This window comes from Silene latifolia, chromosome Y (assembly GCF_048544455.1).
Source record: "Silene latifolia isolate original U9 population chromosome Y, ASM4854445v1, whole genome shotgun sequence".
Taxonomy (NCBI): Eukaryota; Viridiplantae; Streptophyta; class Magnoliopsida; order Caryophyllales; family Caryophyllaceae; genus Silene; species Silene latifolia.
Window position 1 is genome coordinate 288,338,215 of NC_133538.1, and position 72,089 is coordinate 288,410,303.

Here is a 72,089-nt window from a genome sequence, read left to right on the forward strand (position 1 = left end):
TTGTCTTTCTAGTGGCCCGATTGCGACGGCCAAAGTGACTAGCCCAGCGACCTTGCGACGAGTGTCGTCGTAGGCGCGTACTCCTTGGTTCGTTGGGATTAAATCAGATTCCTTAATACCCAGCCTATGGGCAGTTTTTAGAGGAATGACATTCACGGCGGAACCGTCATCCACGAGGACCATTGGTATATTCTTTTGGAGGCATTGTACGGTGATGTACAGGGCCAGGTTATGATTAGCTCCGAACAAGGGGATATCCTCGTCGGAGAAGACGACCGGGTTACTCAGATCAGGGGCGTGTCTCGTCATGTGTGCCACTATTTCTTCTGGGGAAGAGGTGGAGGGCATGGTTAATTTTCCCAAGGCCTGCAGCAAGGCATGTCGATGCTCAAAAGACGTTGCGATCAGCTGCCAAATCGAGATTTCGGCTTTTGCTTTCTGGAGCTGTTTTAGGATTGAGTTCTCGGGAGCCTTTGGTTGAGTGTCCAATTCCGGGACGACTTGGTCATTCGTTGTTGGAATGACCGTTGGGTTGCTCGGATTCTGATAGGGACGTCCGGACCGGGTGAGATGTCTGATTTCGTTCGTCCGCTTTTCCTTCCCCGGGATGACATAGAAATCCTCAACATCATCCCGCCATATGCCGTTAATTTCAGGGTCTCGAGGATACCTTGGAGGGGTATTCCTCGGTGGGTAGTTCTTGTGGGGGATATTTTTGTGAGGGCGATTTTTATGGGGGTAGTTATTTTGAGGGTGATTATTTTGAAGGTGGTTATTTTGAAGGTGATTTTCGTGAGGTCTATGCCAGAATGGTCGCGGGAGCAATCCATCCTGGGGCGGGTAGTTTTGAATGCTTGGGGAATTCTCCCTCGGACGCGGTGATGGCAGATTGAAGATGAGTCGACGGTAGGCGTCGTCGAGTTGGGTGATTCTCTCAGAGAGGCTGGCTATGGCCTCTTCAACTTGCTGAAACATAGTGAGCATGGTGGCAGCACTGAACACAAATACTCCGTCTCAAGGATCCTTTTCCAGAACATTCACCTCGTCGTCAATCGGCAAGATGAGATGAGAGCAGTCTAGGGTCGGCTCATCGTCAGAGATGGCGTGAATTCCTAGGGGATTCGTTTTGTTGTTCGGCTTAGTTGGTGGGGGTATAAGCAAATCTCCCTTCTCAATCATGTCTTGAATGAGGTGCTTGAGTTTGAAGAAATTTTCGGTATCATGCCCTTTCCCTTGATGATACTGGCAGTAGGCGCCGGGGTTCCAAAATCAGGACTTCTTGGCGTCGGCCGGGTCCGGGGTGGGCCCGATCGGTTGTAACTTCCCTTGGTCCATGAGCCTTTTCAGGGCACTTGCATAAGTCGACCCTATGTTGGTGAACACTCTCTGGGGGCGTTCGGTTTTTCTTGGCGAGATGGTTCGACGAGGTTAACCTCATCAATCTTGTTTGTCTGACCGTAAGGGCGAGATCCGGTTGAGGTGGATCCTTGATAACCCCTGCCAGTGGTCTTTGCTAAGACACCCTTTCGGAGGCCGTCCTCAGTACGTGTCCCCAGAATCTGCAAATCTTGAAAAGTTTTGATATTCTGATACCTCAGTAGATTGGCATAAACCGGGCGGAGGTTGTTGACAAATTTTTCCACCAGAGTTGACTCACATGGCTTACTGACCAACTGAGTACTCACCCTCCTCCAACGGGGTAGGAACTCAGTGAATCCTTCCTTGGCGTTTTGGGTTAGCACCTCAAGAGTACGGGTGTTGGCCTGGATCTCGACATTGTCGGCATACTGCTTGGCAAACTCAACTGCGATCTCATCCCAAGTGGTAAGGTTTTTCGGGTCTAAGGAGTAGTACCATTGGCGAGGAATCAGCTCCAAAGAGGATGGGAAGATCCTGGTAAAAGCTCTGTTTGACCCCTTAATGGCCATGTAGTCTTTGAAAGCACGGATGTGGTTGAGTGGGTCCTCCACTCCCTTGAACTTAGGCACATCGTCGAGAATGAAGTTGTCGTAATCGGTCCCCAATGTGCTCGAACCTTCGGTTGTTTTCAAGATGGATGTTGTTACCCCAGGCTAGAAGCTGTTCTTCCAAGAGTTTCAGCCTCTTCTCAGTTTCAGTCAGAGGTGGGGTATTATGTTCCCCAATTTCCTTGTTCTCCAGGGCGTCGATACGGGTCTCGACGCGATCCAGGGTGACCTTAAGAGCGGTAAGCAGGCTGGCCAGCTGATCAGTTGTGACATCTCTGTTGTTATCATTGTTGTTGTGGTTGACAGACGAAGTTGAAGACTGGGCCATGACTCTGAGGTAGAAAAATGGCTCACATTACAACTCAATCCGACACGGTTCCAAGACTGAACGCAGACAACACAGAGGACGAGACAAAGATCGACTCAACAAGACGGGGTGACCGTGTGTGGTCCCTCGGTGCTGACTCGATTTATGACGTGACGGTGTTTGACCGAAACTTTGACACGAGTCCAATCATGACGGCGTGACGTCATTGGACGGGTCTCGTGGTGAGACGACTCATAAGTAAAGACCCATAAGTACGTTTGCTTTGGCTCGATAGACACGAGGCGGAATTGGAATGGTGGACTGAAGTTTTCGAAAATAGGAATTTCCAAAAAGATTCATTTGTCGCTTTAATGGGCGGCTTCCGAAGATAGAAATCTCCGCAAGTCGATCAGTTGAAAAGGGTTGTCTTAAGTTTATTTGCAAAAGACGGTTTGAGTTTGAGTCGCCTCGGAAAACATTGTGTTTCTTCCCAAGACGGTTTTGAAATTCAAAATTGTATGTTTTGAAAATCGAGTTTGAAATGTTTGAAAAGGTCTCGGGGATGGTGCATGGTCCTCGGGATCCGAAAGTGTCTCGAGAAAAGGGTGTGTGCCTTTCTCGGGTTTTGAAAGAAAGCCATTGTCGGCGCGAAAAGGGTTAAAATCCGTGTCTAGACGCGACTATTATAACGGCGTGAAAAGGTGATTTGAAATGGTTATACAAAACCGGGTTTGAAAATAGTCATTACGACGGCCTAGAAAGGCGTGTTGAAATGATTATACAAAATCGGGTTTGAAAATCGTCATTACGACGGCCTAGAAAGGCGTGCATCGGTCGGCGAAAGACCGAGGTTTGAAATGGCCATTATAACGGCGCAAAGAGGGTGTTTTTGAAAGTTTGAAAATGACACGAAAGGACTTATGGTCAGATAGCACATAAGCACTCACAGTTCATTATATTATGCATTATGCTGACACAGGTTTTGGCTTAAAAGGGTGGGTTACACACCAAGCAATCAAACCCCGATTTGCGAGAGGGATACCAATCCAAACAAAATGTGTAAGGAGGGTGCCCTAGCCTCGTGCTCGAAAGTGATGAAAGCTATTTGACGAAACAGAAATGTGTAACGTCAATGGTATGCTTGACTCAATCGGGATTCGAAACGCGGGGATGAGAAAAATCACGCCGACGAGACGAGCCAATTGGTCGAAAAGGGTTAGGTTGTGGGCCCGGACAAGGAAACCCGACCGTGACCGTAATATCAATTAATGCATTCCAACTAAGATCTCGTTCGAGTCTCACCATCTAGGGATCACAAAGACGTAAGTGTCCTAGTTTTCCCCAGCGGAGTCGCCAATCTGTGGACATGGCCCACCTACTTATGCCCAGCCAATCTTTGGACAATGGCAGCGGTCTTTTTTGAAAGCCACGCTCGGCGGCGTAAAGGTGCTTTCGACCGGATTGTTTTAGATCGGTCGGTTTCGTCTCGGTAAGGGTCTCGAAACGATTAGAGATGTTCGGAGTTGCCACCAAGCATTTGTGGGATGCCTGGAAGCCGTTCGAATTCCACTTTATACCTCGGCCAAATCGAAGCACAAAGCAGCGTTTGACATAGGTACTAAAGATAAGGAAATCGTCCCTCTTTAGCACTCTATCTCTAGAATGACTCTCGTACGCCCTGGATAAGGTCGTCCACTATCCAAATTTTCTGAGTAAGAGGTGAAGGTACGTATTGGGAAGCCCTTTAATAAGACACCCAATCCCGCCCGCGTTTAGTGGCCTCTACTGATCGATCTTGGTTGGTTGAATGCAAAAGTTGATAAAACGGTTTAAATGCATGAATGCGCATCCAGTGATTTAAACCTAACATGTGAGAGCTTTCTAAGTCAGTTGATTTAATCCAAGTATCAAGTATAAGATGTCGAGTTGGATTAAAGGTTGATTTGCATGCAAGACGGAAATTAAACATCCATTTACCGTATTAGGTTTAGGGTGCATAACATGATCCATTTGTCTTATTAAGGCATTTTGCAAATATGGTTTTGAATAATCGAATAGTCATCTGATCCGTCCTATATCCGGGCTAACCGGAGTCGGGATCGTCCTAGACTAATGCTGGAAGGGAACATGCCCTATACCAGACGGCTATAAGAGGCGCGAGCCAGCCCGGCGGTGTAAGGGCCTCCCTCTGGTTTTGAAAATGAGAAATGGGGAGCCTGTTTAGGCGCGGGTTAGCCCACGGTTTATGTGCCGTGTTCTGACCTTTTAGAAAACGTTATAAAACGTGTTGAAAATGGGTATTTGAACCCGATTTGATTTGAAAGGGTCGTTTAGACCACATTTGTTGATTTGAAGAACTAGACTCGAATAATCATCATTATTTGATAATATTCGGTGTCGGGTTCGATTTGACAAACTTGACATGAATAGTTTTGAAAAATGATTATGGACTAATTGTTTTAAGTCCATTTGAATGTAATTAGTCGATACTCGTCATCGTACCCGGGTTAAAATCCGGCATGGTATGTAGAACCAATGATGACTTTGTGTTGGTGACTAATATGTTTGTTTGAAAAATGTGAAGAAATGAAATAAAAGGCTTTAAAATACCTTCTAAATGTCATTAACCAAATATTATCACCGAAACACGGATTTAACCGTCATGGTATGAAGAACCAAGGGTGAAAAATGCTTTATGGTTAAAACATGTGAAATGAAACAAAAAGGTTTCGAAAATACTTGAAATGGTAAAAACCGATTAAAAATACGAAAAAAGGATTAAGGGAAATGACGAGAACAAACACGGTTGATTTCAGGTCTGAATACCCCATTTAGGCGCGAGCCAGTTGGCGACCTAAGGGGCTTCTGCCTCAGACCAAAAATCAGTTTTGGCTCGTTTATTCCATGTTTTGGTTCATGTTATGCATGTTTTAGCATGTTAGAGTCATGAAACAAATGAAAACATAATAAAAGAGGATTTTTACACCCTCGTACTTACTTGTTTGGTTATGGCGAGTGACCGACGTAAGTGTAACAACTCGTTTGATCGGAAAAAACTCGATTTAAAACCGTTTTGTTAAGTAAAAGAGTGTTTTAAAAGATTAGTGAAGGTGTAGTGGTTGAAGTGGTCGGTCAAGTGGTTTAATGCACGATGACGGTACCAAACAATGTGTAAGGCTCGTGTTTACAATCGGTAGGTCGTAAATACGCGTCGGATTGTGACTTTAGAAGTCGAGTCGAAAATTTTACGGGAGAAAAGAGGGGGCGGACACTCGCGTAACTCTCAAATGGGTGGCATTTGAGGGGTATTTATAGGAGAATGAGTGGTTGTGTGAGTTTTGAGCGACGTGCCCACCTGGGCTGCTCAAAGAGGCGCGAGCCACGTTGCGGGTCTTCGAGGTGTGTTGTCGCTTTCACAACAAACGCAATCATGATTTGTTCTATCCTAGGATTTGTAGTCATATGTTTGGTACTTGACCATTCATAAATTTTAGCAGAGAAGGTTTGAAATGTTTGTTTTTTGTGGTTGACTCGGTTTGACTTGTTGTTGGAGTCGGGATTTGATTTTTTGAGTCGATTTTTGGTCTGGTGTCGGTTTTAACTCTAGTTAGTGTCATTGCGACCCCGTCGTCGTGCATTAAACACTCAAGGTATTTTTGAAATGTTTTGAAATGTTTTATTTTCGAAATCATTTTAAGTTTTCCGACGTAAAGTTGTACACAAACTGTCGATCAAACGCCGCGATTCCAAAACATGTTGTAGTCCGATAATCATCGGGTGTTTGTTGGAGTCTCACCAGATACCGGATATCTATACCACTAGTTATCACACTTGCTCATGTATTACCATTACTACTCAAGTATATCATACGTCTCATCAAATAAGATTCATGTCATATTACGTTACAACAAATTTACCCAACTCGGTTTACCTGCTACCGAGCCATTCATATTCACAATTACATCACTATATCATATCTAACTCATTTTACCACATTGCCAGCGAACTTATGCTCACGTCAAGTTAAAACATATAATTGACGATAATTATCCTCATGTCATCCAAATACATTCCACATAAACATATTAAAGCATATCATGTTCTAATTTCAACATATAAACAAATTATGCTACACAAATAATTCACCACGCAAGTGGAAGTTTTCTGCCTTCAAACATTGCATATACGCACCACTATTTACCGATTCTTGTACTATAGCTCAACACTCTAATAACTATCGTCATTGTAACTACGGTAGGGCTTATAAACTCGTATATGATTATCGTTATTAACAACTTGAAGCAAACACCAACATGATCACTTTCATATTACGGCATACACTTTCACATTTTCACGCATTTTCACCACATTTACTCACTAATTCTACCAAAACTTACCATGCACGACCCAGATGCAACTATCACGCCCCTAGTAACTCCAACAAAGACTCAACCACAGGTAGTTCCAACACAATCAACATACACATTACATACATACACACGGACTCCACATTCCCATACCCAGTGACCGGCTTAAGTACAATGAGGCCGAGATTTTGAAATGAGGGCGCCTACTCACCCAAAACCTAGCATCAGCCAGGGCTCTCATCATACATACACCAGGTTCATTTTATTAGACTCACTACGTTCATTGTTTTCATTGGTTACAGGTTCCAAAATCGTAGCTCTGATACAACTTTGTAACACCCCCATATCCAGAGGAGCCTTAACTAGGCCTTCCTTAGCATATAAGGGCGTTACCATCTCGGTTTCCCGAGGAAAGTAATAAGAAAATGTCGATAAAAGAACGATTATGTTGTATTACAAGTGATTTAAAACCAAGAGACGATATAAAAGATACAACTCAATGGCTACTCGCTATTACTATCAAATCTCGTGAAGACTCATCCCTGCCCGGACTCCAGCTATCAACGACATCAACACCTACTAAGACAGACTGCTCACCATAAGGGATCACGTCAGACACACAAAACAACAAGACAACCACACAAGGTCAGTACTGAGATAAGACATGACAATACCAACAACATCTATCAGTACAACACCACACAATCAGTCACACACACAATCACACCCACTCCAATTAATCTCCATCACCGACTGTCCACTGGACCAGCCCTGCCAGTGGGGGACCGCAGCCGTACCCACCAAATCCCCGCTCATCATACCGAGCGATAACCCTGTCCCATTAATGTGCACATCCCCTCCCGTGGCGGGTTCCACGGAGGGCAAAACTAGGGCGTGAAGCCACTCCCGTAAGTGACTCCACTCAGCCGGGAACACATCTCGAGAACCAGAGGCAAACAATCACAGAAAACTGCAATACAAAACAACCAACAAACTGTATATACCGACCGACCACCGTATATATGCTGCCACACAAACACAACCACAATACAACCACAACAACCGACACACTATACCATCTACAGAAACAGAGTAGGCGAACCTACCTTTAAACAACCGCAACCTTTCCATGCCAATCATACGAAATATCCAGCAATCAAGCAACACCTATATCGCTAACACAATCATCTATCACTACCAAGCAAACCCTAACTGCAAAGACAAGGATATGGATGATGATGACGACATACCTACAAGGAGAACACGGCAAAAGACCGCTACCCGACTCAAGTTACGCTCTTTTAAGGCACAAGAACCTTCAAAGGCTTACATGGAGGTTATATGGTGAAGGGAAGGGAAAGAAGCGACTAAAGGATTGAAGAAATGAGGCGGAAATGGTTTGCGGAATTAACAAAACGCGATTATAAACCCTCGCTGAAAACCCATTACTCGATCGAGTGTCCCATACTCGATCGAGTATCCGAGCTACTCGATCGAGTAGCCTCCACTCTATCGAGTACCACGCACAACCCAGGGTAACTTGGCACGCACTTCTAAGGACTATTAACGTTCCCAAGGTCAGTCAACGCTGGTCAAAGGGTCTCTAAAAGGGCGGGTATTACACATGCAGTGAAGGTCTATACACATGAAGTGTTCTTTGATTTCCAAGAGGAGGTTAAATTTTTGGTAAATGCATGTACTGTTTGTGAGTACACCCCACCAGATCCAGTAACTAACTTTGAAGTTTCAATTGTTGAGGACGCGAACAAGCAAAAGAGATATGCAGTTGAGTACAATCGGAGAACAATGGATGTCCGTTGTGCATGTAAATTGTTTGAAAGGAACGGTATCTTATGCAACCACATCATTTGGATTTGCTCGGGAAAGTTTAAGGAAATTCCTGAGAAATACTTTTTGCGTAGGTGGAGTAAGAATGCACTCAGAAACCCGGTTTATGATTTGAATGGAAATCTACTGGAAAACAATGATCTTATTGGTAATAGTAAGTTTGGAATGTCTCGGGTGTGGTCTGAGATTTACGCAACTGTTGGTATGCTCAAAAGAAAAGAAGAAGAGTCAGATATGAGAGAGTTTGCCAAGCTAATAAAAGAATTCCGAGAGAAGTTGGAGCCAAACCCAAAGCCTTTGACCAAAGAACAAGAATTGGAGGCCCTTCTCAACTGCAAGGTTCTAAAAGAAATCAAGATCTTACCACCTAAAGTCTCTAGAAACAAAGGTAGTGGTAAAAGGATGGTGAGCAGCAAAAATAAGGCAATTATGAAGGCAAAAAAACCAAAAAGGTTGTGTGCTAAGTGTAAACGCATGTCACACCACGATAAAAGAAATTGTCCAAATGAGTTTGCAGAGCATCCTCCTGAGAATCAAGTATGTATAATTCTACTCTTGTCTTTCCATTTTAGTGTTGCTTGAAAACGCAACTACTATTGTCTACTAATTCTTTTTTTTTTCTAAAAAAAAAGTATCTAATAAAGGTTTGATTCATCACATAGGGAGACACATTGGAAGAAGAGGAAGAGGTCGAGAATGAAGAATGATGTAATGAGAATAGAGATGACGATTAAAGAAGACAAGTTTTAAGCTCGTTTTATTTTTGTCAATGTTGTGAATCCTGTGAATCCTGAACCTTATTTTATGAAACTGGAACGTAGAATTGTGAAACTTGGTTCTGAATCTAGCATCAAGCGTTTTTATGATTTCAGACCTTGTTCGATGAATCTTGTGAATCTCAGACCTTGTTCAGTGAATCTTAGGGCTTTTTCTGTGTAACTTGGTCGTGGTTTAAAATCATCTATTTTGCTCTTAATTTTGTGAATCTCAGACCTTATCTTGTGAATCTCAGACCTTCTTCAGTGAATCTTAGGGCTTTTTCTGTGAAACTTGGTCTCAGACCTTATATTATGAATCTCAGACCTTGTTCAGTGAATCTTAGGGCTTGTTCTGTGAAACTTGGTCGTGGTTTAAAATAATCTATTTTGCTCTTAATTTTGTGAATCTCAGACCTTATCTTGTGAATCTCAGACCTTTTGCTCAACTCATTGACAATGTCAATGTCAAACTTGGCCGTGGTTTAAAATCATCTACTTTACAACTAGCAAAATATCTTTACAAGAGTTGATGAAGGCAACAATCTTTACAACTATCAAATATCTTTACAAGAGTTGAAATATCTTGCCTCGAACCATTTTTGGTCAACTCAATGCCAATGTCAAATTAGCTACATAAGTCACATAAGTGACCCTGAAAAATTATTACGACTTTACAACTATCAAAATATGTTTACAAGAGTTGATGAAGGCAACAATATTTACAGGAGCCTCGACCCACTTTTGCATATTATGACTTCACGGACAATGGTCTTCTTTAATTAAACACCTATACAACCAAAAACAAGTACAATATGATCTTCGCATAATTTTTAAGACAATGAAGTGTACCTTTTTAGTATTTTTATCCCATCTAAGTAGTTCCAATATGTAGATACCCGTATCCATCGATATTGGAATTTATAGAGAACCCGACAAACACCCGATGATGATAGGACACATGTATTCTTTAGTTGTCATTGTCATTATTTGGAGCTCGTTTTACGATGTAGAATGGGCGTCGTCGATGAAGTATTTTATTAATTTAAATGATATTTAAATTAATGTTTTTTTTAAGTGAGTTCATTTTATTAATTTAAATGATATTTAAATTAAAGTTTTTTTAAGGTAAATTCAATTTATTTTATTTTATTTTGAATTTATTTTCCCAAGTTTATTTTATTGAAAATAAAATAAATATTTGATTTGAAAAATCATTTGGTGAGTATATTTGGTTTGAAAAATCATTTATTTTAATGTGTTAATTGATTTGAAAAATCGATTTGAAAATCGAAAAGAACTCGTTTTGAACATGCGTTTTTGAGCTCGATTATAGCTCGATTTTTGAGCCCGTTTCCTTTACGAGTTGGCACGAATCTCGAGTACACTAACCAACCTAAGCCTCTACCCATCCAACCCAGTTCGAACCCCCTTAACCACGGCCCAAATCCCATCCCAAATCACCCCCAACAGCCCGCATACAAACAGCCTACCCCCTGTTTTGCGTGATGAATCCCTTGCCCAAAACCCGCTCCAAATACCACCAAAACCCGTGCCCATTAACCCTAACCCATACCCTAATATCCTACCCGTACTACCTTACCTTAATCACCAAGAAAAACCCCCAAACGAACCCTAGAAAACCCCCCAAAAGCTGCTGGACAGCAGCTATGTTCAGCCGAGCCCGTCTGCCTCTCCTCCCTTTTACCCTACTTTAACTCCTTATAAATACCCACTCTTCACCATACATTCATTCCTCTAAGTTCTACATACATCCTACCTTCACTCACAAGCTTTAAACCTCAGAAACGAACCCTAATTGCCTCTCAAAAACCTTCCACAAAACCGACATCCAAACTGGAACAGTTTGTGTGTCCTCTTCGAAAAACAATTCGTTCCTCCTTCAAACCTCCATCAAAACTCGAGTTTCTTGTTCCTAATTAACCACATAACATCCATCTACATATTAGACAAAGATTTACGAGCCAAATTGCCCTTGAGAGTACACGAATTCCCTCGAAAAACAGAGTGTTATACACTCTGTTTTCGCGGTTTGTTCCTGTCTGTCCAGTTCTGTTTGTGCTCGTTTTTCGTGCCCAATAACTCAAAATGAGCAGGGGTTGCTTTATGATCTCTGTTCTCCTCTCTTTCTAGTTTTCAAAACATCTTTTAAATCGAATTTTCATCGTGAAACGAGGGAGAAATCGCTGTTTGAAAGTTGCTGTCCAGATTCGATAAAAACGCGTGTTTGCTTTGTTTCTTCGTCGACGACGGCCTCTCGAGATAAAATCTACTATCGATTACAACCCAAGACGGTGTCAACGATACATGTAGGTTGAGGGTGCATCAAATCCTCCTCTTTCTCCTTTTTTTATTTCGTTTTTATGTTTGTTTTTCTTATAGTTTGTTTTGTTTGTTTATCGCTTTTTATTTATCGTTTAAATTAACTATGAAACTAGTTTAGTCCGAGTATGAGTTAAAGTACCACCATGAACACCCGCGTTGACTTGAGATGGGGAAAGAAACCGCTACATCAGTCGGTCGTACACCCCCGTCTCATTTACATATCCTCGTGTTCAAGGTAGGGCATAAATAAAACGAATTTCTAACTTCGCTCCTCGTTTTTGACCCTTTGTTTGTCTCGGCCAATTCGACCCACCTTAGGACCCGTTGCATGTTAGTATGACTTCTGATTGTTAACATATAACTTATTTAGATGACATTAAATCAATTTAATAACCTAATTAGACACGATAGGTGGCTTCGACATAAGCTTTAAAATCAACTAACAATTCTGTAATTCAATCGAATGCATCTCTCTTTCACATAATTTCTCGCTAGTATGAGAGTGCGTGATTAGCACCTTCTTATTGACACTCGATGAGTTAAATTAATTAGCGAATTTGACCTAACTTGACCCCTTTTAGGCCGTGTAGAATGCCCCTTTGCGCGACATCATCTCAACCGATCAACGTCGTTTTCAACTTGTTTTCTAATTTGTTTCGAGTTCGTTTCGCAATCATTTGATCTAACTAATGAACCTGACCTAGGACCTAGGGTAGCCGTGTTTGGTTTGGCCGTGTCTTTTGGTCCTTATAGTTTCGTCCGTTTTATGAATCGCTTGTTCTTTATCGCTTTATAACTTGTAATTTATCATTTGTTCATCGAGTTGTAATTTTCAAGTTAGTTTCCCTTTATCGAGTCAAAACCTCTTTCAAAAACCTTAGTTTTGTTTGGTTAGATGGTTGTGTCCCAATGCATGTAAGAGCGTAGTAAATCGCATGTTGTTTAAAGCAACATGGTCCGGTTTATGCTAATGCATGCTTTGGTGCGTAGCCCTATGTATAATTCGATGAGATTAAGTGAAAGCACACATCACGAGGAGTGACCCAAGCCCGTGAGTCATGTAAGCTGTGGGCCACCCCTCTTGTGCGCGGTTTCCTAGGCCGATTGGTCGTGTAATGTGTCGTGTACGGTTCTGTATGTAGCAATTGTATTTAGATCGAGTTGTATCTTTAATTTATTGTTGTGTCGGCATGAAATGCCTGGTTTGTAATAGGTAGATCCCAATGGCTCCCCCATTCCCCCTAAGCCTTGTTTGCTTTCGTTTATATGTTGCTTAGATCAATCAACCCACATGCTAAATTACAACTTTGACAAAGTTAGTTTAGTTGCATCTAAATCGACATAGAATTTGTTGTCACATGTTAGGGTTTAAAACGATGTTTGCATATCATATATCGTAGTAGCTATGACCTTGTTTGAAATCCGATACTTGACTTAGTAGAGGCCGTTACTGACGGGCGGGGTTAGGTGTCCTTATGGGCTTCCTAACACGTACCCTCATCCCTTACTCAAGATCTATGGTTTGTAGATCCGTCTAAATACCATTGGATTACGAGAGTCATTCAAATCGAGTGATATAAGGTACAAGTCTTTATCTTTAATCACTCGTAGTCGATTGGCTTTATGCTTTTCGATGAAAGGTGTAAAGTTGACTTGAACGGTTCCAAGTTCCCAAAAAACTTGGTGGCGACTCTAATATGTCTTAATTCGATTCGAAAGAACCTCGAGTCGATTATGCCTAGTGTGGATCCCGCGGACGCAGATCCCGAGGGCCTTGTCCTGATTTGGCGACTCACGGGGGAAAAGAGGACTAGTTACACTTTGTTTCTAGGGTCTTTTCCTCCGAGGTGAAACTTGAAAAGAAAGTGTCGGAAAGTAAAACATTACTCATAGTGCTACGATTCATGCATAAACCCTTAAGGACTTGCCCGGGCCGTCCCAGTGTTTCTTCGTGATGTGTGGGGGGCGACGTCCCACTATGCTAGGAAGCTGCACATTGCTCGCTTCCACTTCACCTCGCGTGGTTCTTGATGGTGGGGACGATCTTCTAGGTACTCTACCTTAAGACACCTTGCTCTATAAGACCGCAAAAGGATGGAGGGCATATACCTTCTTGTAGAAGACTTGCCGAGACTTAGAGATGTCTAGGAGCATACATCCTTATAACATGAGAATGACAATGTGCAAATTGTTTTCCCGAGTCTTTTCGAAATTTTCCATGTCCTTTTCGAAACCGAACTTTTGAACAACTTACTTTCAAAATAGCATGGTTTTAAAAACGCGGAATGCTGCCCAAATAGGACTAGAATTTTCGGCCCAAAATGAGCTTTTATAGCCGGCATGCTGCCCATTTCAAATCTCATTTTCGAATCAATCTTTCGTTTTTCAAAATCAATCCAAGATGCCTCTCGAACCTCAACTAAGCATGAAATGCGTCGAGTCGTGTCCGGGTCATGGCCGTGTTAGGCCGGGTGTGTTTCATTCCAAGAGTTTAGAACACGGCCCTGTTGGGTCACCCAAGCTCACCTCTTGGGCTTTGAGTCATGTTGGTCGACCATTTGGTCTAGGATAGTCCACAGAAACCTCCAAGCTAGGCCCTTTAGGACATCACCCGAACCTAAGGACTATGTTGGTCCAATCACGGGTTTAGTCACACCGAGTCCAGTTTAGAATCGAGCTATGACAGCTTGAGTCATGTCGTCTTGTCGAGTCTAAAATGAATCAAGGTCTAAATCCAACCGTGAGTCGAACCTTTTGGTTAGTCAGTCTCGAGTCGAGTCTTTTCTTGAGTCGAGTTGGTGTCGTGTCCTTAAGTGTGCAGGGGCTCTTACTTTAAATATTGACTCGGTTCGGGGTTTTCTTGTAGAAAGGCCGCCCAAAACCCGACGTCAAGCAATGGAAGATGCTGTCAACAAGCTCACTGAGGCCGTGAACCTCATGATGACCCGAATGGATGCAATCGAATCTAAGCTGGGTGAAGATTCCCCTCCACCTCTGACTGATCTGGAGAAACGGTTCAAGTTCATTGAAGACCGTTTGAAACTCTCTCAGGGGAAGAACATTCACTATGAGAATGCTAGGGCCTATGCCCCGGTGCATGATAAGTTGCCCACGAACATGGTACTCACTGATATCCCAAAGTTTAAGGGCACAGAAGATCCAGTCCACCATGTTAAGGCCTATAAGGGGTACTTAGCACTGAAGGGAGTACCTGCTGACATGCTCTTTGAAATTTTCGCCCAATCTCTGGATGAACACCCGAAGGCGTGGTTCTATAATCTTGACCTCAAGAACTTCCCCACTTTCGAAGATATTACGGTGGAGTTCTGTAAGCACTATGCTGACAATGTTGAGATTCAAACCAACATAAGGACTTTGGAAGTGATGACACAGAAGGAGAAAGAGGGCTTTACTGACACTACTACAAAAATAGACGTAATGCAACATTTTGTTTGCAACACTTAGTGTTTATGTTGCAATTTTGAGTTAATTATGCAACACTTTATTAGAAAATGTTGCTTTTACCTGTATAGGGCATCACTTTAAAAAAAGTGTTGCATTATATTACTATAAGTGCAACATTTTAACACAAATGTTGCATTTTGTCGCAACACTTGAGCAACGCTATTGTCGCATACTCCTCTTAAAGTTTTTCATTTACGCCTTACTAGTTGTAAAACTGAAAATTAAGCGCCATTTTAATTTTTGGGTATACCAACCATCAAATGCTAAGTTAATAGGGAATAAAAAAAAATCTCTCATTCTTCTCTATCAAGAATTTAGAACACTACTGTTTCTTCTAAACTATGGTTTTCAGATATAATCCTTAATTTATTCTCTCATTCTCTAACCCTAACCTAGATATTCATTCAATTCCAATTAAGTATTTTAACTTTGGGATTCTGTCGAAGTCATAGTCGAAGTCATCCTTTTGATTCAACCAAAACGTCGCTCAGTATTATTGATTGGGATTCTGTCGACAGGTATGATACTCTAATTTCAATTATTTCTATTTTTTTTAACTATCAAAGTTTCATGGTTCAATTCATTATTCAATTGTTCTTTCATCTATTGCTTGATGCCTACATCTAATCATCTTCGTCAATCCTGTTAATTATTTTTTTTCCAGTTAATTTTATTTTTTTTATTGAATTTTAAGAGCGATATGATCATATAAATGATGCTATTGTTATTGATATGATTGTGACAATGTTGTTTGTTGAGTATATAGAACAGAAGGAAATGAATTCGACACGAAATCATTCTCATTTCATAGTAATAAAATCATAAGAAAATTGATTTAGGGGGAGGTTATAGGGGTATATGAGGGTTAAAATTGTATCACTGTAGGGGTAAAATTGTATTAAAATTTAGAAGGATTTTATGTATACTGGAGAAAACGAGGCAGAGAATCTGAAATGCATTTTGTGCGCTTGCTCGATGACCAAACCTTTGACATTATATCAACTTATGCAGTTATGCCCTTGATACTTTTGAATGTGGTTGCTCTATCCTTAGTTGTTCATTCTCTGATGATAATAATCTTTACTACTGTGTTGGCACATCATATGTTTTACCCGAAGAAAGTGTGACAACCAAGGTACTAAAGTGGATTTTTGTGGATCTTTGCTTTTGTTCCCTCTGTTTCTTTCTCATTTCATAGTAATAAAATCATAAGAGTTGTTTAGGGGAGGTTATAGGGTATATGAGGGTTGAAATTGTATTAGAATAGGGGTGAAATTGTATTGAAAGTTGATTATAAAATTTCAAGGATTATGCATACTAGAGAAAACTAGCACTAGTGCAGAAATGGCTTTTCTTTTAGATGAAAATTTCAAGGATTATGCATTCTTTTGAAAGTTAACCCTAACTAAGAAAATCATCCAATTTGAATGTGAGCATTGATCAGTGTAAGAGTAAAAGAAAGATCGTCATTATGGAGGATGTGTAGTCTTTAGATGTATTCTTATGTTTTGCGTGTTTTAATTGATCAGGCTAAGCACTACAAAGAAAGCAACGAGAAGTACTATCTGATTGCTCTCAGGTATCTACTTTGGCAGTTTTTTTTTCTTTTTTCGTTTTTCTTTTTTTTTTTTTTGCCAGGAGTATAAATAGTAACTTACACAGTACAAACTCGACTCATTGCTTATTCAACTTAGAACATTTAGAAGACACCACTTTAATTTAGGCGAAAAACATGTAATTTTTGAAAAAATAGCCATTTCTGAGACATAGCTGAGTATTCGGGATTCCGTGGAAATTTCTTGTCAGCTTATTTTTTTTGTGTTTGTGTCATTAAATCCTTGGATTTTTCATTTCATAGATTAAGTAAGTATAGCAAAATATGTGAGTCATCCAAGCATCTTTGTAGCAGCTTAACAATGTGAACATTAATTAATGAATGTTGAATCCAAAGCTTATCTGCTCTTCACCTAACAACTCAGAGTCAATCTCTTGTTTAAGTTTCAAGACATCCTCAGCTACCGAGACAACCTTTAAAAAACACAGTTAATCATCAATGAAAGAAAATAATCAATGATTTATAAATATTAAAGCCACGAGGGTAGTGTATTATTGATGTTGATGAATTCATGAGCATGGAAAGTATGAAAGTTTTGCTTCATTGTAAGTATATTCTGACTGTAAATATATTCTGACTTGTAAAATACAGTCAAGTACTCAAAAGTGCTATGTGTCATGCTCATTTGGAAACTTGTGATTTCAAGTAGTACCATTAAATTGTCGTCATATAGAGTAATCTATGATTAATATTTAGATGTGTATATTTCAAGATCTTATTTGTTGAATATTCCACTCATTTTTTATCTCAATACCACTCTTCATGTTATGACACTTGACTGCCACAAATCAGTTGTTCAAGCAAGTTAAGAGTAAAAGAAAGATCGTCATTATGGAGGATGTGTAGTCTTTAGATGTATTCTTATGCTTTGCGTGTTTCAATTGATCAGGCTAAGCACTACAAAGAAAGCAACGAGAAGTACTATCTGATTGCTCTCAGGTATCTACTTTGGCATTTTTTTTTCTTTTTTTTTTTTTTTTTGCCAGGAGTATAAATAGTAACTTACACAGTACAAACTCGACTCATTGCTTATTTTTTTTGTGTTTGTGTTATTAAATCCTTGGGAGTCCCCATTTTGGTTAAGCCTCATTGTGTGGACTTATATATGAACCACTTTTCTTGTTTGGAATTATATATGAACCAGTTTTCTTGTTTGCAATCATAGACAATTATTATTTAAATTTAAAATACTAAATGTATTATTTTTACATGCTTAAACAAATTAATGCCTAAAATTCTCATCATTCCTATCATTCTCCAAGCGATTCTTTGTTTTTACATGTATATGATTTGTGCTTATTTAATCCAGAATTCAGAGGATGAGGAATGATAGAAGTTGGATGTATATAGCTAGACGTTTGCCTGAGTTTGAAAATGGAGTCATTGAGTTCCTTAATGTGTCATTTTCTAAGGGTGTTCATGGGAGTCAAATAAGATGTCCATGTGAGAGGTGTATTAACCGATATTGGTTACGAAGACATGAGGTGTATGATCATTTAAAAGCATTCGGAGGCTGATCTTACTTTTGGCAGCCTAGGCATACCTTATAGTGACGTTCACAGTACTTGTTGGCTGAGATGGCTATGATTGTAGGCATACCTATTCGAGTGAGTATCGTACGCATATCACGTTACACTTATCTTTCTTTACCTTAATTGTATAGGTGAAGGTGGTGACGATCCGGAGGCTGATTCCTACATAATCGACGACGATATTTAGGGCTACTCATATAAGGTGATCTAGATGCCTCCTTGTTTGCTTTTTTTTTTATCATATGAATATCAGCTTGTGCTTGGTAATCTTTTATGACTTGCCTGCTTCAGAAACTTTACATGTCCATCGCTATTTCTATACTTATAACCGTGCTTGTAGTAATCTAATCTCTACTTGATGTACGTAATATGTTGTAAATTGACGTTCATAAGTGATTCCATGGTCAACTTTAATGGCTTGCTATTGTTGGTTCATATGCTGTTTATAACCCACATGATTAGCTGTTTGGCCATTTCTATGTTTATCAATTCACATAGCTTCTTTGTCTTAGGATTTAGGATAATAAACGTGAAAAGTGAAGTACGGGTTTAATTGCTATTGTTTTCTAATGATTTTTGGTAAAATTTGTTGTGGTTCGATTGTCGCTAAAAATTGTGCATCCAAGTCGTAAGTTATGGTTGAATTTGGTTATGTTAAGTAGGTAACGGATGGTTGTATATTATTAAATCCAAAGCGATGTATCATTCACAGTAGCCGTTGCTTAAACTTTCACTCATGTTGAATTGTAATAGAATCACTGATGGCCAGTAGCTAAATTTCCTCACCTAGCACTTTATTTCGTCTGACCATACTAATTCATGCTATAATGGTTATAATGCTTAATTAATTGCATTATGAGAACTATGTTTAGTGGTGTACTGGATGTGCGGTTGTAACATGAACATGGTAAGTTGAGTTTTGAATGATAGATGCTTGTCTTAGTTAAATTTTATCTTTGATGATGTACGCGCCCTCGGTATACGCTCGCGCTACGTGAAATGTTGGAGTCGTGCGTTGGTTTGTGTTGTTCAGGAACATGTTTGGTTCAATTTTCATACAAATGCACATGGACATGTTTTACTATGCGTGAAACTTAACAACAAGAATTCTGGTTTCTAATCGTGTTCCATTTTTTATGTTACAGGTTGCATTTGAGGTATTATTTTGCCGTGGGTTGATTTTCTGTTCGGGTGGCAACATACATATGGTCCAAAGTACAACAATGAAGACTTTTAATATAATAATCGTTACTCATTTGTTCTATTTAAACATTTGCTACATTTTTTCTACTTAAACATTTGCTAAGTTCTACTTTTGATTCTTTTTGGAAATGTAATGACATTCATTTTGAGACTGAATCTATTGTAATTTTGGAATGATTTGCAATTGAATGCACAATCAGTGAGAATTACAATTAAGTATTGTCTTTGGATAAAGTAGTAGTGTTGTATTTGTTTATTACAAGTGTTGTTATTGAACGTAACTAGTGTTGCGCTTGCAAAATAAAAATGTTGCATTTGTTTGTTATAAGTGTTGCTTTTCAACATGAAAAGTATTGCATTAGTTCAGGAAGTGTTGCTATTTTTTCACAAGAAGTGTTGCATTAGCAAATAAAAATGTTGCCTTTGAAATTGAAAAAGCGTTGCATAAACATAACAGCAACACTTTATAAAAGTGTTGTTTTAGTTTGAAAAGTGTTGCATTAAGTGTTGCAATGAGCTAATGCAACAAGACTTTATGTAGCACTTCATTAAGTGTTGCATAAACTCTAAAGCAACATTTATACGACATTATGCAACAATAGCGAAGTGTTGCTACAAGATCAAAATGTAGTAGTGTGAATTCCTCGCAAGATGGCGCGCTAAAAGCGTGAAACTAGCTAAGAAGCCTGATGAAGTTGAAATGGTAGATAAGTTCGTAAAGAATTTACGACCTGTTTACCGTAATGCTCTGAAATACCAGAATTTTGGCTCTTTCAAAGAATTGATAAGAATCGGGATAAAGGTAGAAGATGATGTCAAAAGGGCAGAGGCTGAAAGGCCGAAAGGGTACCAAGGGGCCTCATCGTCTAAGGGCAAGGCCCCAACAACGACCCATTTAGATGAAGGCATCAATCTCTTAGAAGGGCAATCGAAGAAGTCGCAGCGCCAAACACCCAGGGCATTCACCGATATCGGATGCACTTATACATATGCTCTCCAAAGGCTCATAGCTCAAGGAAAGCTGAAGCCTATTGGTCCAACTCCGGACCCTCCCGCTGATCAACAAGGTAAATGGTATAAACCAAATGCCTACTGTGCCTTTCATCAAGGGAAAGGCCATGATACTGAAAGGTGCTATCGACTGAAGCACGAAATTCAAGACATGATTGAGAACGGAACGCTCCCGATCCCAGCTGTTAAACCTAATAACATCACCAATCCATTTGGTGATCACACCAACTTTGTTTTTGTCGAAGACAATGTCGATTATTCCCATCTTATCCGCCCATGTCATTTGAAAGGGGTGTTTATCGGGAAAATATTTTTGGATTGCTCTGAATTCTTGCCAAACCCGAAGAATGAAATTCAAGTCGGGAGTCTTGCTCTAGAATGTTCTCCTCTCATTAACGAAGTTAATAAAAGACAAATCGACTCACCAATCTCCATCACTAGCGTAGATCCTCAGAGGACTACCTCAGGATGGGGGCAGACCATCAAAGGGATCAAGGACAAGAGTCGAGCATCTAAGATGACATCTGAACAAAGGAAAGCTCAAGACCAGATTTGAAAAATTATGAGTCGGGATCTGTTTTCTTTTTTTAGTCGAGTCGAGTCTAGGACTTTCTTTTCTTGAAGTTGAGTCGTTTGTCCCGCGATGACCTAGGGTGTGTCCTAGACATCGTTCCTTTGAGTCTGTTAAGCATTTGACATTCCAATAAAAGGTTGCAATTTCATTTCCCAATATGTCTTGTTTTCAATCCTCAATCATTCCGAAACATGATAAAACGCACAACACACTCAAAGGAATCCCTGGGGTAGAAATATGTCCCGTTTCAAAATGTAAGGTACACTAGGATCCCGTGTTTGATTCCTTTACCTATTCCATGTCTGGCGGTAGAAAACCTCCATCAAAACCAGGCTTATGACAGGCTTTTAGATGATTCTAGGACGAACCCGGACTAGCTCCTTGTTTTCCATATCGATGACGGAAAGCAAGCCTTTTTCCAACAAAATCATCCCATCTCGAAGAGAGAAGATATCAACCCGTTCTAACAAGGAATTGTTAGTTCTTACCCAAATTAGTTGGCGAAGCCTAGTTTTCAAGGTGTATCCATTTATGACTAAGAGAATGAATAGAAGATCATTTTCAAAGAAAGAAAAAGATGAAAAAGAATGAAAAAATGAAAAAAAAAAATGAAAAATGAAAAAAGATGAAAGAAAAAGAAAAAAGAAAAAAAGATGTTGAAGTTATTGCGGAATGCTTTTTGGTTGAATGTCGAAGTTACGGAAGCCAGAAGTCAGGTCAAGTACCCATAGTTGAAGTTTAATGGGCGAAGCCCAAAAGCGTAAGTAGTAACCTCTTTACCCCTAAGTCCTTCCTGAGACAGTTATAAGGAGAAAGTCGGGAATTTTGAGAATCATTCCGCTTGTGTTGTTACACCCAACCTTTAGGGTCCAGACATGGAAATTTGAACCCACATCATTTTTCAACCCATTTTCACTCAGGTTCATCATACCTGAGACACCATTTCCAACCACGTTATAAGCCATAGACCTTGGCCTTAGCACCACAAAACAAACCTTCAGAATGATGGTTAACCATTCCAACTTGTTATTACCAAGCTCCACATCCCAAAAGATTCAAGCCTTTTACACCTAACCCCAGACACGGGATTTAACGGTACCTTACAGGCTAGAATGGGATATGACATGATACCTTAGGTGAAACCTTCGAGTGTGTACACACAATCAAAATGCCATGTTTATGCACCATGATCGAACTACGTCGGATTTGATTTCGCTCCACGCGAATACGTAGGCAGTCCTTCAGAATAAGGGATTCAAGCCACTCATCAACCAAGTTGTCATCTTGTCGGTTTCTTACGGGTCTTAACCAAGTCCAAATGAAGCCACCTTTGTTTGAGTTGGTCTTAGTACTCGATGTAAGCTAGGATAAGGATATAGGTTCAGATGAGTAATGTCAAGTCTCGGAATGAGCTTTATCTAACGTTTTAGGCAAAGATGCTGAGTCACATAGATGCGGGTTTGTGTTGGGAACAGAAAATATGAAAAACCCGCTGAAAAGAAAGAAGGCGTGGAAGAAAAATAGTAAAAGCCCGCTGAAAAGAAAGAAGGCGGTGGCAAGAAATGATGAATAATCGCTGAAAAGAAAGGAGGCGAGGAGAAGAGTGGCAGAATGTTCCCAACAAGAGTGATGTGTGATGTCCAACTGTTCTTATAAAATCAGTCTGTGTTTAGTGTCGGGCGAAGCCAACGTTGTTGCTCTGTGAGTTTAATCCACCTTGTCAATGCCAAGTGATCTTGATCCCCATGTGCCCTCGGGAGCACGCCCATGCCATACGATATCTCCGTCCCAAGTTCGACGACCTTGTGATTACCATTTGACATCTTTTGGCATCAGAATGGCCAATTTACCTTTCTACCCCCAGCAAGTCCATATTTGAATTAAAGCCCGTGCACACTTACGGTTTTATTTTCTTTTTTGTTTTACGGTAGCGGGCTACGCCCACGTTGTTTACGAGTCATACAGAGCGTCTGTGTTGTATTTCATGCTCACCCATCATGGTTTGATTTCAAAAATTCCAAAATAACAAAAATTTCAAAATTTTTCAAAATTTCAAAATTTCAAAAACTACCTTTTGCGAATTGCGGATAGATGATCCAAGTAATAGAATCTTTGCGGGTCGATGACCCAATCATTCAGTAATAGAATCTTTGCGGGTCGATGGCCCAACATACCAAGTGATGTCAAATTTAAACTTCGGGTCGATGGCCCAATTATTCAAAATTTTCAAATTCAATTCTCGGGTCGATGACCCAGTATTTCAAATAATCCAATTTCAAGATCGATGATACAAATGTGCTTATGTGATGATTATTGCTAGTACATTTTCTATGTTTCAAATATAGCAGGATATGCTTCAACTGGGGGCTCTAAAGTCTTCGACTTTAGAGCCATTGCAAACTGGGGGCTCTGAAGCCGTTGGCTTCAGAGACCATTATCAAGATGAAAAGGATGACATCCACTCAGAATTCAATTCATTACAAGAGTATGAAATGGAAGAATTCCGTAGCTGAAAGCAAATGATGAAAGTGGCGGCAACCTCCTTGGAAAGTCCCGTCCCATTCGGACAAGCGCCAGCAGATGATAAATTTTGGGCAAATGTCAGCAGATGATGAATTTTGGATATACGCCAGCAGATGATAAACTTTGGGCATGTGTCAGCGATTCCGAACTACGACGGGATTGATTCCGTCTTTAAACGGATACGTAGGCGCCTAAGGATATGGCTCAATCCACCATATATGCAATTTATGGGTCGACGACCAATGACGATAATTTGACACAACAGAAGCAAGAGTCAATCCCTAACGAAGTTTCAGGTATGATCTCTTCTTATGGCTGGCGAGCTTATATACGCAAGTCTAATGGACTATAAACGACCCGAAGAATCCTCAGGTCGAAAGGGACCTGGGGTATACTTTGACTTTCGCCTTGTCCAAGCCTCAGTCAAAGTGGGGGCTCTGTAGATACCCGTATCCGTCGATATTGGAATTTATAGAGAACCCGACAAACACCCGATGATGATAGGACACATGTATTCTTTAGTTGTCATTGTCATTATTTGGAGCTCGTTTTACGATGTAGAATGGGCGTCGTCGATGAAGTATTTTATTAATTTAAATGATATTTAAATTAATGTTTTTTTTAAGTGAGTTCATTTTATTAATTTAAATGATATTTAAATTAAAGTTTTTTTAAGGTAAATTCAATTTATTTTATTTTATTTTGAATTTATTTTCCCAAGTTTATTTTATTGAAAATAAAATAAATATTTGATTTGAAAAATCATTTGGTGAGTATATTTGGTTTGAAAAATCATTTATTTTAATGTGTTAATTGATTTGAAAAATCGATTTGAAAATCGAAAAGAACTCGTTTTGAACATGCGTTTTTGAGCTCGATTATAGCTCGATTTTTGAGCCCGTTTCCTTTACGAGTTGCCACGAATCTCGAGTACACTAACCAACCTAAGCCTCTACCCATCCAACCCAGTTCGAACCCCCTTAACCACGGCCCAAATCCCATCCCAAATCACCCCCAACAGCCCGCATACAAACAGCCTACCCTCTGTTCTGCGTGATGAATCCCGAGCCCAAAACCCGCTCCAAATACCACCAAAACCCGTGCCCATTAACCCTAACCCATACCCTAATATCCTACCCATACTACCTTACCTTAATCACCAAGAAAAACCCCCAAACGAACCCTAGAAAACCCCCCAAAAGCTGCTGGACAGCAGCTATGTTCAGCCGAGCCCGTCTGCCTCTCCTCCCTTTTACCCTACTTTAACTCCTTATAAATACCCACCCTTCACCATACATTCATTCCTCTAAGTTCTCCATACATCCTACCTTCACTCACAAGCTTTAAACCTCAGAAACGAACCCTAATTGCCTCTCAAAAACCTTCCACAAAACCGACATCCAAACTGGAACAGTTTGTGTGTCCTCTTCGAAAAACAATTCGTTCCTCCTTCAAACCTCCATCAAAACTCGAGTTTCTTGTTCCTAATTAACCACATAACATCCATCTACACATTAGACAAAGATTTACGAGCCAAATTGCCCTTGAGAGTACACGAATTCCCTCGAAAAACAGAGTGTTATACACTCTGTTTTCGCGGTTTGTTCCTGTCTGTCCAGTTCTGTTTGTGCTCGTTTTTCGTGCCCAATAACTCAAAAAGAGCAGGGGTTTCTTTAAGATCTCTGTTCTCCTCTCTTTCTAGTTTTCAAAACATCTTTTAAATCGAATTTTCATCGTGAAACGAGGGAGAAATCGCTGTTTGAAAGTTGCTGTCCAGATTCGATAAAAACGCGTGTTTGCTTTGTTTCTTCGTCGACGACGGCCTCTCGAGATAAAATCTACTATCGATTACGACCCAAGACGGTGTCAACGATACATGTAGGTTGAGGGTGCATCGAATCCTCCTCTTTCTCCTTTTTTTATTTCGTTTTTATGTTTGTTTTTATTATAGTGTTTTTTGTTTGTTTATCGCTTTTTATTTATCGTTTAAATTAACTATGAAACTAGTTTAGTCCGAGTATGAGTTAAAGAACCACCATGAACACCCGCGTTGACTTGAGATGGAAAAATAAACCGCTACATCAGTCGGTCGTACACCCCCGTCTCATTTACATATCCTCGTGTTCAAGGTAGGGCATAAATAAAACGAATTTCTAACTTCGCTCCTCGTTTTTGACCCTTTGTTTGTCTCGGCCAATTCGACCCACCTTAGGACCCGTTGCATGTTAGTATGACTTCTGATTGTTAACATATAACTTATTTAGATGACATTAGATCAATTTAATAACCTAATTAGTGTGGACAAGGCCCTCGGGAACTGCGTCCGCGGGATCCACACTAGGCATAATCGACTCGAGGTTCTTTCGAATCGAATTAAGACCAATTAGAGTCGCCACCAAGTTTTTTGGGAACTTGGAACCGTTCAAGTCAACTTTACACCTTTCATCGAAAAGCATAAAGCCAATCGACTACGAGTGATTAAAGATAAAGACTTGTACCCTATATCACTCGATTTGAATGACTCTCGTAATCCAATGGTATTTAGACGGATCCACAAACCATAGATCTTGAGTAAGGGGTGAGGGTACGTGTTGGGAAGCCCATAAGGACACCCAACCCCGCCCGTCAATAACGGCCTCTACTAAGTCAAGTATGGATTTCAAACAAGGTCATAGCTACGTACGATGTATGATATGCAAACGTTGTTTTAACCCTATCATGTGACAACAATTTCTATGTCGTTTTAGATGCAACTAAACTAACTTTGTCAAAGTTGTAATTTAGCATGTGGGTTGATTAATCTAGCAACATTCAAACGAAACACACAAGGCTTGAAGGGGAATGGGGGAGCCGTTGGGATCTACCTATTACAAACCAGGCATTTCATGCCGACACAACGATAAATAAATTACAACTCGATCTAATTACAATTGCTACATACAACTCAAAACACGACACAAAACACACGGCCATTGGGCCTTGAAAACCGTGCACATGAGGGTGGCCCACGGCTCACATGACCCACGGTCCTTGGGTCACTCCTCGTAATGCGTGCTCGCGCTTAATCTCATCGAATTAGACATAAGGCTACGCACCAAAGCATGCATTAGCATAAACCGGGCCATGTTGCTTTAGACAACATGCGGTTTACTACGCTCCTACAAGCATTGGGGAACAACCGTCTAACCAAACAAGACCAAGGTTTTTAAAAAGGTTTTGACTCAATAAAAGAAAGCTAACTTGAAAAAAATACAACTCGATAATAAACGATAAATTACAAGCTAACAAACGACAAAGAACGAAAGGTAAGAAATAAAGCGAGACAAAGAAAGACGTGGCTAACCCCACGGCCTAAAGCCACGGCCAAGATAAAGCCAACCTAGTTCCTAAGTTAGATTCATTGGTTAGATCGAATGATTGCGAAAAGGGATAGGAAACAAGTTAGAAAATGAGTTAAAGACGATGTCGATTGATTGTCGCGCAAGGGTGCATTCTACACGGCCTAAAGGGTCTAATTAGGTCAAATTCGCTAATTAATTTAACTCATCGAGTGTCAATAAGAAGGTGCTAATCACGCACTCTTATACTAGCGAGAAATTAGGTGAAAGAGAGAGATGCATTCAATTATTTATAGAATCGTCGATTGATTTTATAACTTACGTCGAAGCCACCTATCGTGTCTAATTAGATTATTAAATTAATTTAAAGTCATCTAAATACGACATAGGTCAACAATCAGAGGTTAAACTAACATACAACGGGTCCTAGGGTATGTCGATTTGGCCGAAACAGTAAAGGGGTCGAAAGCGATGAAAGTTAGACAACTCGTTTTATTTATGCCCTACCTTGAACACGAGGATATGTAAATGAGACGGGGGTGTACGACCGACAGAAGTAGCGGTTTCTTTTCCCATCTCAAGTCAACGCGGGTGTTCGTGGTGGTACTTTAACTCATACTCGGACTAACTAGTTTCATAGTTAATTAAAACAAACGATAAACAAAACGAAAACAAACAAAAAACAAACTATAAAAAAGGCATAAAAAAACGAAATAAAAAAAGGAGAGAAAAGGGGATTTGATGCACCCTCAACCTACATGTATCGTTGACACCGTCTTGGGTCGTAATCGATGGTAGATTTTATCTCGAGAGGCCGTCGTCGACGAAGAATAAAGCAAACACGCGTTTTGGAAAGTTTCTGGACAGCGATTTTAAAACAGTGATATCTCCCTCGTTTCACGACGAAAATTCGATTCGAAAGATGTTTTGGAAACTAGAAAGAGAGGAGAACAAGGATCTTAAAGCAACCCCTGCTCGTTTTGGGTTAATGGGCACGAAAAACGAGCACAAACAGAACTGGACAGACAAGAGTAAACCGCGAAAACAGAGTGTTATTTCACTCTGTTTTTCGAGGGATCTCGTGTACTCTCAAGGGCAATTTGGCTCGTAATTCTTTGTCTAATGTGTAGATGGATGTTATGTGGTTAATTAGGAACAAGAAACTCGAATTTTTATGGAGGTTTGATGGAGGAACGAGAGGGTTTTCGAAGGAGACACACAAACAGTTCAGTTTGTGTGTCGGTTTTGTTTAGGGTTTTTGGAGGATGTTTAGGGTTTGTTTCTGAGGTTTAAAGCTTGTGGGTGATGGTAGGATGTATGGAGGACTTAGAGGAATGAATGTATGGTGAAGGGGTGGTATTTATAAGGAGTTAAAATAGGTTAAAAGAGAGGGAGGCAAATCGGGCTAGCTCACGGATGGCTGCTGTCCATCGATTTTTGTGAGGGTTTGAGGAGGGTTTTCTTGGTGATTAAGCTAGGATAATATGGGTAGGATACTAGGGTATGGGTTAGGGTTAATGGGTACGGGTCTTGGTAGTGTTTGGAGCGGGTTTGGGCTCGCGAATTGAGCTGCAAAACAGGGCATACGGGATTGGGTTGCGGGCTGCTTGTGAGGGGTTTGGGACGAGAATTTGGGCTGCTTTGGTGAGGGGTTCGAACATGGGTTGATGGGTATTGGTCTAGGTGGGTTAATGTACTCGATATTCGTGCCAATTCGCAAAGGAAATGGGCTTAAAAACCGAGCTAAAATCGAGCTCAAAACACACGGTTAAAAACGAGTTCTTCGCTTTTAAAATCGATTTTTCAAATCAATTAATAAATTAAAATAAATGACTTTTCAAATCAAATATACTCATAAGATGATTTTTCAAATCAATTATTTATTTTATTTTCAATAAAATAAACTTAAGAAAATAAATTCAAAATAAAGCTTTAATTTAAATATCATTTAAACTAAATAAAAAAATGAATTCACTTAAAAAAACATATTAATTTTAAATATCATTTAAAATAACAAAATGAACTCACTAAAAACATTAAAATAAATATCATTTAAATTAACAGAATGAATTCACTAAAAAAACATTAATTTAAATATCATTTAAATTAATAAAATACTTTATCGACGACGCCCATTCTACCTCGTAAAACGAGCTCCAAATAATGACAATGACAACTAAAGAATACATGTGTCCTATCATCATCGGGTGTTTGTCGGGTTCCCTATAAATTCCAATATCGACGGATACGGGTATCTACAGAGCCCCCACTTTGACTGAGGCTTGGACAAGGCGAAAGTCAAAGTATACCCCAGGTCCCTCTCGACCTGAGGATTCTGCGGGTCGTTTATAGTCCATTAGACTTGCGTATATAAGCTACTTGACCATAAGAAGAGATCATACCGAAACTTCGTTGGGGGATTGACTCTTGCTTCGTTGTGTCGAAATATCATCGTTGGTCATCGACCCATAAATTGCATAAATGGTGGGTTGAGCCTTATCCTTAGGCGCCACGTATCCGTTTCGACGGAATCAAACCGCGTCGTAGTTCGGCCACTATCGACACATGCCCAAAGTTTATCATCTGTGGCGTTTGTCCAAAATTCATCATCTCACGACATTTGCCCAAAATTTATCATCTGCATTGGCACTTGTCCGAATGGGACGGACTTTCCAAGGAGGTCGCCGCCGCTTTCATCATTTGCTTTCACCTACGGAATTCTTCCATTTCATACTCTTGTATTGAATTGAATTCCGAGTGGATGTCATCCTTTTCATCTTGATAATGGTCTCTGAAGCCAACGCCCAGAGCCCTGATTTAGTAATGGCTCTAAAGTCGAAGACTTTAGAGCCCCGATTGAAGCATATCCTGCTATATTTGAAACACAAAAACGTACTAGCAATAACCATCACATAAGCACATTTGGATCATCGATCTTGAAATTGGATCACTTTGAAATCTTGGGTCATCGATTCAAAGTTGAATTTGATAATTTTGAATAATTGGGCCATCGACCCGAAATTTGTATTTGAAAATTTTGAGTGATTGGGTCATCGACCCGAAAATTGAATTTGAAAGACTGGGTCATCGACCCAAATTTTGAATTTGAAATGAATCACTTGGATGCTGGGTCGTCGACCCAAAAAGTTTTTGAAATTTTGAAAGTTTTTGAAATTTTGAAATTGAACCTTGATGGGTGAGCATGAAATGCGACTCAGACATTCTATACGACCGGTAAACAACGTGGGCGTAGCCCGCTACCGCAAAACAAAAAAGAAAATAAAACCGTAAGTGTGCACGGGCTTTAATTCAAATATGGACTTGTCGAGGGTAGAAAAAGTAAATCGGCCGTTCCGGCGCTCCCCAAAACGCGATAGATGTGCGAAAACCCGATGCATCGTGCCAAAGATTGGTGTGAGCTGGGGCGGGCCTAAGAGGTGCGCGACCCAAGGCCAACACGGCTTAGAAAAAACGGCATCCTAGGGGTGTCATCCTAGATGCTTCCTTCCCTTATACTTTCTATATATAAGGAAGAGCTGTATTGCCAAATTTATTCTGCTTTCTTCCAAATAACATAAATCATTATGAATAATCTAGCGAGTGCTATGCGAGCGTGGGAGACAGAACTTCATCGGGCGCAGAGAGACAAGAATTAAAGACCGCTCAATCGGCGCAATTACTTCCCTTACGCTGGATCCCCCTTCAACTGCGTTGTTGGAGCACCGCCTTAGCTATTGGGATCCTCTCGAACCATGTCTTTGCTTTTCCCGAGGGGGAGATCGCCCTCTACCCGAAGAGTTTTCCGCCCGGGAGGATGGGATCGAGGCCATACGGCTATACCTAAATTTCATTCGGGGTGGCGTGGAACATATCTAGGCGCCTTGGCCTTTCCAGGACGGAGTCTGAGGGGATAGTTACTGGTGACGAAGTCAACCTTTTTGCTATCCATCGGAAATTTTGTATCTTGCGAAACAGTACTTTACTGCCAGCGTATTGCCGCAGGGCCTTTGGATTGATCATGCTTCACCTCTATGTCTTCGAAGGTAGAATGAACAGGACAACTTGTGTAGGACAAGCGAAGCTTTTGTCCATTGTGTCTCAGATGGAGACGGGACATAACCCTTCCTGGATTATTCTTGCTGAAACTCTCCGGGGTTTAGATGCTAAGAAAATGAACCCTGGTACTGATTGGTCGGGATGCTCCCGTCTGTTGCAGGTAACAAAATCTATTCTCCTGATTTCGCATCCTTGATTAATTTTCCTTTATCACAATTCTTGCCACGTTTTTGTTGCATTCTGCCACGATTTTGTCACGATTTTTTGCGTTGCATTCTCGCCACAATTTTGTCAGATTCGCCACGATTTTTGTGTGATTCCGCCACGATTCCTGCCACAATTCCGTTTTTTTTTCCTTCTTTTTCTTCTTTTTTTTTTTCTTTCGTTTTTTTTGTCACGTTTTTTTTTTTTTTTTTTTTTTTTTTTTTTTTTTTCGTCTCTTTTTTTTCTTTTTTTTTTTTTTTTTTTTTTTCGTCTTTTTCATGTTTTCTTTTTTCTCTTTTTTCCAGGTGTGGCTTTGCGAGAGATTTTGGCTCTTTGCCCCGCCGCGTGAGCCCAACTCGTATCTCGCTCGTATGCTGACTATGCGTGCCAAGCGATATGAAGACGAGCATCAAAATGACCTTGCATATTGGCGAAACAAACTGACAGGAGGGGAATGTCGCCCTCTTTGCTGGTTCATGCCTTGGCTTCGCCTCAAATCCTTTACTATCCTTTCGGAAGATGACAAGACCAGACGTTTGCAGCTACTGGGGTTAGAGAGGTCTATTCACATTTACCCTGACCGCGTCCTGCGTCAGATGGGCCGCAGACAAACAATTCCCAAGTGTGAGGCTGTTCTGGGACGAGCAAGGGAGCTGAATTCCTCTATATGTGATGATTGGCTCCAGAGGTGGCACCAAAGGCGTCTTTGGTACGTATCTGCGCGCCCTCAGACTACCTGGGTATCCCCGTCTTATACTAAATGGCTTAAAGAGAAGACCGAATCAGGTAAGGATTTGTGTCGGAAGGATGAGCTTGTCGACATCAAATATTATGACAAAAGCAGAAGCAGTCGCGACTTCTTTGTTAACGATCTTTCGTCTGCATCTGGACCTGAAGCTACGACTGAGAAGACTCTAAGATCGACTCACAGCGACAGGTGTGTGGAAACGGTTGGGTTCAAAGGCACACTCGGGCTCAGCCTTAGAAGGGAGGCTTGGTCCTCGCTTGAGTGTAAAAGATAGGCTGGGCCCTCGGGAGGAAATGATGATCCCTCCTAAGAAGCGCGCTAGACAGAACACAACTACCCCTCCCCCACAGGAGCCTCGGTCACGTGACCCAAAAGGCAAAGGGAAAAAGAAGATGTAGGAGCCTTCGACTCCAAATATATTACTTGATAATACTACTTATTATTTGTTGCTAGTTGTTTTCTCTTTTTTTTTCTTTTGAAGGATGTAATGGGCATCGCCCGATCTTTAAAAGGACTTACTATCTATTAAAAGTTCCAGTTTCTGCATAAAATTTCATTTTATTCAAGGAAGGGTCGGTTGTACTCTTTTAAAGAGCTGCCTACGTATCTGTTATCAACAGAATCAAACCGAGCTCGTAGTTCCACAAAACAAACGTGCTACAATCATCGATTTATAACGCGCAAAAAAAGCAGCGAAGCAAAGTGCCGCGGCCTAGACTCGCTCACGAGCACTGCAATTCAAAATTTTATTTTACGACATTGAGAATGAGTTCTACGGATAGTATTTCTTCAGTTGATCCAAATTCGTCGGATTCGCAAAGTCATTTCCATCTAGATCATCGATCGATTGCGCCTCCCGATAATATCTTCTTTACTGTAAGGACCGCCCAATTTGGCTTGAATTTTCCCCTCGGGTCGATCGGTAGTAAAGCGCGCACAGACTTTAGGACCAAATCCCCATCCTTTATTCCTCGAGGTTTCACCTTTTTGTTAAATGCCCTTTGTATCCTTTTCTGATAGAGTTGAACATGGTGTAATGCATTTAACCGTCGCTCGTCGAGCATGACCAAGGAATCGTACTGGCTTGTAGCGATCGACCCAGGGACGACTTTCTAACAGGATCCTTAAAGAAGGTACCTCTAATTCGATAGGTGAACCCGCCTCCATCCCATACGTTAAATAGAACGGAGTTGCTCCTGGTCGTGCGAATAGACGTTCAGATCCCCATAGTGCGAACGGTATCTTTTCCGGCCATTCGCGATAATTGTCGGTCATCTTTTCCGAGGATCACGGTGATTGTCTTGTTGGCGGCTTCCACCGCACCATTTGTTTGAGGTCGATACGGCGACGACTTGTGGTGTTTGATTTTATACTTTTCAAGTATTACGGCAGTTTCAGCCTAGAAGTGAGTGCCATGATCGCTAATGAGCTCATGCGGCACCCCATATCTGCAAATGATTTCATTCTGAATGAACTTTGCTACCTGCTTTGCTTGTAGAACCTTGTACGATTTCACTTCCACCCACTTCGTGAAGTAATCGATGGCGACTAACATGAAGCAATGCCCATTGTTCCAGATGGGTTGACCTTTCCGATAATGTCGATTCCCCACGTTGAGAAAGGCCATGGTGATGTCAGAGTATATAACAGTGACGGTGGCACATGTTGTATGTTTGCGAAGATTTGGCAATTATGGCAATGTTTGACATATTGGCGACAATCTGTCTCCATCGTTGTCCAATAATACCCTAGTCTCATGATTTTACGAACCAGCATATGGGCATTCATGTGTGGGCCACACTCTCCGTCATGGACTTCTTCCATGACTCTTTTCGCAGTTGGTGAGTCTATGCATCGCAGGAGGATATTTTGCGCGGTCTTTTTGTACAATTGTCCGTCATTGGTTCTAACGAACTGAGCGGCTAGCATTCGAATAGCGCGCTTTCCGCGGTTATCCATGTCGGGTGGATACTCTTCTGATTCTTTAAATTTTAGAATAGCATGATACCAAGGTTCGGCCTCGGTTTCTTCTGTGTCTCCGATTACATTAACATAAGCAGGTGACGATCTTCGTTCGACACATATCGGCATAGTATCCATATGATCGGTATGTTGATCGAGCGACTAGCTTTGATAGTGCATCAAGAACCGGTTTTCGTCTGCGGGAGGTGCACGTACTTGACCTCGGCGAACAACTTTTCTAGTTCTTCGATTTTTGCTTGGTACGGAGCCAAGCTATCACTTCGGGTTTTCCACGTCCCGGCCACTTGATTGATCACTAGTGACGAGTCCCCATGTACTACGAGCTTTTTGATGCCTAACTCGAGAGCACTGTGCAAACCGAGTAGGCATGCTTCATATTCAGCCGCGTTATTAGTGACGTTAAAGTCCAACTTGATCGAAATGGGAACATGTTCACCTTCTGGTGAAATGAGAAGAACTCCTATCCCGTATCCCCTATAGTTCGATGCTCCATCAAAATAGAGGTCCCATGTATCATTGTCTATGTGAACGATATCTTCGTCGGGAAACGACCATGTATCCACAACCTCAGTTTCTTCTATCGGATTATCCGCCAGGAAGTCTGCAACCGCCCTTCCCTTTATCACTTTTAGGGGTACATATTTCAGGTCGAACTCGGAAAGCATTAAAGTCCATCTTGACACCCTGCCGTTTAGAACTGGTTTTTCAAACAAGTATTTGATTGGGTCCATCTTCGAGTGGATGCAGACACTATGACTGAGCATGTAGTGCCGTAACTTCTTTGTCGCCCATACTAAAGCCAAACATGTCTTTTCGAGTTGAGTATACTTGATTTCATACTCCAAGAACTTTTTACTAATGTAGTAAATCGCTCTTTCCTCTTTATCGATCGTGCCTGAGCAAAGATTGCCCCCATTGCAGTATCCGTGACTGTAAGATACAACAAAAGGGGTAACCCAGCCGTTGGTGGGCTAAGCACGGGAGGGGAAGATAGTATTTCTTTGATCTTATCGAACGCGGCTTGGCAGTGATCATCCCATACGACGTGTTCCCCGACCTTCAATTTCTTGAAAATTGGCTCGCATATCATAGTTAGCTTTGCCACGAACCGACTTATATATTGGATTCTTCCCAGGAAACCTCGAATTTCCTTCTCGGTTTTCGGGTGAGGCATTTCCATTATAGCCTTTATTTTTGATGGGTCCACCTCGATGCCACGGTGGCTAACGATGTGACCCAACAGTTTCGTTTAGGATGTGACTCGAATGCTCATTTTTGTGGATTCAACCTCATGTTATACTTGCGCAGTCGCTCGAAGAATTTGCGTAACGTACCAAGGTGGCCATCACGCTCCTTTGACTTGACAATCATGTCGTCGACATAAACCTCGACTTCCTTGTGCATCAAATCATGTAACAATGTTGTCGCGGTCCTCTGGTATGTAGCCCCTGCGTTTATCAACCCAAAAGGCATTCTTTGTGTAGCAATAGGTTCCCCATTGCGTTCAACGCTGTGATCTTATGCATATCTTCTACCGCCATCTTGATCGATTATAACCGGCGTATCCATCCATAAAGGATAGTAACGCGTGTTTTGCCGTGTTGTCCACCAGGATGTCGATGTGAGGTAATGGGAAATCGTCCTTCGGACTTGCCTTGTTTAAATCCCGGAAGTCAACACAAACCCGAACTTTACCATCTTTCTTTGGTACTGGAACAACGTTAGCCACCCGGTCGAGTATTCGACACTTTGATGAACCCGACTTTGAGTTGCTTGTCGATTTCTTCTTTGACCTTCAAAGACCAATCTGTGTGCATTTTGCGTAGCTTCGCTTGATCGGCTTATACCGGCTTGATTGGGATCTGTGCTCTGCAATTTCCCTATCAATGCCCGACATGTCTTTGTAGGACCATGCGAAAACATCTTTGAACTCATGCAACAAATCAATGAACCCCTGTCTTTCGGTGGAACTTAAAGTAGTTCTATTTTAAGCTCTGTGGTTCTAAGGTTGAACCTACATTGATAGTTTCGGTATCTTCGATGATCGAAGTTTTCTGTTCGTACTCTTCCAACCCTTTTATCAATTGTAGAGGTGGTTCCATTTCTTCTTCTTCTTCTTCTTCGACCAACTGTTCATCCTCGACCTCGGTCTCAATGTCATTATTAAAACAATCATTTTCAAAGTTTGAATTGCAATGTAAGTAAGACAAGTCGTAAACAAACTGGTTCATATTATTATTGATTTGAAATTGCGCGAAATGCGCTAACATTTGAGCCAACCGATCGAACTCGGTGGCGAGATAGGGGTATTCGGGACAGGCCCAGGAATACCACCATTAGGAAAAGGTGCATAGGAAGGAAAGCTAGGGGGAGGGTATTTTCAACACCGACTCCTTAGACTCGATCTTAGGACCTATCTCGAGACTTAGACTCCGACTCGGACTCGGACTCGAGAATCGGTAACATCATTTGGCTTCAACATCTCTCCTTCTCCCGTTGTCAACTTGAAAAGAAGTCCTTTGTTGTCAGTCCACTTGATTGTTTTCCGCCATCCCGTGTTGGTCCTAAGAGGATCCACATCGGTGATGAGGGTAGATGGGTCGAACCGCTCGCTTCTCAGGATCATGCTTACCAAATCTTCGTTTGGTATTGGTGATTTCTTCTCTTCACCGAAAAGGAGACCCATAGCTTTTCTCGTCATTTATTGGATCCGGTTTGGTTTCTACTGGCATCACGGTCGAGAATGTCTTGGGGATGTAGTAGCAATCTTGGAATACTTCGATTCCTGGGACCATAAGGTTCTTCTTTGGGTCAAAGATAGGTTCGGGAAGTCCATGCAAGGGAGTTCTTCCCCAGCTTTCACGAAGTGACCATTGAGAGTTAGGTGATACAGTCCCATTTTAATACCTCGATCTTCGATCGTTCTTCCCCTCTTTTCCCGTAGATCTTTCTCAGTGGGCTCATATCCAAGCCCGAAGGTTACTCCTTTGGCTACGGGTGGTTTCAACTCGAAAGCCTCCTCCTTTCTAGGATATAATGAGAAACCGAAGTACTTCCCAGTTTTGAGAATCACCTCGCAGACATGACTTCCCGTATATAGATCCATATTTTCGGAGTTCAGCTCGATCATGTTGACAATCTCGAAACCACATGCGTCATTAGTAGCTTCGACCCTTACTTTAGAAGTAATGTCTCCTCCTCGCCCGCGAGAATTGGCGTGGCGTCAATGGTGACGGTCTTGCCATTGAGTGGGACCTTGATTTTTCGATGCAGCGTTGATGTTACGGCCTTGCAAAGCATGGATCCGGGCCTTCCCAACAATAAGTTGAAGGATGAGCATATGTCAATCACTTGGCAGCTTATTTTCTTTTCCACTTGCCCATCCGTACTACTAGGTCGACGAGTCCACTCACTCGACGCACAAAGTGCCATCGAATGCCCGAATGTCTGCGTAGTGGGGATGAAGTCATTCTTCTCCAATCCCAGAATATGCGCCGTTTCGGAGGGAGTACGTTGTGGTGATCCGTCGTCAACCAAGGTCATAGGGATATGCTTGTTGAGACACACGGTAGCAATATAGAGGGCCAGGTTATGTCGAGGCCCGAACGGCGGCAGATCTTCGTCGGAGAATGTCACACCGTTGGTAATCGAGGCCGATTCTCGGGCGATGTGGGTGACCATATCCGCAGGAGTAGTATTTGACGACACGGTCATGTTCATCAAAGCTTGCAACAAAGCTTGACGATGCTCGAAAGAGCTCAAGATAAGTTGCCAGATAGATACGTCGGCCTTAGTCTTTTGGAGTTGCTTGATGAGGGAAGCCTCGGAGGTCGACCCTTCACCAAGAACTTCGACCACTGCCGGCTCCTTTTGAGGTGCCTTACTCGGGGTATTCTTAGCTTTCTCCACACGATATGGGCGTCCGGATCTAGTCAAATGGTTTGACTCTAGGGCATCTTGCCTCACCTTTAAGATTTCTTCTTGGGTGTGAGGAATTGTCGCACCTTTGACGAGGTAAACATCATCCTCGTCATCGGCCCAAACGCCATTGATTTCATTGCCGCTTCGGAGTATGTAAGGAGTACAATCGACAACAAAATCCCCGAATGTAATCTCGTTTCTCGAGCTTGGTAGGAATTTGGAGCAATCCACGAATATTCTTCCGACGAAAACCCCTTTCAGACGACATGGGCGAATCAAGTGAGAGTAATCGACACTATCTTCGGTAGAGACAAAGTTAGTGTGGTCGCCAAACGGATTGGTTACGTTGTTAGGCTTTATGGCCGGGATTGGGAGCGTTCCGTTCTCAATCATATCTTGAATTTCGTGCTTTAGTCTAAAGCACCTTTCGGTATCGTGTCCCTTCCCTTGATGAAAGGCACAGTAGGCATTCGGTTTGTACCATTTGCCTTGTTGTTCGTGAGGTGGGTCCGGAGTTGGACCAATGGGCTTCAACTTTCCTTGAGCCATGAGCCTTTGGAGAGCATAGGCGTAAGTGCACCCGATATCGGTGAATACCCTCGGAGCTTGGCGCGGAGGCCTTTTGATTTGTCCATCTAAGAGATTGACGGTTTCAACAAAGTGGGCCGTTGCGGGTGCTTTTGCTTTAGATGACGAAGCCCCTTGGTATCCCTTTGGCTTCTCGGCTTCAGCAATTCGGACATCGTCCTCTACCTTTATCCCGATCCTTATCAATTCCTTGAAAGAACCAAAATTTACGGTACTTTGAGCATTACGGTAAGCAGGTCGCAAATTCTTCACGAACTTATCTACCATTTCGACTTCATCGGGCTTCTTAGCTAGTTTCACGCTTTCAGCGCGCCATCTTGCGAGGAATTCAGTAAAACCCTCCTTCTCCTTTTGTGTCATAACCTCCAAAGTTCTTATGTTGGTTTGAATCTCAACATTGTCAAGCATAGTGCTTACGAGAACTCCACCGTAATATCTTCGAAAGTGGGGAAGTTCTTGAGGTCAAGATTATAGAACCAAGCCTTTGGGTGTTCACCCGGAGATTGGGCGAAAATTTCAGAGAGCATATCAGTAGGTACTCCTTGAGTGCTAAGTACCCTTTATAGGCCTTAACATGGTGGGTGGATCTTGGTGCCCTTGAACTTTGGGATGTCGGTGAGTACCATGTTCGTGGGCAACTTGTCTGAATCGGGGCATAGGCCCTAGCATTCTCATAGTGGATATTCTTCCCTTGGGAGAGCTTCAAACGGTCCTCGATGAACTTGAACCGTTTCTCCAAATCGATCGGAGGTGGAGTAGATGAAGAGGAATCTTCAACCAACTTAGACTCGATCACATCCATTCGGGTCATCATGAGGTTCACGGCCTCCGTGAGCTTGTTGATAGCATCTTCCATTGCTTGACGTCGGGTTTTGGGCGGCCTTTTTACAAGAAAACCCGTCTTGAGTCAATATTTAAAGTAAGAGCCCCCCTGCACACTTAAGGACACGACCCTAACTTGACTTGAACAAAGACTCGACTTGAGATTGACTAACCAAAGGTTCAACTCACGGTTTGATTTAGACATCGGTTCATTTTAGACTCGACAAAACGACATGACTCAAACTGTCATAACTCGATTCTAAACTGGACTCGGTGTGACTAAACCCGTGATTGGGCTAACATAGCCCAGGGTTCGAGTGAAACGTCCATAAGGCCTAGCTTGGACGTTTTTTTTTTATGGACTATGCTAGACCAAAAGGTCGACCAACATGACCCAAAGCCCAAGAGGTGAGTTTGGGTGACCCAACAAGGTCGTGTTCTAGACTCTTGAAACAAGCCCGGCCTAACACGGCCATGACCCGGACACGACTCGACGCATTTCATGCTTGGTTGAGGTTCGAGAAACATTTTGGATTGATTTTGAAAACGAATGATCGATTTGAAAAAGAGATTTGAAATGGGCGACATGCCGGCTATAAAAGCTTGTTTTGGGCCGAAAATCCTAGTCCTATTTGGGCAGCATTCCGCGTTTTTAAAACCATGTTATTTTGAAAGTAAGTTGTTCAAAAGTTCGGTTTTGAAAGGGCCATGGGACTTTTCGAAAAACAAGACTCGGGAAAACACATTGCACATTGTCATTCTCATGTTATAAGGATGTATGCTCCTAGACATCTCTAGGTCTCGGCAAGTCTTCTATAAGAAGGTCTATGCCCTCCATCCTTTTGCGGTCTAATAGAGCGAGGTGTCTTAAGGTAAAGTACCTAGAAGATCGTCCCCACCCTCAAGAACCACGCGAGGCGAAGTGAAAGCGAGCAATGTGCAGCTTCCTGGCATAGTGGGACGTCGCCCCCCACGCATCACGAAGAAACGCTGGGACGGCCGGGCAAGTCCTTAAGGGTTTATGCATGAATCGTAGCACTATGAGTAATGTTTTACTTTCCAACACTTTCTTTTCAAGTTTCACCTCGGAGGAAAAGACCCTAGAAACACAATGTAACTAGTCCTCTTTTCCCCAGCGGAGTCGCCAAACTGTGGACAAGGCCCTCGGGAACTGCGTCCGCGGGATTCGAATTAAGACCAATTAGAGTCGCCACCAAGTTTTTTGGGAACTTGGAACCGTTCAAGTCAACTTTACACCTTTCATCGAAAAGCATAAAGCCAATCGACTACGAGTGATTAAAGATAAAGACTTGTACCCTATATCACTCGATTTGAATGACTCTCGTAATCCAATGGTATTTAGACGGATCCACAAACCATAGATCTTGAGTAAGGGGTGAGGGTACGTGTTGGGAAGCCCATAAGGACACCCAACCCCGCCCGTCAATAACGGCCTCTACTAAGTCAAGTATGGATTTCAAACAAGGTCATAGCTACGTACGATGTATGATATGCAAACGTTGTTTTAACCCTATCATGTGACAACAATTTCTATGTCGTTTTAGATGCAACTAAACTAACTTTGTCAAAGTTGTAATTTAGCATGTGGGTTGATTAATCTAGCAACATTCAAACGAAACACACAAGGCTTGAAGGGGAATGGGGGAGCCGTTGGGATCTACCTATTACAAACCAGGCATTTCATGCCGACACAACGATAAATAAATTACAACTCGATCTAATTACAATTGCTACATACAACTCAAAACACGACACAAAACACACGGCCATTGGGCCTTGAAAACCGTGCACATGAGGGTGGCCCACGGCTCACATGACCCACGGTCCTTGGGTCACTCCTCGTAATGCGTGCTCGCGCTTAATCTCATCGAATTAGACATAAGACTACGCACCAAAGCATGCATTAGCATAAACCGGGCCATGTTGCTTTAGACAACATGCGGTTTACTACGCTCCTACAAGCATTGGGGAACAACCGTCTAACCAAACAAGATCAAGGTTTTTGAAAAGGTTTTGACTCAATAAAAGAAAGCTAACTTGAAAAAAATACAACTCGATAACAAACGATAAATTACAAGCTAACAAACGACAAAGAACGAAAGGTAAGAAATAAAGCGAGACAAAGAAAGACGTGGCTAACCCCACGGCCTAAAGCCACGGCCAAGATAAAGCCAACCTAGTTCCTAAGTTAGATTCATTGGTTAGATCGAATGATTGCGAAAAGGGATAGGAAACAAGTTAGAAAATGAGTTAAAGACGATGTCGATTGATTGTCGCGCAAGCGTGCATTCTACACGGCCTAAAGGGTCTAATTAGGTCAAATTCGCTAATTAATTTAACTCATCGAGTGTCAATAAGAAGGTGCTAATCACGCACTCTTATACTAGCGAGAAATTAGGTGAAAGAGAGAGATGCATTCAATTATTTATAGAATCGTCGATTGATTTTATAACTTACGTCGAAGCCACCTATCGTGTCTAATTAGATTATTAAATTAATTTAAAGTCATCTAAATACGACATAGGTCAACAATCAGAGGTTAAACTAACATACAACGGGTCCTAGGGTATGTCGATTTGGCCGAAACAGTAAAGGGGTCGAAAGCGATGAAAGTTAGACAACTCGTTTTATTTATGCCCTACCTTGAACACGAGGATATGTAAATGAGACGGGGGTGTACGACCGACAGAAGTAGCGGTTTCTTTTCCCATCTCAAGTCAACGCGGGTGTTCGTGGTGGTACTTTAACTCATACTCGGACTAACTAGTTTCATAGTTAATTAAAACAAACGATAAACAAAACGAAAACAAACAAAAAACAAACTATAAAAAAGGCATAAAAAAAACGAAATAAAAAAAAGGAGAGAAAAGGGGATTTGATGCACCCTCAACCTACATGTATCGTTGACACCGTCTTGGGTCGTAATCGATGGTAGATTTTATCTCGAGAGGCCGTCGTCGACGAAGAATAAAGCAAACACGCGTTTTGGAAAGTTTCTGGACAGCGATTTTAAAACAGTGATATCTCCCTCGTTTCATGACGAAAATTCGATTCGAAAGATGTTTTGGAAACTAGAAAGAGAGGAGAACAAGGATCTTAAAGCAACCCCTGCTCGTTCTGGGTTAATGGGCACGAAAAACGAGCACAAACAGAACTGGACAGACAAGAGTAAACCGCGAAAACAGAGTGTTATTTCACTCTGTTTTTCGAGGGATCTCGTGTACTCTCAAGGGCAATTTGGCTCGTAATTCTTTGTCTAATGTGTAGATGGATGTTATGTGGTTAATTAGGAACAAGAAACTCGAATTTTTATGGAGGTTTGATGGAGGAACGAGAGGGTTTTCGAAGGAGACACACAAACAGTTCAGTTTGTGTGTCGGTTTTGTTTAGGGTTTTTGGAGGATGTTTAGGGTTTGTTTCTGAGGTTTAAAGCTTGTGGGTGATGGTAGGATGTATGGAGGACTTAGAGGAATGAATGTATGGTGAAGGGGTGGTATTTATAAGGAGTTAAAATAGGTTAAAAGAGAGGGGAGGCAAATCGGGCTAGCTCACGGATGGCTGCTGTCCATCGATTTTTGTGAGGGTTTGAGGAGGGTTTTCTTGGTGATTAAGCTAGGATAATATGGGTAGGATACTAGGGTATGGGTTAGGGTTAATGGGTACGGGTCTTGGTAGTGTTTGGAGCGGGTTTGGGCTCGCGAATTGAGCTGCAAAACAGGGCATACGGGATTGGGTTGCGGGCTGCTTGTGAGGGGTTTGGGACGAGAATTTGGGCTGCTGGTGAGGGGGTTCGAACATGGGTTGATGGGTATTGGTCTAGGTGGGTTAATGTACTCGAGATTCGTGCCAATTCGCAAAGGAAATGGGCTTAAAAACCGAGCTAAAATCGAGCTCAAAACACACGGTTAAAAACGAGTTCTTCGCTTTTAAAATCGATTTTTCAAATCAATTAATAAATTAAAATAAATGACTTTTCAAATCAAATATACTCATAAGATGATTTTTCAAATCAATTATTTATTTTATTTTCAATAAAATAAACTTAAGAAAATAAATTCAAAATAAAGCTTTAATTTAAATATCATTTAAACTAAATAAAAAAATGAATTCACTTAAAAAAACATATTAATTTTAAATATCATTTAAAATAACAAAATGAACTCACTAAAAACATTAAAATAAATATCATTTAAATTAACAGAATGAATTCACTAAAAAAACATTAATTTAAATATCATTTAAATTAATAAAATACTTTACCGACGACGCCCATTCTACCTCGTAAAACGAGCTCCAAATAATGACAATGACAACTAAAGAATACATGTGTCCTATCATCATCGGGTGTTTGTCGGGTTCCCTCTAAATTCCAATATCGACGGATACGGGTATCTACAATTAGACACGATAGGTGGCTTCGACATAAGCTTTAAAATCAACTAACAATTCTGTAATTCAATCGAATGCATCTCTCTTTCACATAATTTCTCGCTAGTATGAGAGTGCGTGATTAGCACCTTCTTATTGACACTCGATGAGTTAAATTAATTAGTGAATTTGACCTAACTTGACCCCTTTTAGGCCGTGTAGAATGCCCCTTTGCGCGACATCATCTCAACCGATCAACGTCGTTTTCAACTTGTTTTCTAATTTGTTTCGAGTTCGTTTCGCAATCATTTGATCTAACTAATGAACCTGACCTAGGACCTAGGGTAGCCGTGTTTGGTTTGGCCGTGATTTGGCCGTGTCTTTTGGTCCTTTTAGTTTCGTCCGTTTTATGAATCGCTTGTTCTTTATCGCTTTATAACTTGTAATTTATCGTTTGTTCATCGAGTTTAAATTTTCAAGTTAGTTTCCCTTTATCGAATCAAAACCTCTTTCAAAAACCTTAGTTTTGTTTGGTTAGATGGTTGTGTCCCAATGCATGTAAGAGCGTAGTAAATCGCATGTTATTTAAAGCAACATGGCCCGGTTTATGCTAATGCATGCTTTGGTGCGTAGCCCTATGTCTAATTCGATGAGATTAAGTGAAAGCACACATCACGAGGAGTGACCCAAGCCCGTGAGTCATGTAAGCCGTTGGCCACCCCTCTTGTGCGCGGTTTCCTAGGCCGATTGGTCGTGTAATGTGTCGTGTACGGTTCTGTATGTAGCAATTGTATTTAGATCGAGTTGTATCTTTAATTTATTGTTGTGTCAGCATGAAATGCCTGGTTTGTAATAGGTAGATCCCAACGGCCCCCCCATTCCCCCTAAGCCTTGTTTGCTTTCGTTTATATGTTGCTTAGATCAATCAACCCACATGCTAAATTACAACTTTGACAAAGTTAGTTTAGTTGCATCTAAATCGACATATAATTGTTGTCACATGTTAGGGTTTAAAACGATGTTTGCATATCATATATCGTAGTAGCTATGACCTTGTTTGAAATCCGATACTTGACTTAGTAGAGGCCGTTACTGACGGGCGGGGTTAGGTGTCCTTATGGGCTTCCTAACACGTACCCTCACCCCTTACTCAAGATCTATGGTTTGTAGATCCGTCTAAACACCATTGAATTTCGAGAGTCATTCAAATCGAGTGATATAGGGTACAAGTCTTTATCTTTAATCACTCGTAGTCGATTGGCTTTATGCTTTTCGATGAAAGGTGTAAAGTTGACTTGAACGGTTCCAAGTTCCCAAAAAACTTGGTGGCGACTCTAATATGTCTTAATTCGATTCGAAAGAACTTCGAGTCGATTATGCCTAGTGTGGATCCCGCGGACGCAGTTCCCGAGGGCCTTGTCCACACAATATGAACGATTTTCGATATTTTGTCAATTTCTGCCAAGAGCGACATATATTAATGAAGTATATAGACAACGAACCTATCTTTATTTGGTGAATATCAAACCTTGTTTTGTGATTCTCAAACCTTGTTCAGTGAATCTCAGAGCTTGTTCAGTGAATCTCAGACCTTGTTGATTTTAAACCACTTATAATGACCAAGTTTCACGAAAAAAGCTCCGAGATTCACTGAACAATGTCTGAGATTCACAAGAAAAGCCTTTATTTTCGTATACTAATGAACTTACCTCAAAATATTCACTTTTGGTCCATAAACTATCATCGTCCAAGGCACTCAACCACTTCAACAGAAAAACTCCACAATCAAAACTAGAAAAAAAAACAGTAAATGGTTTAAAATCAACAAGCTCAAAATAATAACTATTGATCTGTTAACAAAAGGAAAAAGATACATGCTTACATACCTTGTTGTTTGTTGAGGGACTTTGAGATTGACAAATTCGTTTGTGTGCATGAACTCCAAAGATTTATATGACTCTGGCAAAATAGCTAAAACATGATGTACCTGAAAAAGAAAAGGCAATAACTAGATCAAAATATATTTTGGAGTATACTTTTAAAAGAAAAAGCAATAACAATATTTTGGAAAAAAAAAATCATACAATCTCTTTGGCATGCTTGTTGTCAGGATCCACATTAACAGCCACGCATGAGTCAAGGATGAAATTTTTTCCCTGTTTTATATCACAGACACAAGCCCACCAATGCTGCGGCTCTGTGTTACTATGGAAAGGGACAAAAAACCTGAGATAGTAAATGTCCAGGATTCACAAAAAAATGCCAAGGATTCACAAAAAAAGGTCAAGGATTCACAAAACAAGGTCACAAACTAAGGTCAAGGAGTTAACAAAATAAGGTCCAGGATTCACAAAACAAGGTCCAGGATTCACGAATTATGTTCCAGGATTCACAAATAAGTTCACAAAATAATCTCCAAGATTCACAAAATAAGGTCCAGGATTCAAAAAATAAGGTCCAGGATTCACAAAATAAGTTCACAAAATAAGGTCCAGGATTCACAAAACAATTTCCAGGATTCACGAAATAAGGTCAAGGATTCACAAAACAAGGTCACAAAACTAAGGTCAAGGAGTTCACAAAATAAGGTCCAGGATTCACAAAACAAGGTCCAGGATTCACGAATTATGTTCCATGATTCACAAATAAGTTCACAAAATAATCTCCAAGATTCACAAAATAAGGTCCAGGATTCAAAAAATAAGGTCCAGGATTCACAACATAAGTTCACAAAATAAGGTCCAGGATTCACAAAACAAGTTCCAGGATTCACGAAATAAGGTTCAGGATTCACAAATAAGTTCACAAAATAAGTACCAAGATTCACAAAGTAAGTTAAAAAAAAAAAGCTCCAAAATTCACAAAATAAGGTCCAGGATTCACAAAATAAGGTCAGGATTCACAAAATAAGTTCACAAAATAAGGTCCAGGATTCACAAAACAATTTCCAGGATTCACGAAATAAGGTCAAGGATTCACAAAACAAGGTCACAAAACTAAGGTCAAGGAGTTCACAAAATAAGGTCCAGGATTCACAAAACAAGGTCCAGGATTCACGAATTATGTTCCATGATTCACAAATAAGTTCACAAAATAATCTCCAAGATTCACAGCATAAGTTCACAAAATAAGGTCCAGGATTCACAAAACAAGTTCCAGGATTCACGAAATGAGGTCCAGAATTCACAAATAAGTTCACAAAATAAGTACCAAGATTCACAAAATAAGTTCAAAAAAAAAAGCTCCAAAATTCACAAAATAAGGTCGAGGATTCACAAAATAAATTCACAAAATAAGGTCCAGGATTCTCAAAACAAGTTCCAGGATTCACGAAATAAGGTCTAGGATTCACAAATAAGGTCCAGGATTCACAAATATCTGACCTTGTCGATATGGCTACCAGCAAGTGGAGTGTAACTGTCCTTTATGTGTGCACCCCAAATTTCGGGGTTGTTTTCTCGATGAAGACTCTACAAGTCACAAGAAGGCAATTTTAGAAACAAAGCAACTTTAAGAACGCAAAATACTTGAATATCAACATATAAAGGATTTGAGACTGACAAATATTGTTGTTGCCAAGTAGAGTAAATTTCTTCTACTGAATGTGCACTTAATTCCAAATATATCAAAGACCTACAAAATTAAATTTGTTAGAAAACATACACAGCGAGTGACGTGAACAAAATGAAAACATGGGGAGGAAAAGGAAAATAATACTCAGGGGTTACTTACCTCATCCATAATAAGGCCTTTCGGTCCAAGGCTATTCAAAGTTTCTCTTGTGACTTCCATCCACAGAGTGGACACCATAACGTCACTTCATTATTAATAAAATTCAATTGGTAGATATATTTATTACAAAAAAAAAATCAAAAAATCAAAGCAAAAATATGACATTACTGTTTATTTTTCTTTGATTTCTTTCGAACAAAATTCACCAATTCATTGTCAGTGTAGCGAGGCCATTCTAGTGCATCATTTTGTACTATTTCTCTGGATAGGTTCTCTTGATTTCACGCCCTCAACTCCTTACTGGAAGATGGTTTATCGAGGCCGGAAACAATTGGTGTAGAAGGAGGATCATTGTTCCTTACCACAGGAGGAGGATTAGAAGTTGCAGGAGTAGCTAGAACAGTAACGGTGGGGTGAGTGGGCTCACTGTTCTCAGAACATGTAATAATTTGATCGCACGCCCTCAACTCCTTAGTGGCAGATGGTGAAGAAGGAGGATCACTGTTCCCTACAACAGGAGGAGGAGGAGGAGGAGGAGGAGGAGGAGGAGGAGGAGGAGTAGGAGTAGAAGGAGTAGCTAGAACAGTCACAGTGGCGTGAGTGGGCTCATTGACGGAAGGGAAATCATCAATAGCACTGGAACTTGTTTGCATATCTCTTTCACTTGTTCTCCTCCTATTGTACTCAACCCACCGTTCTTGATTATGATGATCATCCGCTACTACTGTGGGCTCAGAATGGTCAGGTTGTTCATCATTGACGGGAGAGGCATCATCACTGACGGGAGGGAAATCATCAGTAGCATTATTATGAGAGGGAGATAAAAGATGATCAGGTTGTTCATCAGCTTGAATACAAGATGTTGAAGGTTCACCAAGTGATATGATTTAGCATTCTGGTTTTGGTGGTGAATGACGTGACTGTATTGGTTGCAAAGCTTCACCCATCACGTCCAATGCCTCCAACAATTCAGCTAGATTATCCCCACTATTACCCTCCACACTCTCCTATACATTACCCTCCTCATTATTGTCTTCTTGAGATAACCTAAAACCATATGCAATACCATCTACAGCTGCAACTAGTTTAGAAACTGTTGCCGAGGAAGGTAGTTTGCTCAGAGCTTGGCTAGCAAGCGATTTGTACTCCATGAAAGCTTGAACCATGACCTTTGCGGAAACTGCAAGTTTATTAACAAACTCAGTAGTACTACCTGAATTATTAGGTAGAAGAGGATCAACATTTGCGGAAAGCGCAAGTTTATTAATAAACTCGGTAGGAGGATCAGAAGGTTCTTCATCTTCATAATGTTGTTGTTCACTTGTTCGCTTTGAAGACTGCCTAAACTCAATAGTAGGCAAAGGTGCGCTCGGTGGCTTTGAAGACTCCCTAAACTCAATAGTAGGCAAAAGTGCATATGCCTTATGCTGAGTGATGACCAGTGGAGGCTCAATAGAACTCTTGCCGAAAGTTTTATTGTCCGAATTTTTGTCATTCACTTACTGCTTAATTCTCTGGGATATAGCTTCTTTAGTCCAAGTTGAGAGCGTTGGAAACTGGCGGGTAACAAGGCGAACTTTGAAAACACATCGGTCTAGATAAATAAAAACCAAGACCATAATAGGTCCACCAAACCAATTTTCTTTCAGCTTTTTGGTTCAGTAGCTTCAGTAGGTGCTTCAGTAGAATCAACAGTTGGTTCAACAGGTCGCTTCATTTTAGCTTGCTTCCTATTATGAACCAAGGCAAAATAACATCAGAACTAAAATCCGAAATGTAAACATTTTAAGTAAGTTTGACAACAGAGAAGGTGATTTCATGCACTTATTAACAAGTATAACAATATTATCTTCCAGTTTCACAAAACAGGGCCTGAGATTCATACAATTAGGTCCTAGATTCACACAACTAGGTCCTAGATTCACGAAATGCAAATGAGATGTAGCTACTGAAAACTTAACCAACAATACATTTAAAAACTGGCAATATAGAAGGATAAGATAATGAAAACAGATAAGGTGATTTCATGCACTTATTAACAAGTATAACAATATTATCTTCCAGTTTCACAAAACAGGGTCTGAGATTCACACAATTAGGTCCTAGATTCACACAACTAGATCCTAGATTCACGAAATGCAAATGAGATGTAGCTCACAAAAACTGGCAAAAACCCTAAACCCTAAACCCTCACTAACAAAAACATTTAAAAACTGGCAAAGAACATGCATCCAAAGAACGATAAATTAATCACAAAACCATACGCAAGAGAATTGAAATATACTAAAAAAACCCTAAACCCTCACTAACAAAAACTGGCAAAAGCCCAAAACCCTCAATAACAAAAACCTGCATAATAAAAACAATAATTTGACGAGTTAAAGAAGTTGATTGAAAATTATGGTGAAAAATACGAAACAAAAGGAGGATGAATCGAAACTTGAGAAAGTAGATAGAAAAATACCTAATTTGCGGATGATAGCGATAGTAGAAACGGTAATGCTAATGGCAGACGAAAAGCTCAATGATAATGGCGGATAATGGCGAAGACAGATGTGAAATTGGAGCAGTTAGTGAATATGGAAGTTGAAGAGAGAGCAGTTAGAGAGTATGGAAGTTGAAGTGAAATTTGAAATTGCGAAATTGCGAAATTGTGAAATTGCGAAATTGAGACCGCGTGGATCTTTACTTAAGAATACATGAAACTGGAGCATGAAATTGTGAAATTGGAGCATGAAATTGTGAAACTAAGTCTTGAATAGTTGATCTTCACTTAAGATGTTTCTTTTACTCAATGTTGTGAATCCTGGAACTTATCTTGTGAAACTGGAACATAAAATTATGAAACCTAGACTGAATCCAAAGATTAAGTATTTTTGTGATTTTGATCAAAATTTAGTCTTTAGTCGATGTCATCGTTTCCCAATTTAGCCTGAATCCAGCATCGTTCCCCAATGAAATAAAGCCTTTAGTTGATGACATTAAACATGTAATTGTACATAATACAGAAAAAGATGCGAATCAAATGAGAAGGCGGCTTGCATTAAACATCTTTGTCTCTCAATTAAAGACCGTCATACGAAGTACACCCGTCTCATCTTATGGTCAAATCCAAGTTTCACAATTTCTTGTAGCATTACATTCTCGACTACTAAATACATTCTCGACTACTCAAATACAAGACTACAGACTAATCAATTCATGGTACCGTTACAAACAAACAAGGTCATATGGCCGAATTTCACCATTTTGAATACTGAGTACATCAACACAAGATAGATATAGCAGGCCTGCTGAAGCAAGGGATGTCCGCCAGTGAACACATATCCATCGGAGAAAGATCATTTGCTTGCAAAAAGACTGTCATGTCATCAATGAAACACCTATACCATCAAAAACAAGTAACAATTAAGAGATGTTCACCAAAGTTATGACCAAATGGACTTTGCATTAACTTTAAGTCAAGCAAGTGTACCGTTTTTGTATTTTTATCCCCTTTAAGAAGTTCCAATATTATCTTCTTTCGATAGTCAGGCAATTTCTGCAAAGGAGATTTTCATACAGTATAGTATATATTTAATATGTAGCAATGGCATGGTAGGAGGCAAAACCCATAAATCTATACCTCAAAATATTCACTGTTGGTCCATAAACTTTCATTGTCCAACGCACCCAACCATTTCAGCACAAACACTCCACAATCAAAACTACAAATAAATAAACATTTATGAGTAAAAGAAACATCTCAAGTGAAGATCAACTATTCAACCATTCATTTCAGCAATATGGGATTGGGTACATGGTTTTGGTCAGAGAGGGACCATTCAAACTTGTACGTTATATCTCATAATATAGCCTAAAAAACGAAGATACATGGTTACATACCATGTTTTTTGTTGAGGGACTTGAAGGTTTTCAATTAGGTTCATGTACATCAACCGTAAAGGTTCAAATGCAGATGACCCACCACAAAGAACAGATGAAACTTGGTATAACTGGAACATGAAAAAGCCAATAGAACATAAAAATATGTCAGGGATATATTTTTAAGAAACTAAAGGTAAAATACTCCAAAATTTTTTGGGAAAAAATCATACAATCTCGTGGGTTGTGTGGTTATCAGGATCCGCATGTAAATTGCTGCTCGAGTCGAGGATGAAATTTACTTTTTGCTTTAAATCGCAAACGCAAGCCCACCAATGACGATACTTATCGTTAAAAATAGGGATAAAAACCTGCAATAGACAAACCAATTAACAATACACATGAACGAAAATAAATAAAAAAGAACATAAATAGTAGAAGAGGGATCTTTCACCTTTTGGATATTGCTCCCATGAAATGGAATGTAATCAGACTTCAGGTATTGACGCCAAATAGCTGGGTTGCATACTTCATAAACGGTCTGCATGTGACAAAAGTAGGACCATTTTAATAAACCAGAGAGGAGCGACATTAAGAAAGCAAATACTTGAATATCAACATCTAAAGGATTTGAAGCTCACATATACTGTGGTTGGCAAGTAGAGGAGATCTGATCTACTGAGTGTGGACTTCACTCCAAACATATCAATCACCTACAAAATAAAATTTAACAAAACATTGGCAAATGATTCACAAAATAAGTTCCAGCATTCACAAAATAAGCTCACAAAATAAGTTCCAAGATTCACAAAACAAGTTCCAGGATTCACAAAATAAGTTCTAGGATTCACAAAACAAGTTCTAGGATTAACAAAAAAAGTAAAATGAAACATGAAAAGAAAAAAGAAAGGAAAATGATACTTACCTGATCCATAACAAAGCCACGTGGTCCAAGGGTCTGTAAAGCCTGTCTTGTGACTTCCATCCATGGAGTGGACACCATAGCGTCACTTAAATAATGAGGAAATGCAATTAGTCAATATCTCTCACAATATAACTTTTATATTGTAAAATCAAATCAAAATCATATAACTTTTATATTGTAAAATCAAAGCAAAATCATTACAATTTAGTTTGTGCCGATTTTGATCTGCATACATAATCCAACAATTGTTGGTCACTGTAAGGAAGTGGTCGAGAGCCACTACCACAATACGAACATATAACATTATTTAATCTACTAAAGTACTAAAGGTTTTGCAAGAAAAATATGATAATATTAAAAGAAGAAGGTTCTTACAGCGGTACACGACTCCATTCTAGTGCATCTTTTTTCACTCTATCTCTTAATACGTTCTGACCACATGTAATAATCTGATAGCACACCCTCAGTGCAAAACGCTTCACCTGAGCTTCCTATAAATGGAAAAAGGGGAATAATAATGTGTTGGAAACTTATAAAAATTTATATTTATCAATGTATAAATAGAGTTGAAAAAGTAATCTTACAGTATATATGGTTATTGGACAATCACTTTTGTTTCCTTTGTAATTCTCCAATATGTTCAATAAATAGATGCCATTATCTATTTAATCAGAAGTTAAGTTTGATTTTGGGATAAACACTTCAGGCGTCCACAAAATACTTGTCAGTGAAGCACCTTTGGTTTAAGAAGCTGGATGAGCTTTTCTTTCTGTATGAACAAAAGAGAAATCAGTCTTTCTTAGCACAGGTATAAACAAAGGAAAATCATCTACTCAGACCTTGTTCAGTGATTCTTAGGGCTTATTCTGTGAAACTTGGTCGTGGTTTAAAATCATCTATTTTGCTCTTAATTTTATGAATCTCAGACCTTATCTTGTGAGTCTCATACCTTGTTCAGTGAATCTTAGGGCTTGTTCTGTGAAACTTGGTCGTGGTTTAAAATCATCTATTTTGCTCTTAATTTTGTGAATCTCAGACCTTATCTTGTGAATCTCAGACCTTGTTCAGTGAATCTTAGGGCTTGTTCTGTGAAAACTTGGTCATGGTTTAAAATCATCTACTTTGCTCTTAATTTTGTGAATCTCAGACCTTATCTTGTGAATCTCAGGCCTTGTTAAGTGAATCTTAGGGCTTGTTTTGTGTAACATGGTCGTGGTTTAAAATCATCTATTTTGCTCTTAATTTTGTGAATCTCATACCTTATCTTGTGAATCTCAGACCTTGTTCAGTAAATCTTAGGGCTTGTTTTTGTGAAACTTGGTCAACATAAGTAGTTAAAGTGATAAGATTTAAAACCTTAAGTGTAGGCTTCAAAAAATAAAGTCATACATTCACAAAGTCATTTCCTAGTAGAATCACAATAACACACATTTTCCTAAGCAAAATGGAAACAATAGACTTACCAAAGGTTGGATAAAACAAGAATAATCAACATATCTGCCTTTCATAGGATGGATGATTTGCATTTTCAACTTTTAGTTCTGAGGTCGATACAAATCAAGAAAGGTGGGCATGAGGCGGAGATGATTGGAGCGCAAACCTGAAAAAGGACAAAAAGTAAACTGAATAAAAAAGACAAAAATGCAGTGAATAAAAAAGACAAAAATGAACTTAAGTTGAAATATCAGCAGACCAAAATCAAAGACTTACTAGTTGAACTGCAGAAACATCAACATTGGAGAGACACTGGGAACAAAAAAATAAGATCAGTATGAGTAACGATTAGAAGTCAACATCATGTAAAATAGACTTGGAGAATTGGATAAAGTACAGGGTAATAAGACAAACACTTTCATTTCAGGGTAATAAGACTAACACTTTCATTTTCATCAAATAATAATAAATCTGGTTCTAGGTTTCATCATCTCGATCAGGAAATTGACAATTCTCAGGCTGATATTCAGGTTGAGGATTGCGTTCTTGATAACGATGGTGAAATCAAGCCTTTAAATTTCATTCATGGTATGGATTCAATCGCTGAAGAAGATTCTGATGATGGGAGTACTTGGACGGAGGTGAATTCGCGGTCAGGTTCTGATTCTGAAAGAGTAAGTCCTCTTCGTTTGACTTCTGATGATACTGAATCTAAGCTAGCGTATTGGTCGATCTCACATTTCTTTGCACGTTCTAGGTGCGAATCTTCCGTTTAAGATTATTGATGGGTTTGTAAAGCGGGTTTGGGGATATACTGAATATGATAAGATCTCTTTCCATTCTAATGGTATATTCCTTGTCCGTTTCAAAACTGAGGATATGAAGTTAAGAGTCTTACAGTCTGGGCCTGTATTTTTTGATAACAAACATGTGGTTGTCAAGGAATGGACTCCAACTGCTAAGTTGATTCGTGAGACTGTTGATATGGTACCAATCTGGATCAGGTTCTATGGATTACCTCTCAAGTTTTGGGGGAATGCGTTGAACAAGATTGCAGGTCTGGTTGGGGTTCCTGTGAGGTGTGATAGCAATACACAACTGAAAACCTTCATAGGGCATGCGAGGGTGATGGTTGAAGTCAAAATGGGGGCAGATCTGCCTGATGTGATAGAATTCACTGATGAGGTAGATGTTTTGCACAGGGAGATAGTGCACTATGAGTGGAAGCCTGTCATCTGTATGAAGTGTAAAGGTGTGGGGCATATGGCTCGGGATTGCAGGACAAAGCAACAGAAAGGGCAAAAGCAGGTCAGACAAAAGTGGGTCCTAAAGGAGAGGGTGCAGCAACAACCTGTTTTTGTACTTGAGCCTATTGTGATTCCACCACCTGCCAGTTCATTAAGGATCCAACCCAGGAATAACATTAGTCTATCCAGAGGCTTTGTTACTCCAATACCTGTGTCATTCAGTCCTTTTTCACCAGCAAGAGTCTTAACTAAGTTCACTAGACAAGGGGGAATGAGCATGGGAAGTGGCAGGAGAACCTTCTTAGAGGTGCTTGAGCATTCTGTGCAGTATCAAGTGATTGAAGAGGAACCAGGGGAGCAAGACCTTGTCATTGAGAATGGGTAGCATAGGTTTCTGGAACGTGCTTGATATGAATAGTGTAAATAAACATAAAGATATTAGATGGTTTTTGCATTCAAATAATTTAGGAGTTTGTGGGCTCTTAGAAACTAGAGTAAAAACTGCTGCTATTAATAAAGTACATCAAGGGATTGGTTATCATTGGTCTGTGGTTCATAATAATGATAGCCATGATGGGGGCAGGATTTGGATTATCTGGGATGCAAGTAATTATGATGTAGAAGTTTTGAGAAGTGAGGCTCAGGTGGTGCATTCTAGAGTTACATTCCTACCAACTGGAAAAGCTTGGTTTCTATCAATGGTGTATGGGTTTAATAGGTTGGCTGAACGTGCTTCTTTATGGCAATCTATTAAGAGTATGAAGAATGCTGTTATAGGTCCCTGGGTTGTTATGGATGACTTTAATAATGTGTTAGCTATGAATGAGAGAATTGGATCTGAGGTTACTGATGCTGAGGTTAGGGATTTTCAGGAGTGTGTTGACTAATGTGGGTTATGTGATATTCGTGCACAAGGAGCCTTCTTCACATGGACAAACAAACATGAGATTGGGGATTTAAAATTCAGTAGAATTGACAGAACTCTTGTCAATGACAGCTGGTTAATTGAGTTTCCAAATACTATTACTATGTATCATCCTGAGGGTGTCTTTGATCATTGCCCATGCACCATGCACTACAAGTCGGGAATCGAATAGATCTTTTAAGTACTTTAACATGTGGGGGAAGGACCCTAACTTCATTAATCTTGTTCGGGCTAGTTGGAGTGTTCAACATTTGTATGGGTATAAAATGTTTCAAAACTAGTAAAGAAACTTAAGCTCTTTGGCTTGACCTCCGAAAGAGCTTATGAGACTTGGGTATGCTAACATTGAGACCACTGCTCAGGTTGCATTGAAACATCTTCACAGTGTTCAGCTGCAGCTGCAGGGTGACCCTACTAATGTTGGTCTGCAGCAGGCAGTTAAGGATGCTAATCTCCTTTATAAGGAACGTGGGCAAGCTTTGATAAGTTTTCTAGCACAAAAAGCTAAAGCACATTGGATGAGGGATGGTGATGATAACACTCAGTACTTCCACAGTGTCATCAAAGCTCGTAGGATGCAGAATAGGATCCTTGGAATTTATGACATGGATAGTCAGAATCACACTACCTCGGCTGATATTGAAGCAGCTTTTATAAACTACTATAAGCATCTCCTGGGTACACAAACTAAGGTGGCTAAGGTGCATATAAGCATAGTTCAGAAAGGCAAGGTGCTAAATAATGAGCATAAGATAAGGCTGATTGGTGATGTAACTGATACTGAGATTAAAGATGCTTTGTTTTCTGTACCTGCTGATAAAGCACCTGGTCCGGATGGGTATACATCACAGTTTTTTAAAGATTCATTTGATATTACTGGAGCTGATTTATGTGGTGCTGTGAGAGAGTTCTTTACTGTTGGAAGAATGCTCAAACAGGTCAATGCTACCACACTGGCCTTAATTCCTAAGAAGGACAAACCAGTGACAGTGGCAGACTTTAGACCAATTGCGTGTTGCAATGTGGTTTATAAAATTATATCTAAAGTGATTTGTGCCAGATTAGCAACTGTGCTACCAGATATCATTAGTGAGAATCAGAGTGCGTTTTTAAAAGGGAGAGACATTATTGATAACATACTGATTTGGCATGACTTGGTGAGGTTATATAAAAGGAAAGCTTGTTCTCCTAGGTGTTTAATGAAGGTGGATCTCAAGAAGGCATACGACTCTGTTGAATGGGAGTTCATTAGGTAGATGTTGGTTGCTCTGGAGTTCTCTCAAAAGATGATTCAATGGGTTATGGAGTGCATTTCTACTCCCTGGTTTACATTGTCTCTTAATGGAGCTACATTTGGGTACTTTCAGGGGAAAAGAGGGAAAAGACAAGGAGATCCTATGTCTCCTCTCCTGTTTACCTTTAGCATGGAGTACCTCAGCAGAATTTTGAATTATGTGACAAGTTCCTTGGAGTTCAATTACCATCCCATGTGTAGAGCACTCAAGCTTACTCACTTGTGTTTTGCGGATGACCTCCTCATGTTTTGTAGGGGAGATAAATAGTCTATATGCACCATTCTGAGTGCTTTTGCTACGTTCTCTTTGGCTTCTGGACTGGTAATGAACAGAGAAAAATCTGATATCTACTTTAATGGTATGTGCAATGAGGATAACCAGTATGTGATTAGGGTTTCAGGCTTCAGAGAAGGGTCTTTTCCATTCACGTACCTGTGCATTCCCATTTCTTATAAGAGAATGGATGTTGGGGATTGTTCCAGGCTTGTGGAGAGAGTGGTAATGAGAATTCGTGGTTGGGGAGCTAGAAAGCTCAGTTATGCTGGTCGCCTTGTCCTTGTTCAGGCTGTTCTCTCACAGCTGCACAGTTTTTGGGCTCGTATTTTTCTCATTCTTGTGACTGTGATAGACAGAATAGAGCTTATTTGTCGAAATTATTTGTGGAGTGGTTCTGAGGAATTTCTGAAAACTGCCCCTGTAGCATGGATTAAGGTATGCACTGGAAAAAAATCTGGTGGTCTTGGTATTATTAACTGTAAAATGTGCAATGTGGCTATGCTTGGCAAGTATGTATGGTGGCTTGCCATGAAGGCAGATCACTTATGGATACGATGGGTGAATTACATGTATATTAAAGACCAGCATTGGATGGATTATGTTCCAACTGTTAGTTCAAGCTGGACTTGGAGGAAGCTTTGCCAGGTCAAGGAGCAACTTAAACCTGCCTACTTTAATGGGCAATGGAGGTTTAATGCAGGGAGATATACTATCTCTGAGGGTTACATTTGGCTTCAAGGTGTCAGGTCAAAGTTCCTTGGCATCCTGTTGTATGGAATCATTTCAATATGCCCAAGCATGCGTTTATTGGATGGCTAGCTATCCAAGGTAGACTACTCACTAAGGATAGACTAGTACGTTTTGGGGTTATTCAGGATGGTACGTGTGATATGTGCCTGGACCATGCTGAAGATCATTCTCATTTGCTATATCATTGCAAATTCAGTAGCCAATGTTGGGCTTTGCTTAAAGTCTGGTTGGATTTGGCTATGCCTGGCAGTGGGATACTTGAGTGGTGTAGCTCTTGGAGATGCAGGTCTCTCATGAAAAACAGGATTGTCTGTGCTGTGGTGTTGGCTTTGGTGTATCAGCTGTGGAGGGTCCGTAATGTGTGCAGGGTGGACTGTTACCTCCCTTCTCCTGCAAGTGTTGTTAATTCAGTGCAACAAATAGTGCAAAGTAGAGGTCAGCAATGGAAGTGGACTTCTAAGTATCAATGTATGAGTTGGTCTCCTTGGATATAATTTGTTAGATGGTTAGCAGTTTATAGTTGGGTTACTATGTTTGTGTCTATTGGTGAATGTATGACTTTATCTTAATTATTAATATAATTTTCACATTTCACCAAAAAAAAAAAAAAAAGAACACTTTCATTTCTATACGGCACAAATAAACGAGAAGGGGAAGTCCGGGATTTGAATATCTCAATAATATTTAAGATCTCACAATACACATCTATGACATGAGATGATATCCGATCGCCTTCAGGCACACTCTTCAACTGGCTCCTTGTCAAAGTCTGACATTGACTTTGGAAAAGAATCTACGTTTCATCAAATGATTCGCCAAGTATAAAATCTAATACTTGTTTCTCAGCTTGATTCAAATTCCTAAAACCATTAAGATTTCTTTGCAAATAAGGCGATCGGAAAACTTCAGCTGGAACTACAACCCTCATCTTACCACGACCTGGAACATCCTCTTCAATTGGTAATGGAGATAAGGGAAATGGGATTGCAGCAGTAGTTGGGGTTTTACAAGGAACACGGGCAATCGACATTGCCAAATGACGTGGCGATCGACGAATATAGACATTACTGACAGATCGTTTACTGACAGATGTTTTATCGATTGTTGAAACAAGTTGAGTATCTGGTAGGCAAATAACATCAAGAGTTGTCTTCCGTACCACAGTACTAGGAGGAGTAGGAGGAGTAGCTGTTATCTCAATAATTGTAGGCTCAGTGACGTCCTTGTCAAGAAGAACATCATCCAGAGCGGCGTGAGAGGATGTGTTCCCTACCAAAGGAGTGGGCTCAATGAAAGGAGGGATGACATCCACAAGGAGGGATGACACGAAAGATATGTGTCGGGCTCGGGCTCGAGTTGAGACAACAAATGGTCATCATCTGTTAGGAGCCTAAAGGATGGGTATTCTGCATTTGGTGGTGGTGAATGATGTCGCGCTATTGGTTGCAAAGCTTCACCCATCGCATCCAATCCCGCCAACAAATCAGCATCAGTCCACCCATAAAAATTATCCACATTCTCCCCAGCTTTCTCCACATTCTCCCCACCTTTCTCCACATTCTCATGAATATCGTCAACCACTTTCTAAGCGATATTCTCATCCAGAATATCCGACACCTTTTCCTCATTCTTCACACCGTTCACATTTTCAGCATCTTCCTCTTGTTGAGATAACTTAAAACCTTCTGCTATGCCGTCTACAACTGCAACTAGTTTCTTCACTGTTGTTGTTGAAGGCAGTTTGGAGGGAGCTTGACTAGCAAGTGATTTGTAGTCCGCAAAAGCTTGAGCCATTGCCTTTGCAGAAAGCGCAAGTTTATGGACAAACTCACCAGTGCCTTCATTCCCAGGTAGCGGTAATTTTTCAGCTTCAGATGCTTTATCTTGAATTGTTTACTTGGAAGACTGGCCGAGCTCAATCTTTGGAGGAGGAGGACACAACTGTGGAATATGGTGGTTGAAGACCATTGGAGGCTCAATAAAACCCCTGCCAAAAGTTTTCTTGTCCGAATTTTTGTCATTCACTTCCTGCTTAACTCTCTTGGTTATAACTTCTTTAGTCCAAGTTGAGAGCGTTGGAAACTGCCGAGTAACAAGGCGTGCTTTGAAGACAAATCGGTCAAGATAAATGAAAACCAAGACCATAATAGGTCCACCAAACCAATTTTCTTTCAGCTTTTTGGTATGCCACTCCTCCTTTTGCCAAGACTCAACTTGGGCAGCCAATTTGCGTTTGATGAAATTGCACCAGTTGAATTTGCAGATCAACTATGTGTTTACCAAACTTTTAAGAAGTCTTAAACTAGCCCGATTGCCTACAACACCGCCTAAAAAAGCATTGAAGATATAAATGATGAAAGTGCGTTTGAAATCATCTCCACCATCTCTTTGTGTAAAGAGCTTTCCATAATGTGTTTGACGTCAATGGAACTACCTTGGTATTGACTTCTGAACTCCTCCAAAAGAGACACATAAGAAGGGCACTTATCTCCAATTTTTGCTTCTTCCACAATGTTTGGACCCATTGGCAATCCCATGCACAGATGGATATCTTCCGCTAAAACAAGGAGTTTCCCATCACACAACGATCCTATACAGTGGTCATAATTTGAAACTAGCCAGTACGCCAAGTGACCCGGAACAACATCTGTTTTAAGATGCAATAGAGAACTAAATCCCATTTCTTGTATAGCTTCAATCTGCTTATCTGATGGTGGATTCTTCTTATTGTTGAGAAAGTGGTAAAGCCCAGCAGGAGACATCCGAGTCCTCAACACATGCAGTCTATCTTTGTAAATTCTTGTCTTTTTTGTAGGTGGCTTAGAGAGTGGTTCAAAGAGCTTGAGAGGTGCTTGAAAGAGAGTGGTGCAAGAGCTTGATGACGTCCTCAAAGACATCGCTTCATCCCGGCTTGGCTTGCTTCCTACAACTCAGTAAAGCCTATTATTCACAAAGCAAGGGAAATAAGTTCACAAAATAAAGAAACTTGGTCAGTAAGGTTTAGATTATCAGACCTTGTTTTGTGAATCTCAGACCTTGTTTAGTGAATCTAAGGGCTTGTTTTGTGAAACTTGGTCATTATAAGTGGTTTAAATCATCTATTTTGCTCATACCTTTATTTGGTGAATTCACAGACCTTGTTTTGTTAATCTCAGACCTTATTCAGTGAATGTAAGGGCTTGTTTTGTGAAACTTGGTCATTATAAGAGGTTAAAATCATCTATTTTGCTCATACCTTTAATTGGTGAATTCACAGACCTTGTTTTGTGAATCTCAGACCTTATTCAGTCAATCTAAGGGCTTATTTTGTGAAACTTGGTCATTATAAGTTGTTAAAATCATCTATTTTGCTCATACCTTTATTTGGTGAATTCACAGACTTTGTTTTGGGAATCTCAGACCTTATTTAGTGAATCTAAGTGCTTGTTGTGTGAAACTTGGTCAGTATAAGTTGTTAAAGAACATTACATTATAACAATAAGCTATGGTCAACAAGCTATGGTCAATTAACTCAATTAACTGAATTTAAAGGTCTCAGATTCACTAAACAAGGTCTAAGCTTCACAAAATAAGTTCACAAAATAAGTTCCAGGATTCACAAAAATAATTTCCAGGATTCACATAATAAGTTGCAAGATTCACAAAAGAAGATCCACAATTCACAAAATAAGGTCACAAAATAAGTTGGTCATTATAAGTGCATGGAAGAATATGTAAGAAAACAAATACAAAATTAAATAGAAAGTCAGAAGTAAAGAACATTGCATTATACATAGAAAAGTGATCCATGCAAATATTTAAAACAAAAGTACAACATTACATGATAATTTATTTTATCCAAAATGTTAAACTAAGACGTACGTAATTATACAGAAGGTTGACACTACTACGAAATTATACAAAATAACAAAAGGGCAAAGTTAAAACCTTAAAGTGCAAAGCCCTAGTTACACAGATAGTACATTACAAACAAGGGACAACTCTAGGCTCTATATACATCATCATCAGAGGTAAGTCAAGAAAAGATATATATCTACGAATGACTAGTAAGTCAGCAGCAATGCCAATAGCTATAGCTCGTTCTTCACTCGGCGTAGCTTTTAAAACATGCAATGAATCATTAACTGCACTGCGTGCAGCATCATGAAGAGCATTGAGATGAGTACTCTGAGATGGAATTTTTGCTTGCTTATAATGCAGTAAGAATTTGGCAATCATATCCTTCGTCATGAAACATTTGCATGTTGGAAAGACTATTCTAGGAACCCTACGAATATTCCGAACACCATTCATATCATTTATGTCTATAGAGAGCCAATATGCCAAGGTGACCCCAGGTGCACTTCTGTGTATCAGAAATAGTTGAGCCCAATTTCGACAAACGAGCGCCATATTTGCTTTATCTTTGTTATGTTTAATTTTTGAGAAGATTTTTTGCATAAGATCTTGATTATTAAAAATAGAATGACATGCTTGATAGTGACGGCCAGGCACTATAACTTCCTTTAACAGCGAAAAAGAGAAATCCATAGCTGTTTGTTTTTCAGTGACATAAAGTGCGCAAAATGACTTTTGATCTTCGTCAAGAAGATTAACAACACAACCATTGCACCAAAGTGTCATACTTGTCTATGAAACAAGTGAAATACAAATATTAGTTAAACAAAACAAATGTGAAAATACAAAACACAAATTCCTAGGTAGTTGGACTAACAAGCTGGGAAAATAAACAAAGGTGAAGGAGATTCTCAGACCTAGGAAGCACAAATTCCTCACAAAATTAGATCTAGGAAGCACAAAAATCGGGAAAATAAAAAGGTTTAGATTATTAGACCTTGTTTGGTGAATCTCAGACCTTGTTTAGTGAATCTCAAACCTTGTTTTGTGAAACTTGGTTATTATAAGTGGTTAAAATCATCTGTTTTGCTCATTCCTTTATTTGGTAAATTCACATACCCTGTTTTGTGAATCTCAGGCCTTATTCAGTGAATCTAAGAGCTTGTTTTGTGAAACTTGGTCATTATAAGTGGTTAAAATCATCTATTTTGGTCTTTTGTTCTTAATTTGTTTCTCTGCTTCTTTGTAATCGCATACCTTATTCAATTAACACTCAAGCAACAACAGCAGAAGACAAACAGTAGCTAGTGTAATTTATGCAAACCTCTGTAATTTATGCAAACCTTTGAATAATCTGAGACCTTATTCAATGAGAACAACAACAGCAGAAAATAAAATACGCAGAGAAACAACAACAACAGAAAATGCAACACGCAGCCAAATTTACTGGTTTGAAGATAATATAACAATAAGCTACTGGTTTCACAAATTTACCTCCTAGATTCACAAAATAAGTTCTAGGTTTCACAAAAGCAGGTAAACCAAATCTTAACAAACAGACGACAAACATTAACTCCAAGTTTGAAGATAATATAACAATAAGCTACTGGTTTCACAAATTTACCTCCTAGATTCACAAAATAAGTTCTAGGTTTCACAAAAGCAGGTAAACGAAATCTTAACAAACAGAAAACAAACATTAAGTCGAAGTTTGAAGATAATATAACAATAAGCTACTGGTTTCACAAATTTACCTCCTAGATTCACAAAATAAGCTACTGGTTTCACAAGTTTGAAATAGAAAGGAACATACGAAAAAGCGGAGAAATCGACTGCAATTGATTTTATGCGTTCCTTATGTCTTCTATTATGCTCACAAAGCGATCAAAACCTGTGAACATAATACAAAAATAAGAGAAAGTTTAAATCAAATTGCGAACATAATCGAGCAGAAATGAAATGCATAAAAATCAAACGAAGTCGAAGGAAAATATAAAAATAATAGAAAACTGAGTAATCGACTTCAATGGAGGAAAGGAACATACGAAGAAAAGAAGAAATCGACTTCAATGGCGGAAGACGGAGTTCACCGAATGGCGAATGGCGAAGACAGAGTGAATGGCGAATGGCGAAGACGGAGTGAATGGCGAAGACGGAGTAATGGTGATAATGGCGGAATATATGAGCTTGTAATGTGATAATGGCAGAAAAGAAAGAGAGAGAAATAAATGGTGAGTAAATGTTAAGGAAGTGAGATGTAAATGGTGAGTAAATGGTGATGAAGTGCGTTAGTTGCGAGTATATATGGGGACACGTGTCAACATCTGGTGCATTTATAATATTTAGATCCAATGGTGAGTAAATGGTTCAGCCGCCTCACCCTAAGGAAGGTGCCTCACATGATTCAATTTCTATATATATATATATATATATATATATATATATATATATATAGAGAGAGAGAGAGAGAGAGAGAGAGAGAGAGAGAGAGAGAGAGAGAAATAGGATCTCGTGCGAACTGAAAGTTCGGTGCGAACTTACGAACTAACTTAAAAACCCAACAATCCCAACCTTCACAACTACTCCATATGTATTACCTTCCAGCTACTTTCCCTGCACCTTCACTAATCATCACGCCTGAGTCCGTCGCATCTTCGGCGCCGACAGATCTGAACTAATTGCATAACCGCTAATCTCACTCACGCATGACTCACCAACTTATCGACGAATCTCAGTCCCCTCCTCCACTATAGCTACTACTTTTAGATCTGAGTTTTTGGTGCGGAACCGCGATGGTCGTGCGGTGTTTCTCCACGGAATAGAGTCACAGCGGCATCATGGTGGAGGGACGAAGAAAAAGGTAAGAAAAATAAAATAAATTTCGAATTTGTTTAGATGTAGTCGGAGGTGGTTGTCCGACTTTTGGTGGTTTCCGGTGGGTCGGATAATCTAATAGTGACATTTAAAGTGTTTATCGTGGTGTACGGTGGTGATAGATGATGTCGTCGGCTCTGTCTAGGCTGCCCGGTGATGTCCCCGCCACAGCCTAATGAGGTGTATGGTGGTTATGTCACCGACAGATAGCACTGATGGGACTTGGTTGTGCAATTAGTTCAGGTGTGTTGGTGGGGGCAACGATAGTGGATGTGTTTGGTGGTGGTGGTGGGGTGAATATGATGGTGGTGATGGGGTGAATATGATGGTGGTGATGGTTGTGGCAGTGTTGGTGGTAGTGGCGGCAGTGGATAAACAAAATACCGTCCTAGATACACTTCGTATAACTACTACATAACTACTACATACACCTCGTATAACTACTAGATACACATGTATCCAGTAGTAATACCACGTGTATCTAGTAGTAATACCATGTGTATTTGTGCTAGTTCAGTTCGCACATGACCTCGACCTATATATATATATATATATATATATATATATATATATATATATATATATATATATATATATATATATATATATATTTGGGATCCTATGAGAACCACTAAGATAATGAGAACTGTGAGAACCTTTCATAGTCCTTAGATCTTAGACAAATGAAGGATTGAGATTAAACGTATTTTGAGCATGGTCCAAGTGTCCAACACGTCTCACCCTCCAATTTTCCATCATTATACTTTTACTCTTTCTCTCTCCTCCTTTATCGCACTCCCTCTTCAGTCATAGCCCTTGTTCATGCTTTTTTTCTCAACTTTCTTTGATTTCAAGCATATTTTGCCCAAATTACTCCATACATCAGACTTCAACTTTGCTTCCTTATTCGTTCTCTCTGATTTCATCATCGATATTTCGGATTTCGAGCAGATTATAATTTAGGTAATTCCTCAATTTCCCCAATTTTTTTCTTATTCCTCAATCTTTATGATTTTTATGAGCAAATTAGTTAATTAGGGTTGCATTCCTGATTTTAATTCTTTCTTTTGTTTTCATTGCTGTCAAATGTCATTCGATTCAAGCTATTTTCAGCTGATCGAAGATCTTGCTATTTCCTCTTTAATTGAAGAATATCGACCTAATCGTGCTTCATTCAAGTAAGTTTTTTTTAATCTCGTAAGCTAATTTTTTGTTCTCGAAGTTGTGAGTGTACTTATGGAACACGCTTTCTGGTTTGGGATGAATGAATATGATATTGTATTTGAGAGCATGAGTTGTTTCTTTCCGAATGATTCTTTATGCGTGCTTGTGAGGGGGTGTAGTGGTGCAACCAGTATTTCCCTATACCGAGCTAATAGTTGAAATCTATGTCGACTTAATTAGAATAGTTACAACTCTTTAAAAATGATGTTATGAACATTAGTGTGCTAATAAATAGACTGTATAATGTGTTTACGGATTGGTGGATCATTTTCTTGTATGATAAATAGAATTGACATTGTGTGTTGTTCTGTTCCGTTCTGTATTTTTGCATTTTCTTTGCAGTTCTGCAAATGTAGCGGAACATCTTTTCTGTTATCATCCTTGTGGAAATTCAATTTCTAGGGGATCATCGAATGGTTCTGAAAATATTTTGTGCGGAGTATAAGGGAAGCTTTAGTATTGGTCTAAGAGCGTAGGTAAACATGAATTAAAGAGTAATATGCTAATGTGGTATGCCAAATTCTTGTCTATACTCATAAGCTAATTGATTGTTCTCGAAGTTTATTGCAGTTATTTCTATAATACTAACTCTAATTTCATCATGTGTGATCCTATTATGCTAATTCTCGTTGACTTAAAGCAAAAACTCGTCTTCGTTCTTCTTATAATAACCTCGTTGATATGGAAAAATTCAGTTAATAGTTGTGTTTACTATTCAGTTGTTCCTCCAATTATGTAAGTACTTTACAATTTCAATAACCAGTTTAAATTTTATTAGTGCATTTTCTTAGTCGTGATTTTTTAATGAAAAATGATGGTTTTGTTGAAGTAAGTTATTCAAATTCTACAGGCTATAGTTAACAAGAACCGTTTTAGTCAATTTACGTATTAGCTTTAGAGTGTGTTTGCTAATAAATGTGGACGGTTACAGTGGAAGGGAAATGGAGGGGAAATGGGGGAGATTGGAAAAAAAATAAAAGTGAAAGGAGGCGAGTCAATCAAAGGTTATTTGTCATCAAAATCAACATCTGCAAGCATGAATGACGTTGTTGAGCAAAGTAATTCGAGTAAGAAAATTTGCGTAATTTTGTCTTTTTTTGTCTTTGATCCCTGTCCCAAAAATAATGGTCAGGGTTTAGGGTGTACTTCCATGAAGTAGCTTTATAGATGCTTAAAAAAGAAATATATGTGCATTAAATAAACTTCTACATGCATGAAATATGTAAAATTAAGTTATCAGATATAAATAATCTAAGCGATAGTAACGTTGATACCTAATGCAACCATAAACCCTCCCATGTATAAGTGAATAAAAAGGTATAGTAGGAGTTGATAATATTGTGAAAGTTGTTAAGGATTTGTTGGAGGGCGAAGAGGGTACGCAAATTCGGATTCGTATGACAAAATTTCATAATCGTGCTCGATGCTTCATGAATTTATGTGGGGATTCTATCAAATCACTTGATGAAGTTGTTCTTCAGTGGATGTCAAGTAGAAAGTCTAGGAATCAAGCTGCATTATGATTATTCTTGATCTAAGATCGTTATAACTTAAGACGACTTTCACACTCAATCAAAATAGAAATTGAAATAAAAGTGATTTTAAGAGGATTTAATTAAGTTAAGACTGTCTGAAGTCTTAACCAATTAATTTGACCTATCATTTTAAATGTATACCATGAATTACTTATATTAGTTTCTTGTCTTATTCATTTCTACAATTTGATATTAATTTAACATATTAGCATTTGATCTAGATTGTCTTTAGATATGGAGTAATATTGACTGTAAATGTTAATTGTCCCATCTGCCATCACAGATGTTTAGCTGCACTATTGAATCTAGAAACTTATAGCTCAATGGGACTTCTTCAATGCAGCTTGCAGAATTGATGTGAGACCAATATCCATTAGCAAGTTGGCCAAATAGTGAACCTTCTTTATTCATTAACTTCATTGGCTCATCATACTCCACCAGTTTCCCTGCAGCAAAATAGCCATGCATATTAAACAGAATTTAAATTTTGTGCAGATCTTATGTTTATTTTTAATTAAGACAATTGACATTCTTAAAGGAGGCGCAATGTTGGCCAAATAGCAACTATAGGTTCTTGAATAGGCGCAATGTTGCAAGAAAAGAGAAAACAGTACTGCCATTTAGAGGAACTCCGAAGAAATAACAAGCTGCAAATGTAGCATCGGAAATCGGTACAGGTGCTGTCCAAAACATAAAATTGTAGCACACGGATCCCAAATGTATGATACTCTGATGTCTTTTCATCATATTGATATAGTGATATGGTTACTTGACTACTTAGCTTATTTATGAGTATTTAAAGGTTATTAGCTCAATGGTAGAGCGATGTGTATATTTTGTACAAAGGTATGGGTTCGAGTCCCATATAGCCTATTAAATAACAAATCTCATGAAATGATTGGCAATACAGTAGAACTAAGATTACACAGACTATAATCATGCTTGGGCAAAGTCGAGCAAGCCAAAATTAGACTCGCGCGTGCAATAAGAACGCCTATATAATGTATGTAATAGGGTTATAGTGATCCGAAGTTCAAAGGCAAGATAAAATATAGAAATTATGACCATACATGAATCATGGATGCCTTACTAGAAATAAAATTACAATTTACAGGGCTCAGTCTCTAGCAATCGAAAAGAAACACCAGTATTTTATAGCCAATATAGGAGTTAAACCCATATCTTATGCATTGCACAATACTCTGCCATTTGAGCTAATTGGCTTTCGAAATAAGTAAAATGTAAATATTCGTAATGTAGAAACGATAATGACTCTATCAAAGTTATTATAAACTAAAAAAATTTAGGATACTCATCCTCTGAAATTAAACAACCTTGTACATATATGTATGAAAAGGCAATATATGTGCATTAAACAACCTTGTACATGCATGAAAAAGCAATATATGTGCATTCGCTAGTTTTATACTAGTTTTTGGAAATCTATCCCCTAAAATTGAACAACCTTGTACATGCATGAAAAAATAATATATGTGCATTAAACAACCTTGTACATGCTTGAAAAGGCAATATACGTGCATTAAACAACCTTGTACATGCATGAAAAATCAATATATGTGCATTCCCTAGTTTTATACCCGTTTTAGGATATATATCCCTAAAATTAAACAACCTTGTACATGCATGGAAAAATAATATATGTGCATTAAACAACCTTGTACATGCATGAAAAAGTAATATATGTGCATTCCCTAGTTCTATATCCGTCCCACTAAAATGGGTTCACTCTGTCCCTTTAGGGTGTCTTTTGTCTTGCGAGCGTTCAAATTATAAGCAGGAAAAGTGTATAGGGTAATCCAACCTAAACCCTTTTGCGTCTTAAATTTTAGGACATTATTCCCCTAGTTTTAATTCCGTCCCCAAAATAACTACATTACTATTGACAATGTCTATTAATCACATTTCTCAAGTTCCTTAATACTTTACTTATACGTGCATGAAAAGGCGGTATGTGTGTATGAAATAAAGTTGTATGTGCATGACATATGTAAACTTCGGGTTCTGTGTCAAAATAATTAATTTGCTAAATTAAGCATTACAAATATGTAATTATTAATTTTCCTCCTAAATATGACTACCTAGACTCGATAAGCGTAACCCAATACTCTAAAGTGAGCCAAAATTATGTAACTTGATTACGACCTGAAATGCGAATTGATGATAAAATCATCAGAACCTCAATGACCAATGCTACATCCCTTCAACAATAATTCATGCTACACACTTTTAACAATAACTTGGGTGCTTCCGGGATATCTTATTTCTACTTGTGATCAACCTTCTAAAGGTTCTCAAGAACGGAATTCTCAAACGCCTCATAACTAGCACTAACCAGTCAACCACATTCACATTGCCGACAAGTGTCATCCTTAGTTATTAGTGGCTCTTGTGCTCGAACATACATTTTTTCAATCCAAACTTCTAAAACTTTGAGGTAGTTGAATGCAACTACTCGATAAGCGCTTTATCCAGGGGTGGATTTACGCCACAATCAGAATTTGATATGTGTATCAAAAGCTAGAGGGTAATACTCCATAGCATAAACTTGCCAATACAAAAGAATTATAACCAGAAAAATAATCATAAGGGTAAATTAATAATACCAATGTATGAAAAAGCTCTTCCACACCATTGTTATAGCCTACTTCTGGTTTCCGCCTTCTTTGGTTGTACCATGCAAGTCGTTTACGACAACTGCGCTTACCATCATCAAATTCACCCAACAAATGGAACTTGTATGAGCCATAAGCTAAAATGATACAACGAAATGGCACACTCTTAATCTGTAGAATGATAATTTTAGAACAATTCAACATTCACAATGGTTCATTTTCCACGATTTATTAATCAGACTCACAAGAGAAATACTCAAAGATGGAAAAAAAATTAATATAATAATAACCCCAAACGTAATACGCCAAAAAACATAGATTTGAGGCGGATTTGTTATTTAGTTCTAGTCGACCAAAGACTCCCAAAAGTATGCTACCTAATAGCTTGATAGCAACTCCACAATTCCATCAAGTTTTACAGTAAACTCAATAAAAAATAACATCCTCCATCAAAAAACATATTCATCTCACATTTTCACTTGAACTTTTTGATAAATAGCAAGTTAATTAGTCTTGTGTAAGACCGTTAGATAAACAATTACTCTTGTGTGCGACCGTCTATGCATTCCGTAACACAATGTCGTATATAACATGAAAACATATATAATGAGACAAAGTGAAATAGAGTACTAAGTTCTCTTAATAACCACTAAAACAGATCCAGACTACCTAATTCACGAAATTGAGTTCCCATTTTCACGATTTCAACAAATTGTGGTAATTTTTCAATTTTTCCAAAGCCTAATTTACCAATTTCATGATGTAAATTTACCAATTCATGAACATAAACACTAATTTCACAAACAAAAGTCAAAAATTCCAATTTTCTACCCCAATTGTACGTTAACTCGATTCAACAATTTGTCAACCGTGATTTGTTGACGAATTAATAAACTCAGATTAAATAAATTAGAATTTCTGGAAAATTATGTATATATATAGGTTAGAAAAACTATATATATATATATATATATATATATATATATATATATATATATATATATATATATATATATATATATATATATATATATATATATATATTTGGGATTTTGTGAGTTTGGTTTCTTATGGTGAGTTGTGAGTTTGCGCTTTGAAATATCAACCACTAGATTATATTAGAGATGAATGGATAAGATCTAATCTTACATGTCATATAAAACCACTGTCATTTACTTATTTTTTCTTTTTTCTAATGTTACTTTTTTTTTTACTTTAATTTTTTGTATCTCTTTTTTTTAACTTGGTTATTATGCTATTATTGTGCTTTTTTTTTACCACTTTGATTTTTTTTTTCTCGTTTGTTTTTCTTTAATTTTTTCATTATGTTACATTTTTTCTTTTTCTTTTTGTACCATATTTTTTTTACCTCACGTTATTATGTTGTTATTGTGGTTTTTTTTAACTTTTTTTTTTACGACTTTGATTTTATTTTCTCTTTTTTTTTACCACCTGTTATTGTGCAGTTATTGTTATTCCGCTATTATTGTGATGTTATTCTGCTGTCACTTTGATTTTTATTACGAATTTGATTTTTTTTCTTTTTTTACCACGTGTTATTGTGCTGTTATTCTACTGTTATTCTGCTGTTATTGTGATGTTATTCCGATGTCACTTTAATTTTTTTACTACTTTGATTTTTTTTACTACTTTTGATTTTTTCTCTTATTTTTACCGCGTGTTATTGTGCTGTTATGCTGGTGGTATTGTTATTCTGGTGTTATTGTGATGTTATTCAGGTGCCACTTTGATTTTTTTTACTCTTTTTTTCACGTGTTATTGTGCCGTTATTGTAGTATTATTGTGGTGTTATTGTAGTCTTATTCTTATATTATTGTGGTGTTAGTTGTTATTGTGTTGTTAGTCTGGTACTGTAATACTCCGTATTTTTAATAATAATTTATAAGAATAATTTATGTAGTTTAATAATTGATTAAATGATATTTCTAATAATGAATACAAGTAAGACGCTAATT

At 39.4% G+C, this 72,089-nt stretch overlaps 1 protein-coding gene across 1 annotated transcript; it reads left to right on the forward strand.

The window, feature by feature from the left end:
- Positions 1–56,012: 56,012 nt before the first annotated feature.
- LOC141630875 (uncharacterized) lies at positions 56,013–58,079 on the forward strand. Its single transcript, XM_074443621.1, has 2 exons — positions 56,013–56,941; positions 57,317–58,079. Exons 1-2 carry the CDS (start codon positions 56,013–56,015, stop codon positions 58,077–58,079), a joined length of 1,692 nt encoding a protein of 563 aa, XP_074299722.1.
- Positions 58,080–72,089: the final 14,010 nt, after the last annotated feature.

Excerpts from the sequence above, each read along its gene's own strand:
- LOC141630875 (XM_074443621.1), top strand. The coding sequence starts at position 56,013 with ATGAGACTTGGGTATGCTAACATTGAGACCACTGCTCAGGTTGCATTG. Across the intron at positions 56,942-57,316 it reads GTTGAATGGGAGTTCATTAG|AGAAAAATCTGATATCTACT; the intron begins GTAGATGTTGGT and ends GGTAATGAACAG.